Here is a 72,089-nt window from a genome sequence, read left to right on the forward strand (position 1 = left end):
AAAGGGTTTGAAATGATTTGCACATATATAAAAATAACACTAATAAATAATATTGAAATAAACATTGTGAAAGAAAAGATTTGGAGCAAACAACATACAACAACATTTTTAAAACAAAATATATTTACTTAAAGGTGATAATATACATACAATAATAAAACCATGAAATCAATATATAATGAAGATATGATAAAATATAAAGGATAAACGATATACATGATGAATGACAAATCAATATATAATGAAACAATATACACATAAAAACATAAAATAAAATAATTTAATATTAATTTATATAATTTTAAAATAAGTAATATGCATGAAAATTTGAGATAATAAAATAGCTAAAATAAACAAAGTATACAAGTTAGTAATGCAAAATGGATTTTTAAAATAAATATCAAAAGAAGAAGATTAGAGTAAGCATATATGAAATACTATACATTAATTTAAATAAGTAATACACATAGATTAAAAAGAAAAGTAGAAAAATCATTACAAGAATAATTTCAAAACGAAATGAAATTATTAAAATAAAAGAATAATGGCAAAATGTTGAATATGTCTCAAAAAATGAACCATAAGATGAATAAATAAAAGGACTTAATTAAGAAAGAACTAAAATAAAAGGGACAAATTATAAAAGAAATGAACTATTAAAGTAAAAGGGATCTAATTAAAAATAATTAAAATGAATGGGCTAATTTATAAATAAAATAATCAAAATGAGGACTAAAATGTGAAGCGCACGAAGGCGTAGGAGCCCAAACTGGAAATAATCCAGCTCCCAAAACGCAGTGCTCAGGCATGGATCCATTTGCAAACGAGTGTAAATTATAGGGCCAAATTTAAAGAGTAAATAAAACAAATGGCGCGTGATTGAATGACCGCACAAAAGGGTAAAGACCCAATGCGCTATTAGCCCTTTTAAAACAAAGAGGCGCTGATCCGACCCATCCAATGGGTCAACACGCGGATCCCCCCAATTTTGGGACGACGTCGTTTCAAGTAAAGGTTTTAAAACCTTATTTCCTTCTTTTCAAATGCAGCCACCCTTTCAACCCTAATTTCAAACCTAAAATCAATTCGCTGAAACCCATTCCAGTGACTGCCGATCCACCATTTTATTTGGTGGCCGACAATGCTCGAGCAGCGACCCGATCCCACCGGCGAACGCGCCAAGCGAGGAAACCTGGTATGCCACTTTATTTTCCCTTTTAAAAAAAAACCTAGATCTAATGTTGTTTAATCAAGAAAGATGAAACTGAATATAAGAAGAACACTTAGTATCATCCGACCCTCGTCCCTATCTCAATATTTTTGAGATATTCGGGACTTCATTGGTATCGTCTCCAATATTTCTTTCTAAAATCGCAAGTAAATGAGAAGAAGAAGAAAAAATTAGACAGACTTGAAAATAACCCTTTCTGATTTGTGATTTCTTGTTTTTTTTTTTTTGTTATAGATGTGTGTTCATCCCCCAAATACAATCGATTTTCTTGGCTTTATAGTCGAAAAGAAAGAGGAAAACAAATCAAAATACAATATGTGATTTCTTTGTTTGTATTTGCTGCTGCGCTTGCCTGTTTCCTTTGCAGGTACGGGTGTGTTGGCATCGTACGGAGGCTGTGCTGGCGCTTGGCGTGAGGAGTACGGAGGCGTGCTGGCGCTTAGAAGGTTGCTGTTGCGGCGCAGGAGAAGGAAAGGAACCTTAGGGTTTCTAAAATTTCTGGGCCATTTGAGCTCGTTTCGGGTATTGGGTCAGTCATTGGGCCATGGGGTTTTAGTTATTGGGTCTAGGTTATGTAGTTGGGTTTGTAACTTGGGACTTGGACTTTATATTTGGTTTTATTTATTTGTTTTTTATTTTGATTTTTTGGTTGTTGGGCCCGGGCAGAATTTGGGCCTTACAGCTCCCCTCTTTGCTCATTGTCGTGTAACGAGAATGAAGCAAAGACTATAAAAAGGACCAAATTTGCCTGGTCTGGCTAAGTCTCAAAATCTTGATCCTCACCTTTCCCAAAGGTATTCTGATGTCTTCAGGAGTGTCAAATTGGCTATCTTCAACTTGCTTCTTGAAAACTCGGGAACACCAATCTGTTATCTTCGATCTGCTCCCTGCCAATACAGAGATGCCAAATCTGTCATCTTCGATCTGCTCTCTGTCAATACAGAGATGCCAAATTTGTCATCTTCGATCTGCTCTCCGCCAATACAGAGACGCCAAATCTGCTATCTTCGATCTGCTCTCCGCCAATACAGAAACGCCAAATCTGCTATCTTCGATCTGCTCTCCGCCAATACAGAGACGCCAAATCTGTCATCTTTGATCTGCTCTCTGTCAACACAGATACGCCAAATCTGTCATCTTCGATCTGCTCTCCGCTACTATAGAGATGCCAAATCTGTTATCTTCGATCTGCTCTCCGCCACTACAGAGATGCCAAATCTACTATCTTCGATCTGCTTTCCGCCAATACAGAGATGCCAAATCTGCTATCTTCGATCTGCTCTCCTCCAATACAGAGACGCCAAATTTGCTATCTTCGATCCGCTCTCCTCCAATACAGAGACGCCAAATCTGCTATCTTCGATCTGCTCTCCGTCAATACAGAGACACCAAATCTGCTATCTTCGATCTGCTCTCCGCCAATACAGAGACGCCAAATATGTTATCTTAGATCTGCTCTCCGCCAATACAGAGACGCCAAATCTGCTATCTTCGATCTGCTCTCCGCCAATACAGAGACGCCAAATCTGTCTGGTCTTGCAGGATCTTTACCCCTTTGGTGCTTATCTTCTTCAAGTGGCCCCATTGCATTTCTAAAGGTGTAAGAACTGTTGCTTTGATCTACTCCACTGCGGCTACTTGAGGCTTGTTGCTTTAATATATTCTTCTGTAATTAGCTTGATCTGTTCTATCGCGACTTCGAGAAGATAAGACCTACAATCTTCAGCCCACTTCACTACAACTTTAGGGAGTTAGGACTTGCTTAAATCTGCTTCGCTGCATCTTCAGGAAGCCAAGATTTATCGTCTTTGATTTGCCTCACTGCAACTTCAGGGAGACGAGATCTACAATCCTCAGCCTACTCCACTACAACTTTAGAGAGCTAGGACTTGCTTAAATCTGCTTTACTGCAACATCAGGAAGCCTAGATTCGCCGTCTTCGATCTGCCCCACTGCAATCTCAGAGAAACAAGATCTATAATCTTCAGCCTACTCCACTACAACCTTAGGGAGCTAGGATGGTGGCTTAAATCTGCTTCACTGCAACTTCGGGAAACTCAGATTCGCCATCTTCGATCTGTTTCACTACAACTTCAGGGAAACAAGATCTGAAATTTTAGCCTACTCCACTACAACTTTAGGGAGCTAGGTTGGTGGCTTAAATCTGCTTCACTGCAACTTCAGGAAGCTCAGATTCGCCGTCTTCAATCTGCTTCACTGTAACTTCAGGGAAATAAGATCTGAAATTTTAGCCTACTCCACTACAACTTTAGGGAGCTAGGTTGGTGGCTTAAATCTGCTTCACTGTAACTTCAGGAAGCTTCAGGAAGCTCAGATTCGCCGTCTTCGATCTGCTTCACTGCAACTTCAGGGAAATAAGATCTGAAATTTTAGCCTACTCCACTACAACTTTAGGGAGCTAGGTTGGTGGCTTAAATCTGCTTCACTGCAACTTCAAGAAGCTCAGATTCGCCGTCTTTGATCTGCTTCACTGAACTTCAGGGAAACAAGATCTGAAATTTTAGCCTACTCCACTACAACTTTAGGGAGCTAGGTTGGTGGCTTAAATCTGCTTCACTACAACTTCAGGAAGCTCAGATTTGCCGTCTTCGATCTGCTTCACTTTAATTTCAAGGAAACAAGATCTAAAATTTTAGCCTCATAGGCCCATACTTATGCCGAATAATTAGGATGCTATGATCAACATGAATCAATTGTTCCTAACTAGATGTGATGTTTGTGTCAAATAATTGGAATGCTATGATTGAAATGAATCGAATGCTTCTAACTAGATGTGTTATGAATGATATGGAAATGAAAAAGACCTAGGTATCATTGTTCGTTTGTCAGGACATTATCATCGACGACACGCGCCACCTTGTTCACCGGTATTCTTGATGAAAACCCAAAGAAACACTCTCAATCGCTTCTAAAGCTTGCCCTACTAAAATTTTATTGAGTTTTTGCTTATCCAACCCACTGCAACTCAGGGTATAGGATCAATTTGATCATCCTTCGAGTGTAATGACCCTGTGTGCATGTCTAATATTCATGTGAATGCGGAATATCATTTTTCTTTTCCTGATAACGATCCCCCTTTTACACTTGGGTTGACATTGCTCGTCATTTGTCAAGGTTGTATCACCGATGAAATATCTTTCCTCTTCATTCAATCGATACCTTTGATAGAAAATCCGAAGAGATAGCCATAATTTAGACTCCTCCATCTCAAACATTTCCATCCCTTAGGTTTGGTGGGTTCTTAACAACAGTCTTGTTTCAGGTTCTTGTACTATTTAGAAGCCTCTCGAGTAATATGCAAGACTTCTTTTATGAAAGTATTATTGGTCTATTAATCTTTATTTCAATACAACATGCTCGAAAAAAATCAAAACAATGGACAAGAAGGAAATTGGGTAAGAGCACAGCTCGAAGCAAATAAGTTAATCAAAGATTGCAAATGCAACAAGAAGGCAATTAACTCAACATGAATGGGTTAATCAAAGATAATGATGCAATAAGAAGGAAATTTATTGGGATGTATCTTGAAAAGAATAAGGCAATCAAAGATAACAAATTCAAAATGAGCAAAATAGAAACTAGGTGCCCCAGATATCGCAGCTTGAGCTTCTCTGTACTAACTTCTTGAGGACCTTTTTGATCTCAATATGTGTTTAGGGGATCCGCGGCACTTTGTTGATGCCCCAAGATGTAGCATACTTCTTTATTGTTAATTCAGATATAGCAAGACTACTGTATGCCTCACTTTGATCCAAATTTGAGCCGCCCTTTTGGGTTTTCAACTCAAATCCCCTTGGTCTCAAGGCGCCCTTTGCGGGTTTTCGCTTTGGCCTCTCCTTTTCTTTCTTTCTTTCTTTCTCTTTTTTTTTATTTATTTTATTTATTTTTTTATTTTTTTATTTTTCGAAGATCTCAGAGTATCATTTGAGGGTTTTCGCTTTGGCCTTTCACTTTCCTTAGAAGTCCTTTTCAATGCCAGGTCTTCCTCATGGAATCCTCTAGGAAGAACCTTTCCGATGTAAGCTGGCTTTCAATCTCCTTTCTTCAAATTCAACTGATCATATTGGGGTTAAATCTATTCTGCCTAATCCAACTTCAGTTAAGACTTGACCAAAAGAAATCTTTCTTTCAAAATCCATCGAACAATGTATTGTCCCGGCGAAGGTTCTGGCCGACGTTTGACAAATATAGAGGGTAAATGATAACTTCTTTATGCCAATATTTACAAGACTCGGTTATATGGCTTTTGTTCTATTCTTTGCTTTTCCCCTTTTTTTACTTTTTTTTTATATTTTTGAACTTTTTGTCTTTCTTTTTGGATGCCTTTACTGCACTGTAATATGGTTCCTGATCCTTGAACAAATTGCAAACTTTTGACATTGTGCAAATGTATTTGAAGATAATCCTTTTTGACATTACTTGTCAGCAACCGCTTCTCTTTTTTTTTTTTGAGTTTGAAATTTGACGACTATTAATCTTGTAATTATTGACACATGAAGTGACCCTCACCCCCTTCGTGACTGCTAAGATGAATTGATAAGAACGGCCTGATAAAATCCTTGCCTCGTATAAGGAAAATTTGTGAAGAAATGAATGTGGCTTCAACCAATGTAATCCTCTTCCATGGTGGATCAATAATATCTAAACCTCATGATTAGCGTAGCTACCATGAAACCTTTAACATGTGTCCTTCTGGCACTGTATAGACATTTTGTATCATCCACAGATCTTAATATCTCAAATATAACTCGACATGATCATGTGAAAACATCTTTGAATTTCTTTAAGTAACTCAAAGACAATTTATTTTGTCCCTGTGGTGACTTTGGTTTGAATCTTTGCCCTTTGTTCACAATGTCCATTGACCCTTTGTAAAGTATGATCAGGTTTTTCATCTTGTTCTACCGTCCTTAACAAATCAGGAAATAAGTCACAATCTCTGTCATATTCAAGGTCCTGAGATCCCTCTAGACACATATCTTGCTAAAAAAGACTCGGAATTAGTGACAGCGTCACTCACGTCATTGATATTTGGAGACCTGTTAGAGGTACGAAGACATATTTCAAAGAATAAATGATTCTATAAATGATTATTTATATGGTATGATCATGAATGAAAGAATCTAAGAATAGACATTTTATAGTATAAAATAGAAAGAATAAAAGAATATAAAGATTTTGGATATAAGCCTATTTCACAAAAGGATTCTTGTTGCTTCTAGGCTTAAAACAACAAGTGTGTTTTGAATATTACTCTAGATTAGCTCTAAAAAATAGAAAGATCCTTTTCACAGTCCTATTGTTCCAAAACACCCTAAGTACGTAAAGACAGAAGTTTGGAAAAGTCTACTCCTGGGTTCCCTCTTCTGATACATCGTTGATGGTTGGGTTCCCCAATACCAGGCATTGCATTAGAGTCCCGAGCTCGATGCACCCTTAAATCTCGTGCCCCAATCCAGCATGGAACTCATAACATTCGCCTCTTTAACAGAAAGGTTGGATAACTGATTTCCCGCTCCAGAGGGACCATCAAATTCCACAATACCCAATTTAATAAATCTTTCGATTAGCTTCTTAAAAGCGATACAGTTTTCGATAGAATGCCCCGTGATTCCCGCATGGTATTCACATCGGCTGCTTGCGTCATACCATTTAGGGTACGGAGGTTGTATTGGTTTTATGTAAAAAGGGGATACAACACGTGTGTCAAACAGAACGCGGTACAACTCTTCGTATGTGATTGGAATGGGCGTGTATTGGGGTTTTTCTGAGTTCGATTTTCGATTGGGTTCTTGCCTTGAAGAGGCCTGATGGCTGGTAGCTACTGACCTTGGCCGGCCTGCTATAATCGGCTCTGAACGACCCTTGTTATACCTACTTGTACTATTTGCCTTCTTTCTTTTCTTTTTCGGGGCCGTTAAATTCCGCTATCCCATTGCTTTTGTTTCTGCTAGAGCAACTGGCTTGGCTTGATCATCTTTCAGGTTAAAACCTGAACCCATCGAGAAACTCATCAATGTTGATGTATCCGTCTGATATTGGTGTCCGATAACAGCGGGTACCCCTTGCATGTCTAGTTGGGTCGGGATGCTTATTGGGATAAAGCCTGGGGAGTAAATGATCTCTTCAACGTCATCCCCACCATTGACCACTAGGCCACTCCTTTTTTTGAATTCTCTGGCCAGTAAATGGGTTACCTGGCCCATCATATTTCTTTGGAGTTCTAGCATTTCTCGCATATCTTGTTGAATTTCGATCAACTACTCTTGCATCTGTATTTGCCTTTGCTCCATTCTCTCCAACCTTTGGTCCATATCTTTTGTCGGTTCTAAAATAACTTTACCTAATTAGGGTCCTTTTGGGAAATTTAATGCAAATGATGCAATGCAATGTAAATGCATGGGATGAATGCAAAAGAAAGGAAGATGTTGATTTTGAATTCAATTCCCCTAGAATAACTTTTCTATAAAACAAATTCTTTTTCATAAAACAAATTACGTATACGGCCTTGCTTTCATATTCGAGGCGAAGGCAATGAACCCCTTTCTTCGTGAAAGTCAAATCTCGCTAGCTTCCAATGCATGCCTCTACTGGCTCATTTTGCTTGATCCAGGCCACGAATTACTATCCTCGCAATGTTAATTAGCTCCTTTAAGAAAGCCGGGATGCGACGGCTTTTGGATAATCTTTATCAACTTGAATCCTTAGGTAAAGTTTTGTTTTCCTCCACGAACTGTTAACCTTCTTCTGTCGTGTTCACTTGGACCAAATTTGGACAACCGTATTGTAATCCGCGTTACTAAAAAATTTATTTTCTTATGACAAATTGTTCTATTTAGCAATTGAATATGAATCAACACCTCCTTTCTATGATGATGTAATGCAATGCAATCATGAACAAACAAAACACGTTAGTACAAAAATAAACAACCAACAAAGTACCTAATCGGGTGATCACTAGGGGTTCGGAGTGGCTCTACCTAAGGTAAGCTCCTAGGTCTCTCTATATGTTGCTTGGTTCTAGAGTAAGGGTACCCGAACCAGCAGATTCCTCGATCCTTACCCATTATAGGCTCATATAGATCGAGTTCGGTTTGGGGGGATACATTTCCCTATGACCATGCGGAGATGAAAATCTCACGAAATCATAGGTACGGATGTACCCTGGAAGCAATCCACTAGCCCATGCGGAGGTGAAAACCTCACGAAAGCGTAGTTTCTTACTCCCACTTAGAAGGTGTGACCACAGTGGTCATGCAATGAAATGTAGTACTATTATACAAGACCCGCACCAAAACAATCATACAATCGAATGCAATCGAAAGATACATGATTTTTAAAATTCATTTTCGGGTTTTGACAAAATGATAGTAAATAATCGATTTTCATTACTCGACTCTCAAGTCCCCAGTGGAGTCGCCAAGCTGTCGAAACCATCCCTTTTTCGAATTTTACACTTTTAAATTTAATGAAAAATGGGGGAATCGACTTTTTGGAAAATGAAAATATGGAGTCGCCACCGATCCTTTTGTCTTGGTGCAATCGGATCACCTAAGAATTTGGTTATTTTAATAAAACATTTTTGGTTTACTAAAACAACGATTCTGGTCTATGAAAATATGAGAAAACGAGTTCGGGAGTCGGTTACGTATGAGGAAGGATTAGCACCCTCATTACGCTCAAAATTAGTACCAAATCGATTAAATATTATCCTTATGTCTAAAATTAAAAATGTTTTTGAAATGTGGTTCTTGTTAATAACGTTTGAATGACCCGAGTGGGTTACCAAAAATCTTTTTGTTTCGACGTCCGAAAGTCTATAATTTGAAATTAACAAAAAGATGTCCAACTATTTGGTCCAACGAAAAACCGAAACCCAGCACAGTAGGGCACAATTCTTCGAATTTCTGAACATCAAATATTGCCTCACCTTAGAAAATACGAGTGAAATTCCGAAGGGATCTTTGATTGTTTTGAGCAAATGAAAAAGCGCAACCCAACACGATAGGGCTTGATTCTCAAATCATCAAACATCACCTTCGTTTTGAAAGGTTTTTAATAAACATGAATGAAAACCTAAAGGAATATTCGATTGTTTTGAACAAACGAGAAATCACAACCTAGCACGATAGGGCATGATTCCCGAACTGTCAAACACCGAGTATTACCTTCGTTTGAAAGGATTTTTAGAAGACCTGCGTTAAAATATGGAGGGATATTTGATTATTTTAAACAAACGAGAAGTTGCAACCCAGCACGTTAGTGCACGATTCCGCGAATTGCCAAATATCGCACATCGCCTTCGTTTTAAAGAATTTTTTTTTAAAAGGCATGAGTGAAATTGTGAAGGGATATTTGATTATTTTGAGCAAACGCAAAATTGCAACCCAACACATTAGGGCACTATTCCGTGAATTGCAAAATATCGAATCTCGCCTTCGTTTTAAAGAATTTTTTTTAAAAGGCATGAGTGAAATTGTGAAAGGATATTTGATTATTTTGAGCAAACGCGAAATTGCAACCCAACACGTTAGGGCACTATTCTGTGAATTGCCAAATATCGAATCTCGCCTTCGTTTTAAAGAATTTTTTTTTTTATAGTTGTGAAACTATTTTAAAAATCATCAATTCGATTTGAAATAAGATTAAACTAATTATAAAATTTGGATTTTATAAAACTACATTTCAAAGATCAAGTGGAAAACGATGAATGGGGTAATATATGCGACACTTGGTAAATGAAGACAACGTAATCTTATTTAACCAATCAAGTGAAACAAACAACTAATTTAAAACAACAAAGTTTGCAAGCGTGGGTAAACGACGATTGATATACTAATACATAAAGAGGTGAATCAATGATGTGCAACCAATATACACGAAATAATATGAGACAATTTCCACATAATGTACCAAACAAAATAAAACCAATATGATACAAAACAATTAAAGCGGTGATGAATCGATGAACGAATACTACATGCTCGAATTTAAAATAATTTACATGGATAAAATACTATATAAATAATCATTAAAAATGATTTTGAAGTGAATAGCATGTAAAATAATACATATATTTTAAACCGACAATATACATACAAAAGGAAAGAAAACTTATATAATATACAAAACAATACGGAACAAATTGAAAACTATTTAATATGAAAATTGCAAATGAGCAACATATAAAAGGGTTTGAAATGATTTGCACATATATAAAAATAACACTAATAAATAATATTGAAATAAACATTGTGAAAGAAGAGATTTGGAGCAAACAACATACAACAACATTTTTAAAACAAAATATATTTACTTAAAGGTGATAATATACATACAATAATAAAAACCATGAAATCAATATATAATGAAGATATGATAAAATATAAAGGATAAACGATATACATGATGAATGACAAATCAATATATAATGAAACAATATACACATAAAAACATAAAATAAAATAATTTAATATTAATTTATATAATTTTAAAATAAGTAATATGCATGAAAATTTGAGATAATAAAATAGCTAAAATAAATAGTATACAAGTTAGTAATGCAAAATGGATTTTTAAAATAAATATCAAAAGAAGAAGATTAGAGTAAGCATATATGAAATACTATACATTAATTTAAATAAGTAATACACATAGATTAAAAAGAAAAGTAGAAAAATCATTACAAGAATAATTTCAAAACGAAATGAAATTATTAAAATAAAAGAATAATGGCAAAAATGTTGAATATGTCTAAAAAAATGAACCATAAGATGAATAAATAAAAAGGACTTAATTAAGAAAGAACTAAAATAAAAGGGACAAATTATAAAAGAAATGAACTATTAAAGTAAAAGGGATCTAATTAAAAATAATTAAAATGAATGGGCTAATTTATAAATAAAATAATCAAAATGAGGACTAAAATGTGAAGCGCACGAAGGCGTAGAAGCCCAAACTGGAAATAATCCAGCTCCCAAAACGCAATGCTCAGGCTTGGATCCATTTGCAAACGAGTGTAAATTATAGGGCCAAATTTAAAGAGTAAATAAAACAAATGGCGCGTGATTGAATGACCGCACAAAAGGGTAAGGACCCAACGCGCAATTAGCCCTTTTAAAACAAAGAGGCGCGGATTCGACCCATCCAATTGGTCAACACGCGGATCCCCCCCATTTTGGGACGATGTCGTTTCAAGTAAAGGTTTTAAAACATTATTTCCTTCTTTTCAAATGCAGCCACCCTTTCAACCCTAATTTCAAACCTAAAATCAATTTGTTGAAACCCATTCCAGTGACTGCCGATCCACCATTTTATTTGGTAGCCGACAATGCTCGAGCAGCGACATGATCCCACCGGCGAATGCGCCAAGCGAGGAAACCTGGTATGCCACTTTATTTTCCCTTTTAAAAAAAAACCTAGATCTAATGTTGTTTAATTAAGAAAGATGAAACCGAATATAAGAAGAACACTTAGTATCATCCGACCCTCGTCCCTATCTCAATATTTTTGAGATATTCGAGACTTCATTGGTATCGTCTCCAATATTTCTTTCTAAAATCGCAAGTAAATGAGAAGAAGAAAAAAAAAATTAGACAGACTTGAAAATAACCTTTTCTGATTTGTGATTTCTTGTTTTTTTCTTTTTTTGTTATAGATGTGTGTTCATCCCCCAAATACAATCGATTTTCTTGGCTTTATAGTCGAAAAGAAAGAGGAAAACAAATCAAAATACAATATGTGCTTTCTTTGTTTGTATTTGTCACGCTTTTTGCTGCTTCCTTTGCAGTGCACGGTGTGTTGGCATCGTCGGAGGTCAGGTCTTTGGCGCTTGGCGTGAGGAGTACGGAGGCGTGCTGGCGCTTGGGAGGTTGCTGTTGCGGCGCAGGAGAAGGAAAGGAACCCTAGGGTTTCTAAAATTTCTGGGCCATTTGGGCTCGTTTCGGGTATTGGGGGTTTTAGTTATTGGGTCTAGGTTATGTAGTTGGGTTTGTAACTTGGGACTTGGACTTTATATTTGGTTTTATTTATTTGTTTTTAATTTTGATTTTTTGGTTGTTGGGCCCGGGCAGAATTTAGGCCTTACAATATTTATTTACTCCATTAAGCAAACCGTCCACCATAATATAAATAAAGTCTAATTATCCTTTAAAGCTCTCCATTCAAGCTTTTATAACTATTTAGCACAAATAACCCACTAGCAATTAAATTTTTGTAGCTTTTATGATTTAGTCTTTTTTATTAAATTAACTATCTAAACATTAAAATTTGTGAACCAACTTTCAATATACCTATATAATCACTCCATAAATATTTAATAAAAATATTTACAGAGCGGTTTACAGAAATGAGATCATAATACCTCATTTTTCAAAACCCCTTGACTTTATAGACCAACCACTTGAACTTAACTATTCACCCAAATAACAAAATTGACAAATCAAAATTTAATATAATATTATATTATATCTGACTCACTAATCGAATTTTTGGTCTCGAAACCACTGTTTCTAACACCACTGAAAAATAAGTTGTTACAAACTTGAACTAAAGTATGATATCTTCAAGCTTTCAACCAATTGATCTTCTCCACTATTCTCAAATTCTTGGATGCTTAAGAGTGGACTCTACCTCAAAGAACTGCACACAAGACAAAAATCAAAAACTTTCAGAGGTGGAAGACAAAATCCATTATGTATCCCAAAATAATAATAATAAATTCAACTTTTAGATTTGAATTATAACAACTATATTATTGCAATTATAGTTACTCCAAATCTAGAATTCAAACTCAAGAAAATTCTAGATTTGAAATATAATAGCTAGATTATTGCAATTATAATTACTCTGAATCTAAAATTCAAACTCAAGAAAAATAGATCTTATTGAATATAAAAAAGTTACTCAAATAAAATTTTACTAAATTTCACAAAGTTTTCCTTAGTATATTGTTGTATATAATTTTCGACTACTATTGAGTATTTATATAGGGATATTTGCAAGAGTTTAATTCTCATTTGAAGAAAGGAAGAGTTCAATTCCAATTAGGACTTTCCATGCTACACGGTTGACAACTCTAATGAGGGGATATCCTTACATGTCGCGGTGAACATGCCCTAGTGGGCTAGTTAGGCTAGTTTAATTTTACGAGTCTACATCTCCTCATTTAAATCAAAGACCAAGTCTATATATTTAATTAACTCAATAATTAATTAAATTTTATCCAAAATTAATTAATAATTAAAATATTTATTTCTAATTAAATAATTTACACAACTCAAACTAATTCTATTAAAATCATGAAGATTTTATCATTTTAGAATTTATGTGCAAACTTATTTAATTATCCTAATAGAACTAAACTATGATGACTACATGATTTAAGTTTCACTTTGGACTCAATTATTTAATTTGTTCATCTAATTAAATAATAATCCAAAGAAATTAAATTATTCTTAAGTCATCTCTTACCTTCACAAGAAAACGCATGTATTGCGGATAGTTACTCATGCAATCTATTTCTTATCCATCACTTTTTTATTATGTGTTATAATAGAATCAATAATGGTAATAGAATGATCGAAAAAAAAAGAAAAATAAGAACACAGATTTTACGTGGAAACCCTTCTAGGAAAAAACCACAGGTAGAGAAGAAGAAAATCACTAATGTTCAAAAACAAATTATACAAGAGGAGTTTCGACTGCATCTATTTAAAGGTTGAAAAAACCCTATTCTAATCAATGTTAAATAGAAGAAGTGCAGTTTTATACGGATTTTACCTGTGTGGCATGGTTCGTACCTTGGAGGCCCCTACACCCCCAGTCGCAACCCCAGTCCAGTTTTATGCTTAATGGGCATAAGGTCGAAGCCCACCACAAATCTCCTTATTTTGCCACTATATTTATTTCTTTAACAAGTGACAGGATTCGGTCACCCAAACTCTAACATTATACAATCCAATTAGAGTTATATTGAGCTAGAGGAAGGATTAATTGGACATATATAATTAAAGGTTAAATAATTTGCACTTAAGTTTTGATTATTATCAATTAATTACAAAATTATTTAATCATGAAAATGGTTTAACAAATTGTGGGGATATCTGAAAACTATATTTCACCTTATTTAATCTCCCACTAGAAATATGGTAACTACCCAAGTTAATTTTTTTTCCTAATTCGATTATCCTTGTTATGAATATCTTATTAAATGGATGTCCATCATGATCAAGATAAAGTTTTAATGTACTTTAACTTGTAATAGTTATTAGAATTAGATACCTACTTCTTATGCCTATAAATAGAGACTCTGATGAAGCATTGTAATCACCCCTTTTGATCAATAAATTACATTCTCTATTGCTTTCATATTTTTTTTGTTCTTTATTCTCTCCATCTCTCTTTATTTTATAACATGTTATCAGCATGATCTTGCTCAAAGTGATAGTTCCTTTTATCAACGATCAAACTTATCCTTCATGATTTTCAATATCTTTGATAACAAGATGCAAAGTTTTTACAGGAAGTTTCTTTTATGTAATGTTTCATATCTGATTATTATTTTTCATTCTTCTTCCATTATACGTTATCATTGTTTTGATTAACTTATTTTACTTTTTTCTTCTTAAGGATGGTGAAAGATTTGATATCGTTATCTATATGAAATCGAGAAATAAGATTCAATCTCAAAATAGATTATGGTTTTTATTCCCGATCTTTGATTTACTGTACAAGCATGGGTAAAGTATAGATTTGGTAAGAAACTTTTATATTTTGACCATATTTTCTTTTTTAATTAAGGTATGACTACTATTAATTTTTATTTGACATAAATTTTACGTTCTGATGGTATTGAAATTTGGTACAATGCGTAAAAAATAATTTTCAAGTATCGTACACGAAAATTTTGATTATTTGTTAAATGATTTTTACTATTAGATTGTAAAAGTTATTGCAAAAACAAAGTTGTTTTACTACTTGTAATAGTGCTCGTGATAATAGTCAAGGTGATGATAATGATGTTAAAGATCTTCAGGTATATTTTACTATGTTTTATTTATTGTTTATTATAATTGGAGACTAATCATGACAACATGCATAGATAGATTTTGATTTGAAATCTTACGCATGTTTGCAATGGTGATTATGAAATAAAGAATCTATTGAGATGTTTATAAGTTCGTCCTGCTAAATTTGTTACATTCCGCAAAGTGAATGTAAACATAAAAAAAAATAAAAGATATACTCATGAACCACTAAAAGTGAGAACATAGTAATAAATAAGAGAACAATAAGAGTTCTCAAGATAACTCTTCAAAAGGTAAAGATAACTTATGTTATCAATGTGATATGAAATATTATTGACCACATATGATATTTTGTTTTGTTAATATTCTTTTGAGGAAGGATATGAGAATGTAGTAATAAATTCTATCATTATAGATAGAAAGTATTTATCTTATTTAGTACTAAAACAAACAAATATTATTTCAATATTTGATAGTACAAAATTAGTCGAAAGCTCTAGAAGAGCTAATATATTAATATCTTATGATGGTTAATCCATTGATTTTAAAAGATATTTATAATGGATCTTATATTGAGATTCGAATAAGGAAAATATTATATTTCATATGAATCACTATTGATATAAGTATCTATTTTGAAAGGATGAAAAAGGGAGGATTGAGTTGTTGATTACACTTGTTATTAAATTGAATTGATTGTGATTATTTTTGTAATCTTCTTTTGTCATCATCCCCATTAAGGGGTTGGAAGCAAAATATTTCAATGTGAAAGATCTATTTATGAGTAATAAAATATGATAATTTTATCTAAAGCTCGTTATGGTTGGATGAATCTGAAGTTGCAATTTTTTATTTTTTTTAGATATTTGAAGATTTTGGCATATTCCCTAAAGTGAATATTGCATATAATTGTTTGGAAATTATATTTTTTTTGTTGACTTAGTCACATTATAATATTCACATTGATTTAGACATTTCCAGTAGTAAATGTCACAATAGCACTTATATGTGGATACAAAGTAAAATGAATGGTAATAAAATTATCAATTTGTTACAATTTAGAACAACTGAAACACATGTTAAAGTAAACTAAAATTTACTAATACAAATGCGTTTACTACTTGGCATGACCAGTTAGACCATCCTGGATCATATACGATGCAAAAATTAATTGAGAATTTATATGGACATTCAATTAAAGAACCAAAAGATTCTTTAATTTAAAGAATTCTCGTTTGTTGTTTGTTCTCAATGAAAATTGACTATTAGAAACTTACTTGCTAAAGTTGAGATTTAATGTCATACATTTCTGAAATGAATATGGGCTCATTCATCCACCATGTGGACGATTTTGATATTATATGATTTTGGTAGATGCATCTACAAAATAATTACATATGTGTTATTAATTTGCAACATGTCGTTTGCAAGATTGTTTGTTTAAATAATTAATTTTAGATCATGCAATTAAAACAATTCATCTTGCTAATGTTGATGAGTTTACATCCCAAGTTTTCAATGATTATTGCATTCCAATTGGGATAAAAGTTAAACATCCTATAGCTCATGTTCACACACAAAATGATTTAGCTGAATTGTTTATCAAATGCCTCCAACTAATAGTTAAATCATTACTTATGAGAACTAAACTTTAATTCTATTTCAATATAAGATTATGTTGATTTATATGTTGTACGCATCAAGCCAATAAGTTATAAATACTCCCATTACATTTGATTTTTGGTCAAAAGCCAAACATTTCTCATCTTTGAATTTTTGTATGCGCGTATATGTTCCAATTGCTCCACCACAATGCACAAAGATAAGTGAATCCTCAAAGAAAGTGGGGAATATATATTAATGACAAGTTTCTTTGTATTATTAGATGTTTTGAATGCACTGGAGATTCAATTATGACATTATTTGTGATTACAATTTTGATTTAATAGTTTTTCTGACATTAGGGGAAGAGAAATAATAACTTGTAATGAGTTAGAGGGAGAGTAATTTGAACCAGAAGTTCAATAAAAGTAACTCATTACAAGTTAACTATTAGATGTATTTACAAACTTAATGAGAATAACCAAGTGTTATATAGATTGATCGGTTCAAAAAATGAAAAATTCTTCTAGATGGTCATATAGTGGAGGCAGGTGCTCCAAAAGAGACCCAAGACATAACTAATAAGTAAAACTCTAAAAGAGATTCAAGTACCTGAAACTGAATTTTAAAATAATGAAAATAAGATATCTCGATAAGTTATGTCAATTCGAGAAATTGTGGAACCGAATAATAAAAGTGGTCAACAATAATTTTGCATGCAATATTATTATTAAAATAATGAAATAAAAGAAGGATCTTGAATAAATCTATTGAGAAATATAGATATGGAATAAACTGATCAAAATAGAAAGACGCAATTCAAGTACAATTAAATTCGTGAAGTTTTTGGACCAATAATCCTAATATCTAAAGGTATAAAGCCAGTGAAAGTGCAATTGAAGTAATTTTGGAAAAGCGGAATAAAAATATGAAGTTTTTTGCTAAGTCCTGAGATTGATTATGAAAAGATATAATATTCTTTTGTGATGGATGTAATAACCTTTAGATATGTTATTAAATTGATAATTCATAAAATATTTAACTTGCGTCTAATGATTATTGTGACAACCTTTTATGAATCACTATATACTAAAGTTTATATTAAAATTCTTGAAGGATTAGGATGCTAGAAGCATATTGAAATTCTCGAGAAATTGTTCATTTATATGAATTGAAATAATTTGAATATATGTTGTAAATTGACTTAGTGAATAGTAGTTGAAGGAGGATTATAAAATGATCCAAAATATCTATTTGTGTTTTTATAAAAGAATCATAATTAAAGTTTGTTATGATTATTGTTGAATCTCCTGAAGAAATCAAAATATATTTTCCCAAATTTCCCTCACTCATGACTTTTAAAAGAATGGTAATATAAATGCTTATCAAATATATTTAAATTGTCATTTGAAAAACTAGTATTCAAGATTAAATACCTAGAATATGAGAAAATATGTGATGTTTTCATGAGGAGAAGTAAATAATCGTTGCATTCTTTTTCCCTTAATCGAGGTTTTGTCCCATTGGGTTTTCCTGATAATGTTTTTAATCAGGCAACATATTATGCGTATTATAGATTGTGTACTCTTTTTCCTTTATTAGGTTTTTATCCCACAGGGTTTTTTCTAATAAGGTTTTAACAAGGCATATTATCTACCAATGGACATCCAAGGGGGAGTGTTAGATGTCCATCATGATCAAGATAAAGTTTTAATGTACTTTAAATTCTAATAGTTATTAGAATTAGATCTCTACTTCTTTTATACTTCTTATGCCTATAAATAGAGATTTTGATGAAGCATTGTAATCACCCCTTTTGATCAATAAATTACATTCTCTATTTGTTCTTTGTTCATTATTTTCTTCATCTCTTTATTTTATAACAATACTAAATATAGAAAACTAAGGATGAAGTAAACAAAAATTCTAACAATGACTTGTAAATTTTTCTTGAATCCATAAATGAATGCATTGGAGAAAATTACTAGGGCATAAGTGTTATAAAACATTTATGGTACTTTTGATATAACAGATGAATGTTATGTTAAATACCACTTGAGTTTTAAAATAAAGAGGAAAGAGTGTTGAAAATTGTGATATTTTAAAATGTAAGTATTTTTTTATAAATATACAATATTATCCCCACCATAAATGATAGTCAGTACTTAGGTTCTTTTCTTCATTTACCAGAAAGAAAACATCTAATTTTTTTTTTTTTAAATTAATAACTATTCTCCAACTCACTCACCTCATACTTATATCAAACATCTACTTATTTGCAATTTACAATTTTTTAATATAATTGGGGTAATCAAAAGGATGGTGTTGCTATCCATTAAACTCAAAACTCTCACCTCATAATTTAAATATTTGCAAATTACTTAAATTGTATAACACATCACTGATATAACTCATTTTGAACGTTGAATGCAAATTAGTAGTAGCGAAGCTAGAAAATTTGGGGTGAAATTAAATTGTATATTTTACGGTAGTAAAAATATAGTTTCATCATTTTAATAGTCTATATCTTTATAATTTTAAAAGATTAAATTAAATTTATATCATTTTTAAGAAGGTTAAAGTATAATTTTATCATTATTAATTTAAAATTTTATAAATTATAAAGTGTCTAAATGAAAAATATTTCATTTTAAAGGAGTATGGTCCCTCTGCTACTGATAATTACAATGAGAATATATATATATATGTTCAAAACTTACAAACAACATTATTTGCAAGAACAACCAACAGTTACAAGTGTCAAACAATAACTACAAAATACCTATAACAACTGAATCAAGGACGAATAAATGACAAGGAAGGATCTTGACTTTCCTTCAAATGAAAAATTACTATTTAAACTCTCTATAAAATAATAAAATTACATTTTATTTTTAAAAATAAAAATATATATTTAATTCTTTTAAAATCCGCATTGAAAAAATGATTATTAGATGAAAAATTGGAGAGAGAATAAGATATAAATATGTTGGAATTTTATTGTTTTCTTTTTTTTGGTTTTGAGAGAGAGAGGTTACAACGACAACACAGGGCAGAGACATAATGTCTTTCTGAAGGTTTGATGGGACCCACCACATGACCAAAATTTTCAGAGAAATGAAAACGACATGTTTAGAGGCATAGGGTGAATGTCTCCATACCCCTCTTCTTACTAACTTTCATTTTTATACACTTTTTTTTTTTTTTTACCTAAACTTATTCATCTAATCCATTTATCTATAATCTTTTTCTACTAATAAAAGCCTTTTATTTTAGGAACTGAATCCCAAGTAATAGATTCGAAAATTAGTATTTCTTGTACTCAAATGAAGAAAAATAAATTGGAAATCATATCATTATATAAACATTTGTTTTTCTTAGCAATAGATTCCATTCAATGCGACATATCAACGTCACATGTGATGGGTCTGTTCTCAATAGCCAGCTCTCATATACAGCCAAGGAAATATGGGTTGGCGCACGTGCACCTTGTGGGGTCCACTCATCAAGCGGCTCACAAGTAGTTTGATCATCACAAAATAAAGTCAACTTGATCATCTCATTTCATTATTACAATATCATTCTCTTCATCAACTTCACTTGGGCCTTTTGCTTTCTATTTTCTTTTATTTTAATCCTTATCATCTTACTAATCTCAAAACTATTCTTTAGTGGTAAGAGTTTTGACTTTCAAAATTGGGTGTGATTATTGGTCTGATAAACTAATACTTCATTTACTTTTGAATCGAGAATCAAGTATCTGACAAATTCAAGTATTGATCAAATTCTCCAATATTAAATTTTTTAATATTTTTTCCATTATTTTTTAATTATTTAAGAATATGGATAAATTGACATAAAAGGTAGCTACCATTATATAATATTCCCAACTTTTGTCTCTCAAATCATAACTATGCTAAAAGGGGACCAAAATGGAGACCCTTTTAGCTTTACAAATAAGGGGGGGAAGGAACTATTTTTTTGTCTCTTTCTTTTTTATTTGGAAGCTTGTATTTAATTTGTATTTGAAGTGAACACCACAATTTTTGTGTATATATATATATGAGACATGTGCTTCTTGAAAAAGAGACGTGAAAATTACAATGTTAAAGTTAAATCCACAAATTTGATCAAATATTTTATAATTATTACATTAAAGAAATTGACATGAATTTTGTAATTAATAGTCCAAGCTTGAATTATGAAATGATTAGGATAAGTTAAACCAATTTGTACTCAGGTTGGAGTAATAAGAAATTCGATATATATATATATTTTTAAGTAAGATGTTAAATTTGAATTTTGTAAATGAAGAAAATAAGTTTGAAAGGTGTATTGCATATTGGGATTGGGCTACCACAAGCTGTAGGCCTTGGGGTAACCAAGAGAGAAGTGGATCTTTGGGCTGTGCCAACCTTGAAGGCCTAAGATTCATAACCCAAATTTAAGCTTTCCCATTTCAGTTTTCTTTTGCAATGAGGCCCAAATTTAAACAAGAAGTTGTGAAGCAAACATGAGTTAGGTTCTACTTTATACTCCTATATATGTAAGGCCTAAGCTGTCCGTTGTTGGTTTTTTTTTTTTTTTTACATGAGAATATAATCGGTAAATTTTAATTCCAATCCTCTAATTTTTTTAGATTATGAAAATGGTTAAATTTCAATTTGATCTCTATATTTCGCTCAATTTTGAGTTTTAGTCTATATACTTTAATTTTGACATAATTTGGCACCTCAACTTTTATAATCTCATTAGTTAATTTAAATGACTTATTCTAATTAAAATGGAAAATGTGAATTTTAAAAATTATTAACACTGTTAAAATTCTTTATTAAATTCAGGTATATTACAATATTATTTTTTATTATATGGATACTAAGTGAATTTTTTTAATTTCAAAATGCAACGCCAACAAATTTAACAATGTTAACAATTTGATCTAAATTTTAAATTCAAATAGTAGAAGGACTGAATTTCTAAAAATAAATGTATGAAGATTAAATTTCAAATATACGAAGAGTATAAGAATTTTGAACAAATTGTAACATTTAAATTTTTACTCTATAATTTAATATAAAAAATAGATAACCCAACACCAAACATGAAAGAAAAGTATATAACAAAATTGCACTAAATTTAAAGTTAGGAACATTTTTTTATCACAAATTTCATTGAAAATGGTTACATTAAATAAATCCCAGCATATAATCCATTGTTCATGTACGAAATGCGATCAAGTCATAAAAATTACTTATTAGTAATTTGATTTGTCTATCTAAAAAGTGGGTGGGTTTGGACAAAATATAAACTTGAGAAATAGGTTTAGACAAAAAAATAAAGCCCGCTTAGAAAACGGGTCAAGCCTCAAGTAAAGTTTTTTTTGTTCGGGCTTGGCCTAAATTTACAAAAAGAAAAAATTTACTGTTTTGTTGTTGTTTTCTCACTATTTTGTTATTTTTTCTCACTGTTTTATTGTCCTTGCTACTCTTTTTTTTTTGTTATTGTTTGAATATTGTATAACTCTTATTTTATTATGAATTTTGCTATTATTTTAGAGGCGTTTGCTTATTAAATTATATTTATCTTAGTGTTATTTAAGTATAAATACTTTTAAAATTTATTTTAAATTTATTGAGAAACATTTATTTTAATGTTTTTAGTATTTTTAATGTATTATATTTTTAATTTTTTTATATAAAAAATAAAATAATTTTTTAATACGGCCAGATCAAGTTTGGACAAAAATTTAGACTTATTTTTTGAGCCAGACCAAGCTTAGACCTATCAATCGAATCTAAAATTTTATTAGTCCCGACCATGAGCAATTCTATCTGTGATGTGTGTTTATGTAGAAATAAATTATATAAAAAATGAATGGATAAAGACATTGTAACCTTGTAAATAGAATTCTCCCCTCATATCAAAATCATAGCCCAACATGCCCACCACCTCTTACATGGACTGAAATCTCAATCTTTGTCAACTACAAGAAGTTGTGCCACTGCCTCCCAACACTTGACTTTTGTTTCCTTTCAACGAAGTGCTTAAACACTAAACACCGCCTAATTTGTTCATTAAAACATGTTCAAATAATTGTGTTAGACTTTTAACATGTTACATGACAAACAACACCAACCTTTTTATTTTTTATTTTTTATTATCAATACCTAAACAGTGCAACAATTTTCTTTTTGTTTCTTATTAGCCAACTACAACATTGGAACAAAAGCTTATTAAATAGTGCAAAGATGCCAAAGCTGACTTAATCTTTTAAACTTCGTTGGGTACCACTTTACTATTTGGGTGTTCCATAAATATATATAGTGATTAATACAAGGATAAGGGGAATGATGATTTAAAAACTAAAGGAGGAAATGATTATGCAATGATTAAGACCAGTCATGCCTTAATGGCAAACAATAGGGAACTACATCCAAGATTCAAGCCTAATGTTCTTTTTAAATTATGTAAAGACCCTTTTTCTCCTTGCACCTTTTTTATTTTGACTTCTTCCTTTCCTTTTCATTAGTGTCTAGTGGTCACCTCATCACAATAAAGATTAACATAATTCATTTCAAGTGTATATGTACCCAATTCCTTTTCCTTTTTTAAATTGTTTATGTTTTGATTTTGATTTTTAGGTTGGTGCTCAACGAATTTTTCAATCAATTTTTGTATTTAGGTTCCATTTGTTTTATTTAAAATGGCTTTCCAAAAAAAAAAAGATTTTTAGAAAATGACTTACTAAATATTTTCTAGTGTTTGGATGAATCCGTGTAAAATATTTTTTTGTTATTTGACAAATTCCTAAAAATATCTCATAAAAGTTGTTTTCAATTAAACAAACATATATTTGAGATTATGGTAAGTAGTGAATTGATTACAAAGTGATGTTAATGTGAAATTATAATAAATAGTGAATCTTCATGATGCTAAAGATTAAATTGTAAACTTTATGAAATTTATAATTGAAACAAGACAAGTGATATGCATAAAATTTTTTCATGTGAAGCAATATATTATAATGAATTATTTGATTGAAGTGCTTATATGTTGAAAAATAAATTACATGGCAATAGGGACTAAATTGAAAAATGTACAAAGGTTTAAGTGTGAAACAAGTTAATATGGGAATAAGAAAATTATGGTAAAAGTTTAATGAATGTGTTATGAGATGATGGAATATGTATAAAGTACTATAAAAGTGAAATTGTAGAAAATATGGAATTTTTATGATATCAAGGACTAAATTGTTAAACTTGAGAAAATTTGTGGACGAAATAATAGAAGTGAAGTACATAGAAATTTGATATGTGGAACAAGATATTGAGATAAATTATGTGATTAAAATCTAACAAGAAAGAAAATTAATTAATATGATTAATTAGTGAATATTGAATTTTTATGACAAAAAGGACTAAGTTGAATAGTTATGAAAGTTTATAAGAAAATATTTGATAAGTGAAGAATGTAGTAGAGAATGTAATATCCCAATGCTTTGACCCGATGTTTAGGTCGAGTATGGGGGTGTTACAGTGAATAGAGTCTTATCAGTTTGGAAGATGTCTTATGAAAAAAAATTTGATAAGACATTTTATGGAACTAAGGGGTAAATTTATGTTGGTCTGAAAATCTTTTATGTTTATCATTCTATTTTACATGAAACAAACATCGGAAAAGGCTAAAAATATTTTCCTCAAAAGTTTTTACGTTGAAACAAACGGAGTCTTAAACTTCAATGTTGTTTTGCATTACCCCCAATGTGCTTTTCATTAAAAAAGTTTATGTGGCCGGTTAAGTCTTAAATCGATTGGTATCGGCATTGTTGTCGGTGCAAGATGTCATTGATTCGAATGTGCTGAAGCACATTATCTTCCTATTTAAATGTTGGATAGAGATAATAAGTAATTCTAGATATTGTATAAAAAATAGATATAATAATAACTTATAACGAGATTAATGTTAAAAAAAGTTTTGTGGTAACAAATAGTAATGTCAAGTTAAAATAAAATATAAAAATTTCTTAAAAGTTCAGTTCTAGAAGTTTTTCTTATTGAAACATTGATGAAGCCAAAAAAGTTCTTTCTTTATTAAAGTAATAAAAATATTAAAATTTGAGAATTTTTTAGATTCATTATTTTGTATATTGAAAAATATAAAACAATAAGATTTTTTGAACTATAAAAATAGTTTATATAGATTCAAAAATAAAATTATTACACTGTAAAATTTATTATAAATTAAAAGATTTAAAATTATTTTATATATTTATATTTTTAAATTAAAATTTTAAAAATATTTTTAGGACAACATTGATTCAAACCTACATTATTCGAAAATGAAAAGTCGACCAGTTATATATATATATATATATATATATATATATTTTTTTTTTTTTTTTTTTCTTTTTAATTTTTAAAATACAATCATAAGGGTAGTCACGTATAGATACTCTTCACAATTATATTTAACCCTTTCTCTTTTCGTCACATCAATTTTTACAAACTTAAATAGTTATTATTCTATTCAATGATAATTGTCTGCTCTCTTTTGAATGGTATAGGAATTAAATTGTCCCACTTAATTTAAAAGATTTAATTATTTAGATATTTATCATTTTTTTCGATATCAATAATAAAAGATTAAATTACTTCATTTACAAACTTCATGTGTTGACCTAATAATCGTGTGTTCACCATCCCAAATGTTACTTGAATTTGAGTTGCATTAATCATATTGTTGTTAAGGCTTTGTTCTCTTTCTATAATTTATAAAAAAATTGTTCCATTTATTTCTTTGATTATTTTTTATTTATTATGGATAGCTTTTTAATTATAAGATACATCAGAATAAAATAAATGATATAATGAAAATATATGTATCAATTTAACCAAAATTCATTTTAGATAAATTTTTAGGCAATTTTACGTATGATTTTTCTTTCCCAAAATTCTAAAAATTCATATTACAAACTGCCCATCTCATTTACTTTATTTAGGTCACAGCTTTAAAAGATCCAAATGCATTATCATGACCAAAGTAGTTGAGACTTGCACCCTCATTGACTCTTATCACGTAAAAGTTAAGCTCTTTATCACACTTCACGGGCTTTACGTAACTCCATTAAACAAGTTGGTCGGCTCACCCATTTTCCTGCATTTCCCATTTAATTTGTACATAGGAACCTCACTTTTCATAGTATTTTTTTTACCATTTTAAATGTAACTTAAAAGTTTTTTTTTATTCGCTATTCTAGTTTATTTTAGTGTATTTTTCCAATTTGGCATGACGAGAGGTTGTTGTAGCTTGAGAATAAATTTTATGAAATTTTCTTATTTAATTTTATGTGTATATTATGTTGATGAAATAATAATTGAAATGACTAATTGCACAACATGAATAAACATGAAAACAATCATCTCGCGTCTCTTGCAATATTTATTGCTTTAATGGTGTCCTCATCTTCTACCTCGGAGAGCATAACAGACGATATATTTTGACAAAGAACAATAAGGTAAGGTTGTTTTAAGTCCCTCCAACTGCCGATACACATTACATAATGAGCCTAATCCAATTAACACTAAATCCATCAACCTTTAGAATTGCTTCAATGAATTTTCAACTAATCCTACCACAAGTTTTACTCATCAAGTTTCAAAACTTACAAGGATATCCTTATCTTTTTTTCTTTACCTTGATCGCATTGTGAAGCAGTTTGATGGGAGGATATTAGACTATCTAAAACTCTCTTCAATTTATTAATCAACTGACTTAAGCTACTTCATCAACAAGTGTCGAATTTTCAAAAAAGATATAAGTTATCTCGATTGTAAGGGATTCCAAAAAGTGCGATAAGAAAATAATTGAAGGTCGATCGTCTCTTTTAATAAAAGCCTTTAAAATTTGTCCACTAAATATTTGGTTGAATCCCAAAAATTAAAAAGATCAAATGACCTGAATGTCTCATCATTAATGGAATTTAAACCAAAATAATATCGTATTCTCTAACAATAATAATAAATTTTCCGTTAATCTAAAAAATTTTAAATGTACCATTTAATGACTACTTTTATCTCACTTTTTAAACGGACATAAAGAAAATCAATCTACTCGTGGGACAATATTGGAAGAGTAAGACGCAGAAGTTTATCCTTCATTTCACTTAATTTGGTAGTTTAGTATGCATATGTTGATAAGCAATGGAAGAAGAGAAAAAAGAAAGTTGAATGTTCTTAGAATATTGACCATTTATGGCAGCATACCGCTCAAGTTCTGGTCAAAATATGGCAGCATACCGCTTAAGTTCTGCTTTGCTTTTGCCGAGGCCGAGGCTGATGATAGGATAATTGGTTATGGCGAATCAGAATCTTGAAAGGAAACCTACCCTACCCCTAACCTATCCAAGCTTTGCTTTGGTTTTTAGGGATGCAGTTTCACCGTAAGAAATTGACCATTGACAATTCATCTTTTCATCAAGCATACACTTTCTTTAACTTCATGATTTTTATTTTTGGCATCCACTCCCACTTCAAGGACATCGAGATGGTTATAATAGAAATTGGATTATATTTTATTTTTTATTAAAAAATAATAAGTTAATTTTATATGATAAATTAAAGAGTAAATTAATTTTTATTAGTTTTTATATATGATATGTCATGTATACTTTATATTAATATACAAATATTAGTTTTAAATAATAGAAATAAATAAAATTTTTAACAAGAAGATTGTTTTATTTTTTTTTGTGTGAGAAATAAAGCATAAAAGATTAAATTACACTAATACAATCAAAAACACCATTAACTTTGTCATGTTCAAGAAACTCTAAAAGATCAATAGGGGCAATTGCCAAAATATAACTCCTTCCATATCCATAAATAATTTCTTGTTAATCCGATTAGTGATTAAATTAGCTTTCAGTGGAACATGTCTAATCTCTCAATGCTCGAAATTTCATAGCTTCTGTTGGACCCGCCTAACCAATGTTGAGATCGAAATAGTTGTAAAACTCCTTTACAAAGCATGAACTGTCTCAAAACTGTCAGTGTGAATTGATATACTGTTCAAATCTTAATCTTATAGCAGAATCAACCCATCAAAAATACCTTACAACTTAACTTCAAAAATCAAACACATCCCCAAAAAATAATTAAACTCAACATCCAATTCCCTTAATAATTCTGTACCACTCCCCTACAAACGCATATGCTCAAATTAATAACTCCATCAGTTTACATATAAATCCAATTAACTTATCTATCTTTTAGTAAATATTAGTTTATCTATTCCGGTGGAATCTTGGAAGAGCTATTCGATTTTCAAACTTACCATATTTTCAACATATTTTTAGTGGATAAAAAAAACAGATACAACATTAGTTAGTGCTGTTGGACTGTTGGGGCACTTGGGTTTTGGATTTTATTTACGAATCGAAAATTAATCTGAATTTATTAAATGGATTGATGTTAATTGAAATTTTAAATATAATTTTTTTATCATTTCATTTCATTTTTTCGTCTTTTAAGGTAAAAATTAAACCTATTTGATAGTTGAAGTAAAATTAAATTATAGACCATTATTCAAGGTGATATATATATATATATATATATATATTTAGACACCTCCTATTATTATTATTATAATTATTTTGTAAGTTTCCTCACTAAACTATCAAGACCCATTGTCGACATCAAGAAGTGGAATGTTAAGAAGTACAGTTTGTTGATGTAGTGTTTATCCAAAAGCCTAGGTAAAAATAAATGTATTGGTGGTGAATTTACATTGTAAAATAATTAAAAAGCAAATAGAATTCATTGAATTGGATGAATGAAATTGATGTTAGATGCAGACTTGAAATTGACAATTCAAGACTAAGTCTACAACTTTTCTGTTCTGTAATACCATAAATAGTCAAATAATGAATAAATTATTGATGGTAAAATTTTTAAATATACCAAAGAGAATTAAAGTTGGATATGAGCGGGGCAAAACTGACCCACTTGCCCAACTATCCACACCCGCTACGGCCCCACAATATATAAACCGACACGCCAAACCCACACTCCCAACACCACACTCCCTTTCGCTTTACTAATTTCACTAAACACTTGAGGCTTTTTTTTGTAATTTGGTGGAGGAAAAAAACGCACCGCTTCGTGATTGCAGATCAAGAGGAGGAGCTGTTGGGCCCCCGCGTTGTCGGTTTTCTTCCTTCAATCACTAAATAAATCAATGAATTTTAGTGAAAGTGAAAAGAAAAGGGGGAAATTATGAAAAAGCCCACAAAAGCTGACAAATTAACTGAGCAACCCCTTTTCTTTTCGGACTCTTCTTTCAGTTTATGCTTAGGTCTCTCCTTTTCACGACAGTCACAAAATAAAAGAAAGAAAATATCAAACAATTACTTTGAGTTAACATGATTCCTATTTTGACCCATATCTTTTTCTTCCTCTCAACAATATTCACTTTAATTTATGACTCTCCTCTCTCACAAATAAAAATAAAATAAAATAATTTACCTATTTTCTCAAATAAAAATAAAAAAAACTTGTTATTTTAAGGATTATAAATCAAATGCATCATACAAAATTTGGGTATCTAACCAAAACTATTTTGGGTTTGATGATTTTGAGAAAATGTATACAATTTTATTTACTCAATAAAATGTATATTATTTTGGGTTTGAATGAGTTTACTAGACCAATTAAATTCGAAATTAATTTGTGTATTAAACTGGACAAAATGTTGAATTAGTTTCTGAATAACCATTTAGAACGTGTAACAAGTCAAAATCAATATTTTATAATTTTATAATGTTTTTATTTTAAATATTTTATAATTTTTAATTAGTTAATTAATTAATTATAATTACACTGATTAACTTAAAACCAATAATCTATTTAATTTAATAGTTGATTTAAATTTTAAATAATTGTTGATTTAACTCTTAATATTAAACTCGAGTTAAAAAGTTTCTATCGTATTTATATAGGTCTATATTGAATTGGTGTTACTCATCAACTAGATCTTTATTTAATTAGGAAAATTACTTCAATGTCCCTTTAATATTAAAAGTAAATTATATTATTTATGGGTACTTTAATCTTTTATTTAAAAATTAATAAAATATGCATATAATGATATTTAAACCCATGCCAATCATGTTAGTAAAATTTTATTTTAATAATTTTATATATTTGGTGTGTGAGAGTCTTTAGTATTAATAATGTTATTGATTGAGATTATATCACAATTTAACTTAATAAAAATTGTATTCTTTAAGTAATCTTAATATAATGTATTCATATGTTTAAATTCCATTTTACTTACAATTTAATCTAAAAAATATTTTAATATCGTATATATTTCATATATTATTAATAATTAGTTTCAAATCATACATTTGTATATTATTTTTAAACATAAACATATAGTTTAAATATACGATTTTTACATGCATAATAAAATTAAAATTAATGATCAAAATAGGAAATGCTATTGAGCAAATAAAATAATTTATGATACTCAAATAAAGTGAACTTATAAATCTCTCATGTCTTCTTTCATAAAAGAACATCTCTAATGTCTAAATTGCTTAAATTATGCTGAGAAACAAAATCACAAATTATATTCACCAAAGCTATATTTTATTCTAATCTCATTCCAAAGCAGTCTTAATCATAAACTTTGTTCCTACTTTGTTTGTTTTCTCTAGCAAATTATGTCTAGTGTTTTTCAAAAGTTAAACAGAAACTATGAACTCCTCCACTCTTCATAATTCACAAAACAAATCCCTGTCTAACATTAACTAAATCTATATAAACTAATCTCAGTATCCAACACTGCTTTCTTTTTTTTCATTTCCTTAAAAGCTGTTCCAGTTTTTTTTTTTTATTTAATATATTACTCCATTATATTGTGGTCCAATCTACTCTTCCAGTCTCTCTCTTACCAAGTTTGTCATTTTCTTCATTGAAACTAAAAACAACCCAATGGAAAAACAGCTGCAACAGGCCGCAGCTTCCTTTGCTTCTTCTTCTTCTCCTCCTTCTTCTTGTTGTTGTTGTTATTCTTCTCCTCTTTCCTTGTATTGTAAGCAGTAGTATTTTTGTTTTTTTTTTTAGCTTTTGCTCAAATGTGTAAGTCCACATTCACCTTGTGATCTCTTTGGATCAACAACTTCCACACCCTTTATCACTACTACACTCAGGTACATTGAACAGTCTCTTTTTTTCCCTGAATCTGTAGATTTCCTTTTCTTCTTCTTTCTTTACTGTTCATTGGGTTTTTTCCCCCCTCATGCATAAAAGCTGCATTTTCCCTTTTCCAAGCTCTGTGCTTTCTTGATTTTTTTATCAAGAAAGTTGGCTTCTTGATGAGGGATTGCAATTGTTATTCTTTTATTTTATTTTTCCTGGGTGCTGTTAAGCTGGGAGGAAGATTACTTATAATGTGCATTATCTCTGACTTGGTTACTGATTTTTGGTTCTTTCTTAGGCTATTATTGCAGTTTTTATTTTTATTTTGTTTTGTTTTTTCTAAGTGAATAAAATCTTGATTTTAAGCTGATAACTTTGTGGTGCATAAATTATCACTTCTATACTTCCTTTCTTTCTTTTTTTTTTCCCACTGTTCTCTTCATCTTTTTTTTCCTGTTCAACTGCTTTTGATGTTTTCTTAGAAAGCTCACATCAGCCAATTAAGCTTAATGCAAATGAAAATGGCTTCTGTGCTGAGCTACCATTCAGGATTGGACTAAATAATTTAGCTTGATGGTGCCCAAAACAAGGCTTTTGTACAAGATGCTGACATGAAATTTATGTATTTTAAGCTTTTTTTAACGTTGTTGTCTTACAATTACTCCAACATATTTTAGATTAGCCCTCTTTCTTCCTGTATTCTTGTGCAAATGGCACTCCAACTTTTTCAGTGTTATAATATGTTCAACTTTGATTTACATTTTAATCATAAATTGTGGTATGGTGAAGTTTGGTTCTTTCAATGATGCTTTTGTCTTATAATTTTCAGAGATTCTTTGTTCATAATTTCAACATCTGGACAGATAGTACATCTTCCGTTTGTTTGACATTACTGTATATTCTTTTGCATCTCTACCTTTTGTGAATGATTTAATAATATTGATTGCCCTGACTTTATTGCTTGGTGAAAACCAGAAAAGGAAGTCAAATACATCTTTAACATGGAGCAGTATGAGGTATTAGAGCAAATAGGAAAGGGAGCTTTTGGTTCAGCTCTTCTAGTGAGGCATAAGCATGAAAAGAAGAAGTAAGATTGCTAGTATGGCACTTGGCCGTCCTTTAACTTTATTACATATGAAATATATGAGAAGAAGAAGAATTAGACATGGTTATTTGATTCACCTTTTGACAATGGACTTATCATCCCTCATTTCTAATTGTCAATAAGGTATGTGCTGAAAAAGATTCGTCTTGCCCGCCAGACTGATAGGTCTCGACGATCTGCACATCAAGAGGTTTGTAACTTTTTATATAGTATTCATAGGTCGTTTTTATTCCTTGTATGATTTTATATTTTACATTACTCTGTTCCACTGGAACTCTATCCGAACCCTTTTGTACTAACCGAGGACACAAGATTTTGTTATGTATTTAACTGGGGCAAACATTACAGCAAAAAAGAAAAAAGAAAAAGAAAAGTAAAAGTTGGCTTGGGGTTGCTTTATATATAATTAAAATGTTGAAGGACAAAGCTGTTGTCCAAGGTTGCTGCCCTACATCTTGTTTCATTGGTACAAACTTAGCATAAGTGGTTCCATAGTCTAACAATTCAATTTGTTCATGTAGATGGAGCTCATTTCTAAGATCCGAAATCCATTTATTGTGGAGTACAAAGACTCCTGGGTGGAAAAGGTATATGGATGAGCCTCTATTCTTGCCCTTTTTACACTATTCCCATATACTTCTCAGTTATATGTCATGACTGTCATGACCTTAATATCAGAGCCTTCCTGGTGATTCACGGCCTAACACGGGTTCACATATGTCTTTGTTTCAGGGTTGCTATGTATGCATTATTATAGGTTATTGTGAAGGTGGAGACATGTAAGTTCAATTTCTTGCTGATACTGAGATTATGAGATAGTAGTGCATTTATTTTTGTAACTTGAAGAACCTTGTGAGAACTTAGCAAATCATGATAAGATTTCTTGTATAAAACAGGGCTGAAGCCATAAAGAAAGCAAATGGCATGCTTTTCTCAGAAGAGGTTTTGTTTATTCCCATGCTTTTTACTTCAGTTCTTTTGTTACTCGATTCCAGATGCCTCATGTTGAACTTTATTGTTATTTTTCATCTCTTGGACAACTTTTATTCATTGAACAATCATAACTCTGAACGTTCATGTTCAGAAACTGTGCAAATGGCTTGTTCAGCTTCTGATGGCTCTTGACTATTTGCACTTGAATCACATTCTTCATCGTGATGTCAAGGTTAGTGACATACTGTTATGCTCTTGCTGATGGTGTTTTATATTTATTTATTGCTAAACCAAATTTATTAATAGAAATGAAACACCAGCTAACAATCACAGTTCACCAATGCTTATGATATTTCTAGACAAGGATTCCAAAAATATACAGATTTGATCATTGCATATGGTCTGTACAAATAGTGTGTATACTTGCTTTAGATGGTGAAGTAAGAGGTCCCGATAACATAATAATGGTCTCATGACGTATCAAAATGTTTACAGGGATGCCTTATTAGACAGCCTGTTTTGCAGGCAACCATATCATTTGCAATGATTTGAGCTGTTTCCCCAAGTCACTTCTATTTATATTTTCTTTTTCTTTATTTCAGTGTTCAAACATCTTTTTAACAAAAGATCAGGACATACGTCTTGGTGAGTGGTTTTATTGTTTTTTCACATAATTCCTTTGAAAGGGATTACAATTTCTCTTAACAAACATGTTACTACACCGGTGCAGGTGATTTTGGACTCGCCAAAATTTTGACTTCGGATGATCTTGCGTCCTCTGTAAGTAATATATGGATTAACTAACCTTCGAGAATTTAATGCATATCTTGATTAGGGAGTATACTTTCGTGTTTTTTTTCAGGTTGTTGGAACTCCAAGCTACATGTGTCCTGAGCTTCTGGCTGATATACCTTATGGTTCTAAGTCTGATATCTGGTCATTAGGTAAACACGCTTGCAGCAGACAATGCAATTGTGTTGTGTCGGTCAGTCTCAATAGGTCTTCAACAATTTTTATCTCTGTGCTTATATCACTTGAAAATATGTTTTCCAGGGTGCTGTATATATGAAATGACTTCTCTCAAGCCTGCATTTAAAGCATTTGTGAGTTCTTTTACCCTTTTTGTAACTATTTGCGGCTTGTTGCATATATGTCTTTTATGTTAGTCTGCTTAGGACTTTCTTAGACAAGGATTCTGAAAATATACGGATTTGACTTTTGCGCATAGTCTTTATGAAATATCATGTGTATACATGCTTCAGATGATGAAATAAGAGGGTTCCAATAGCATAAAAATGTTCTTGTATTGTATCAATTCCAAATGTTTACAGGGCCTCCTTATTAGCATAAAGTTTGTAATATTTCGAGTTGTTGTTTGTTTACATCTCTCGAGCATGCTTGTCACTGTTACAGTTGCAAGAGGAATTCTAGGCCAGCTAAGATAAACTGCATGTAGCATTTGTTGTATGTATTTCTTGTGGTATTTCGATGTAATTTTCGATTGCAACTCATTTCCGTTGGTGAATATGAAAATGCCACTGCATCCCTCTAATGAGTGTATTCTGTTAGGTAATAATTGATGCTCAGACGTTAGTAGGCACTTCTGCATTTCAGAATTCCGTTGTTTATCAATCATGTTCCTCTGTTTTATTTTCCTTTTCGAATAATCTTAAATCTCTCGAGCAGGATATGCAAGCTTTGATAAACAAGATCAATAAATCGATAGTTGCTCCGCTTCCAACAAAATATTCCGGTGCCTTGTAAGCCTCTTTTTTCCTTCTATGATAACTGGCTTTTGCCTTGTGAGTTTCACTTATAAGGTTGTTGATTTTCAAATGATGAATTATGTTGGTCTAATTATCACCTTGATTTTCTTTTCAGCCGTAGCCTTGTTAAAAGCATGCTGCGCAAGAATCCTGAACTTAGGCCAAGTGTATGTATAACTCTCCTCTATTCTATGCCTCCCAATATATGTATGAAAAGCATATTTAGGAATTTGACTGCAACTTGTTATATAATTGGTTCCAGGAATGTTTTTGGTTTTGACTATATTACCTCTCATCCGCGGTACATATTCAATTTTTACAGGCTGAAGAACTGCTTAGGCATCCACACCTTCAATCTTATGTTGTTAAAGTTCATCTTAAAATTAATAATCCTAGAAGGAATACTTTACCTGTGCTTTGGCCTGAAACAAATATAAAGAAAACTAGATTTTCGGATCCTGTAGATGCCCGCTTCTCTGTTTACAGGGAGAAGCGTCGATCCTTCAGTAATGATAGGACTTTGAATCCTAGCATATCTGGAGCTGAACAAGATTCTGTTTGCTCTACCAAAGGAATACATCAGGATACACCGGGTTTTTCAAATAGGAGGTCACAAAATTTTTCTATTGATAGCAGCGAAGAAGGAACTGTCATTTGCAAGCCAGTTACTTCGAAAGTTTCAAGTGCCAACAAAACTACAAGACGTTCTCTGACAAAAGCTTCGGCAACTCCCAAGAGAAAGACAGAGCCTTTGAAGAAACGGGACTCGGTAAATTTTATAAAGCTCCTCTCCTGTGCAACACATTCATAGAGACTGCTAGTTATAACAGTTTCTTGTTTCAAAATCCGGGGTTTTAATGTTCACTGCATTGTGTTTACAGTTTCATTTTTCACGCACACCTGTTAAAAAACCTCTCCCTGCAACTCGAAGAGCTTCTTTGCCGCTGCCAACAAGAAATACAGTTCGAGAATCTCCTTGTAGATCTAATGCTGGTATTCTTCACCTCATACAATCACCAGATGTTTCCGTCAATGCTCCTCGAATTGATAAGATAGCTGAATTCCCGTTAGCCTCATATGAAGATGCTTTCTTCCCCATAGAAAAGCCATCATCAAAATCTGCAAAGGGCTTCTCTGCTTTGCCACAATTTGTTGATCGATCAATCACAAAAGACAAATGTACGGTTCAAATATGTGATCAAACGTCTAGCAAGCTCAATTATGATGATGAATGGCAGGGAATTCAACGCAGCACGTTTCTGGTAGATGGAGATGCTCTAACTAACTCCTCTGATCAAAATGCAACTGCTGGGGCATCTAGCCGCACCTCATCAGATACACGAAGACGAAGGTTTGACCCCTCATCATTCCAGCAGCGTGCTGAGGCATTGGAAGGATTGCTTGAATTTAGTGCAAGATTGCTGCAGCAAGAGAGGTATGATGAGCTTGGTGTGCTACTCAAGCCATTTGGACCCGGAAAGGTGTCCCCTAGGGAAACTGCAATCTGGCTGACTAAGAGTTTTAAAGAGAATACTGCAAAGCAAGAGGATTAACGCTGATGAACCTTCACCGTTTGTATCATATCCATAGCTGTAATCTTTACCAATTTTTTAGAGTTCAGCTTATCCGATTTTAGGCAACGATTCCAGTCAATAGAACCTTAGTAGCAGGGCATTTTGTTTTCAAACAAATGCTAATTGTTAGTTCTAGGTTCTAGTCGTTCTTCCCCCTTGTGCATCAAGTTTCATAGTTTTCTCGGATATGGATAATGAGGTTCGAATAGGTTATGGACTTATTGTCTACCTATTGACTTTTTGTTTATTTTCCTCAATCCTGACTGATACATCATGTTCATTCAAAACTATTAATCAGGGGAATGAGATGCCTGAACTTTTCTTATGGAAGCTATAATCTTGTTTCAAAATATGACCAGGGATTTTAACCAATATGAGAACAATTCTTTTGTGGGACTAAGAACTCCGAGAGGCTAACCAACCAGTACATCCTCACTGTTCCTTACAATGTGTATAGGGATTATATATAATTTTTAAGGGATTATAATTTGATTTGTATTGGCTTTGAGATATTCATGCATGACTTTCTTTTTTGTCTCCAGTATTTTATGTTATGTTTTTTATATTTAATTTTCATGTTACATAATAGTATGATATTACCAAGTCTACTCGAACCACCTATTTGCATGCCTTTGAATGCTTGCCCACTGCTTTATATGATCTGAAAATAAGAACAAATCTTAAGCATCGAATAACTTCTTCAACCGGAAGGAAAGTTTCTGTTTTCCCTTTTCAGGTAAAGGTTTTGACGTCTTTAAGATAATCACGTAATAACAAAGCTTCCTGTTAGAAAGTATTTCACTCAAAGTAACAAATACATCACATGGAACCAGATCAGAGACTTCTCCCTGTTTGATGGTCGCTTATTACCAAAGACAAATATTTGGGACCACCTGAACATGAACCTTTATCACAAAACCTTCCAAGGCAGAAGCAAATGATTTAATCATCCTATAAAAATGAACCTCAAAGCTTAGTTCACTTGGCTTAAACAACCACCCCTAATAGATGGCATCTAAAAAATCTGGGTTTCGAAATTTTGAATCTTAGCAGCTGCTACCCTTTCTTTATCAAAGCTCATTTTAACAAGGTAAACAAGCTTAATTGAGCGAGTTCAAACAGTTCGATTTTTATCTCAAATTGAGCTTCAGCCAAGCTTCAAACCAAGCTTCAAACTTTGATTTCCAGCCAAGCCTGACTCAGCTCAAGTTCACCCCTACTCTAATCCAACAAGGTGTTTTAAACATATGACTAGGTATTGTGAAGTCAAAACAGTAAGCCTAGTGATGCAGATACATGTCCTTTCAACTATAAAATTATAAATACCAGTGCACAAAAGAATTGGCTAATTGGCAGATAGGGTAAAGTTTGTCACATGTACCTTACATGTACACACATACGAGGACCAGTGTATGGGAGTAAACCTTGTTTTCTTGTTCCTGATTCAAGATACATGGTGGGTTGATCCTAGTCTCATAAACTATACGAGTGGCAACATGTTTATTGGTTAAGTGTCTTGTGGAATGCAACCTGCAAATGCAACAAAGATTGAAGTAAGATATTTTGCATTGATGTATGCTTTGAGATAGTTCAGGAAATAAATTCTCAATCCTATGACTCAGAATTGACAAGCGAAAGAAACACTTAGGCAAAGTGCATACAGAAGTGGATGTCTTGAGAAGCTCTCGTATGGCCATTGTGGCATAACAAGAAGCAGGAAGTGTGAAGGCCAATTTGAGAGCTTTCTGAGGTTCCTGAGAATTCAAGTCAGGTGGAGAATGAACTTGTGGAGGCTCGGCTTCTCTAGAAACCTCCACCTCATTATCATCGGTTGAAAACTTTTTCTCATCCTCAAAGCTCTCTAATTGTTCCAGATGATTGGATGACTCTTCGCCTTCAGTTCCATTGGTTGGATTCTCTTCTTTGACTGGGTTCACAGGTTTAGTTTTGGCAATTTTGTCTATATCTGTCTCCGACAATGCTAAATTTCCATCTGTATACGAAAGCAAATCCCTGAAACAACATAGATGATGGTACTCAGTCTACAACGTTAGATGATGGTACTCAGTCTACAACGTTTTCTATTCGCCTAAAATAATAACAGTCCTAAGAAAATGATAGGAAAAGCAGACCATACCATTGAAAATCTATTGGCTTCTGAAAAACACGCCTGTAGCTTCCAGTCATGCTGGTTATTGAAAATTCCCTGTAAGGGGAAAAAAAACAATGAAGAGGGAGATGGCTATGGGAAGAAAATTCTTGGGAAAATATAGAGAATCAGAGATGGTTCCAATTATGAAGATGTACTTGATATTATGGACACTCTCTGTCAAGCTGATGCCATCCTGATGAATTAAACAAAAATGTTTAGAACCAAAAAAAGTCTGTATTTAATATATGTTAAGAAAGACAGCAAACCTTCTTTGCCATGTCATGATAAACTTCAGCAACCTCATTCATTGGATAAATTATTCTAGAGCTGTCACAGAAACATCACAACATTGTTAGGAAAGCAAAAATAACAGTTCATTATGAGTAAGATATGAGCAATGTAAAATCTGCTATGACTCGTTCAATATTCCCTTACCCTGGCATAGGAAGGACAACATCCTCAATAGTATAATTTCCAGTACTGATATCTGATGCAGTTATGACCTGAGAGAAAGCAGAAGCCATCTTAAATTCTTTGAATCTAGGGTAAAAAGATTGATGCTAAGTGAATATACAACTATATTGCTCCGACTCTTTGTTTTTCTTGAAGCTTTCATGTCCTACACACATGTCCAATGCATATCCAGATATGGGAATGACATATGATATATGACTCTCCAAAGACCCTCCAAATATATGAAAATTCTTCAAAACATTGAACATAACCACCATGTTCACATGCTCCTATCCAACAATCACATCCCAATTCATGTAACATAAATATACAGCAGATGATTAACTAATGGCACCAAAATCTAAACATCTTTCACACTTACTCTTGCCACAAAATAAAAATTAGGAAAGAGGTTATCATCTATGGTAATGAATTGAAGTCTTCTCAATCATTTCTCTAAGATTTCCCGCAAAACCCTGAGTTTACAATTCAAAAACTTTAAAATGCTTTAAATGAAAAAAATGACAACTGACCTTAACAAGATTATTTTTCTCTAGCGGAAGATCTTTTCCAGATATTTCATCTAATTGACCACAATCATAAGCATCTTCTAAGCTATTATCTTCATGTTCAGGCGGTAAAACTTCTGTTTTTTCCGCATCATCTCCTTTGCTATATACCAAGTCTCCCAACACAACTTCACGGCTTCCTGAATATGGTGGGATAACAGAACATTGTTATATCAGGTAACCTCAAAATTTCTAATATAGCTATGAAAAATAGTAAACCTAAGTGTGTACAAGGAAGCCCCCCACCCCTTAACTGACCAAAAAAAATTGCATACCATATTTTTTCACTCTCACACTTGCTGCATGGTTCCACAGATAGCTTTGGTAACTATGGACATACCTGATCAGTAAAACAGATATAATCTAAGATTCAATATCAGTCTTCTCTTGAATCCCTGTTGGGTCAATTAGTACTTTTGTGTGAGAGAAAGACAGAGAGAGGTTACTATGAGGAGGATCTCCCTCATACAACTCTTGAGAAATAGAAAATGATTCTAAATATCTCAACAACTATCTTAACATAATTTCCAAGTCCCAACATCAATCAATCAATTAGGATAAGGTATTCAACTCAACTAACTAACTCATGCATTGACATGAATGAAATGCAAGGGTAAGCAGCACTCTATAAGTAAAAAAATCAAGCTACTGAAGTAAACTAGACATTGGTGATTAAATAGCATGCACATATAAACAGTAAACTCCCATACTAAACATGCTTCCAAGAAAATAGCTATAGCTCTGCAGTTCAAGAATCCAAATTCAGTAACTGTTATAGAATTAAGAAAAATTATATTCCTGGCTAACACGTCAAGCACTTACATCATTCTCAACGTCCTAGGTATAGCTTTCAGGGCTTGCAAGTAATTCCCAGGACTTTTCTTCAAACATTGCAGCTGTATGAGAATGGAAAAAAGGGGCAAAATTCTTTTTAACTATGAAACATACACAAAAGAAAATCAATACAATAGATATCAAAGCCTTGGAGGAGTGACAGAACTGGGAGCTTACCATAGCCCTTTCTGCAACTAAATGGCGAGGTAATTGCTTGAGAGTACCATCTATGTCACCAGTTTGTTTATAATATTCCCTTGCCTTGCTTATGATATTTCTTTGTATTTAGAGATTCAAGTCAAGAAAACAAAAGATAATTATTTCTCCAAGCTGAATGCAGACCAGTCTAGCATCTAAAAAGTAACATTTTCCAGAAGGAACGAAACATAAAGTGCAAATAAAGGATATCCCCTTCTCTTGGATCAAGAATAGTGCTTGCAGCAGCTTTCCATTCGCCTCGCAGTAATGTGGCACCAATGTGGTGAGTTGGAACAGAACCACTTCCAAAACGCTGAAAAATTATGAAGGTTTCAAGAAGAATATAAAAGAAAGAAGAAAGCAGGAAAGGGGGGAAGAGAGGGTGGGAGAGGAGAGAGAATGATTAAGGAAGTACTTGTAAGCCAAAATAGTTGATGAAGCCATGCCTCCCCAAGGACTCTGCAGATGCTTGAATAGTATCTTCAGAATCTGCAACAACTCCTCTGAGGAGATAAATGAGTTCAATGAGTGATGGGATATTGGAAGAAGGAAGTAGCACTGATGGATGTTAAACAGAATTCGCATGTGGGAAACTCTCACCGCAATACGATGGTGAATCGGTTTCCTAAAAGCTGCCCAAGGAGGAGGTCATCCTTGACGTAGCTGGATGATAATCACACTATAAATAATGGTTCATAACACAATACCTTGAAGGGAATAGAATGTTATATCCATTAACCTTACCAGAAGTCTCCCACCTTAATACCAATCAACCTGTCATTAAGGGCAGCTAATCTACTTGCATACTGCTTGAAAACAGTTACCTGGAAACCCAAAAGACTGCACCACTTAAACATGATCCCTTTTGCAGAAGAAGAAAAAAACCAGATATACATAGAAGTGTTCATGATTAAGAAAATATAAAATAGCAACCAGACCATCCATTTTCCACGCACAATGAAAGTGCTGCGGCATTCAGATTGAAGACAGAGTGACAAGCCATTAATCAGGCAGCAGTGTTCCATTGCTTACAACTCTCTACACGTGAAATGGATAACTACTAAAAGAGTTTAGAGGTAGAACTGTAAGAACCATAATGAACAGAAGTGTCCCCTAAGGGCATCTTTGGCATATCCCAGTTCTTCTAGTAGCAATTTCATTTTTCTTAGTACCTCATAAAATTTCTGAAAGTGACATCCACCCATAGTTTCTTTAAGATGCTAAATACTAGCTTTTGCAAAAATTAGTTCAGAAAAGAATTAACACTACATCTACACAATGCAAGGTAGAGCAAGTAATCTCCCAAAGTTAACCAAAATACCAATTAATTTAGAATGAAAGCAGCAGAAAAAGGAGCAACTTACCCTTTGAGTGGAAACTGACCTCTTATCTTTTGTACCCGCAAAACCAAAAGACCTTGGCTGTCAAACAAAAGATTAATGACAAAGGTTCCCGTTGAATAGGTAACCACAGGATTTATATAAATCATTTATCATACCTGAATGCCAAGCATCTTTCCTATTAATCCTAAGGCTTCCTGTGTATCTTTATTCTCCTTGAAAAGATGGAACCTGAATATTAACATAAATGATAGCAGCTTCTAATGTAGTTCAAGTGCAATAGACACTTCATGGCATTGATAAGCAATTGAATAAGGAAAGGTGAAAGCTAGACATGGGTTTTTTCTCCTATTATTTTAAGAGGCATCAAATTATTGTAGGAGTGCAACATGCTACCTAAGAAAATTGCCAAGATGTGCTGGCCAGTGGCTTGAACCTCTACTATCATAGGGCCTATCACCTCTCTTCCTTTTATTCAAATTTCTTCCCTTGTTCTTATTCCCAGAATTTAACCTCACCCGGATGCATTTTGAGGAAGAATCAGGTCCATCAACAGTGTCGGTGACTAGAAATCTAAGATTTTCCTTAAAGAAATTATGCATTGCCTGAAAATGTCGAAAACAAAATGAAAAGGTTCTTATAGTTAGTTTGATTCCCTCTTCGTAATAGACTAACACCCTACACGCTAAAGGTACAAAATGATTAAGGATAAACAAATTGAAAAAGAACCTAAAGCTTACCGTTCGATGAGATTTATCAGAATCTGGAGACAGAACAATGGGAGAGATATCTTCTTCACTGCCTGAAGTAATTTGGTTAATGAAAGCTTCTAACCGATCGACATCAATTTCGCAGGCAAGTGATCTGAATTTTTCAATTTCAGATGCATAATTTTTGTTAAGTTGATCAGATATTTTTGTTTCAACTTCCTGAAAAGCCTGAGAACATGTTCGAAAAGAAAAAGATTAAAATATATTAAATGTACAAAAACATAATTATGATAAAAATGGTATGAGTTAGATTACCTCTGGAGGGGCATCTAAAGAGGTCAAATGAACAACATTTCCCTCAATGTCTACTTCATTCACAATGAAATCAGAATATCTACACAAAAAATTCAAAGCAATCAAATAACAAAATTTTCCATCGCCAATTGCAATTATAACCAATTCATAATAAAGAAAATCACTCTCAAAACTTCCAATTTTCCTCATTCCAAATTTTCTCCATTCCTTTTAAATACAAAGAATCTCATTATACGCACAAAGACACAACTGCCAAAACGCAGGCTTGAGTGAAGCTAAGACTAAACCTCTCATTCCACCATCTTAATCGAACAAACATATAGCCAAGCATGCATGTGGAAATAAACAAATTAAACATAAGGGTATTTGCAAAAAAAAAAAAGCACAAAACTTGGTCATAAAGGATAAGTTTAAAAGAAATGAAAACAAAAAAAAGGAGTGACCCTTCACCTTTGTTTGAGGATGCCACGAAAACCAGGAAGGTTTGAGATGAAACATAGGATTCCCACATCGGATTCGGTGATGGTCGTCATTGTTAAACTTGAATAATTTGAGTATTTCGTGATTGGGTGTTTTGTCAAGTTTGATTTTGAAAGTGACAAGTAGTTCCGTTTGCAGTGGAAGTAACAGTTGGGTTTTAGAATTGAGACACCACAACGCCACATTTTCTTCTGCTTTCCCAGGGTTTACTGGTAATGCTATCCTGTAATACGATGCGTTTTGTTGCTTTGATGGGGTTTTTCCTTCTGGCTTCATTTTGGGCCTTTTAAGGCCATTTGTATGGTTTGGGTATTACACCAAGAAATAGATTTGATGAAAATTGAAAAAAGAATAAAGGAAAAAAAGCAACAGTGATGAAGCCCATTGGCTTTCAACGATGGCAATGATGAGGGAGTTGGAAGTGTAACCAAAGACAACAAAAACAAAGTGCTCCAAAAAGCAAAAACGAGTTGACCCATTGTAGAGATCCAAAACAAAGGCCACAAGCCAGAGTAGAGAGAGAAACCAAAAACAGAGCAAAAGAAAAAGAAAAACGCCTGCATTGAGAGAGAGAGAGAGAGAGATGGTGAGTAAACCAGAGGAGACCCAATTGAACACGCTTGAAAACCAGGTAGACAATGGAGGAGGAGGTGCTTGGGAGTATCTTTGCCTTGTCAGGAAGCTCAAAGTTAGGCGTTCAGAGAAAGTCTTGAAGTATGGCTTATCGATCTTAAACGACCCCAAAAAACGATCTGCTCTTGGCCCTGAAGGTTATTTTTTTTTCTAGCTTTGATTGATTTCTGAAATTGGTTTTGCTTGAATTGGATGATTTCAAAGTGTTTGATTTGAATTTTGAGTTCTTTTATCGGTTTTGTTTGTAATTAGATTTGATTTGGTATTAGAGCTTTGTGTTCTTTGTTTATTTGCTAAAGAGTTTTGCTTGAATTTCACAAATTGAAGCTTTACTGATTGCTACCCTGTTATTCATTTACTTGAAATCGAAGTTTGAAGCTTTATGGTTTTGTACTTTTGTTTTAAAAAAATCGAAGATTTTATTTAAATTGGGTGTGATGAGAACTTTGAGGTGGTATTACTAGCTTTGTGTAGGTTTCAATGTGTCAAGCTTGATTTGAATTTGTATGTATTAGAATAAGAATTAGTTGGTTAGGAACGCAGGTTGAGTTTTCAATATTTTGATTTTTCAACTGAGATTTTGAGAAGTAATCAGAAAAAGTTAGGAGTGCCTGATGAAGCACAGTTTGTGGCACTTTATAGTTCTAGACATTTCATTTGCTATATATCCTAAGTTAGATATGAGACGTTATCTTAGTTTTATACATTTTCTCGTGTTCTATCACATCATTCGAGACTTATTTTGGTATTGGATTTCACTTTGTAGTCTAGAACAGTAGGCACTTGCGAACAGTTACCCTTTGATCTGTCAGAATGTGATTTTAATTGGTGTGTTTAGACCAAATTGTTGTCTGTTTAAGATTAGATGTCTGCTTATGACCAAATTGTTGCTTCTATTAATTTATCAGGCACGTTTGTGAACATTTATAATTACTAACAACTGCTTATTTTGATACAGAATGGACTCTATATGAGCAGGTAGCTATTGCTGCTATGGATTGCCAATGTCTCGATTTTGCAAAGGTACAATCCTTTTTCTTTTTTCTTTTTTTCCATTTTTGATTGATTTTAAGATTTTATTTTTTGTATGGAGATTTCCATTTATGTGAAAGAATATTCTATTTCTTTTACTTATTTAATTTGTATCAGTCCCACTGGGTTGACTACTCTCATTGTTCTTACAGTTTCTCTTTTGAGAATGCTAATAGTTCTTTAAGGTGGTACTTGTTGGAATTCCTTAGATTAAGCAGATTTTCTACCTTAGTTCTAGGAATTTCCTTGTACTATTAGCCATAATCAAATTACTAATTTTTAGGGATAGGCTAATTTCTAGAGATTATTTCCTTTTTATTTTTCCTGCTATTCTTTAAAAGGCTGTAGTCAGATTAGAAGAAATAAGAATAATTCTTCTTCCTAAATTTGTACATGGTATCAAGAGCATCAGGAATTCAGTAGACCCTGCTCTTTCTTCACTTTTCTTGTTCTGTTTTCTCTGTTAGAAACCCTACTCCCATGGGTGACACCGAAAATTCCTACGAGACTCTTCATAAACTTCGGCTAACCAAAACTCAACTTGAGGCTCTTCATAAACTACTCGGGACTCCTACAGCCAGTGGGTCACTAGCTATTCACGGTACTGCTTTAAATACTACACACGAACCTATCACAACTTCCTGGATACTAGACTCAGGTGCATCCGACCACATGACAGGTAATCTAAGTTTGTTTCACACCTATTTACCTTGTCATGATCACTCTCGGATTCGCATAGCTGATGGATCTTGCTGGTGGCTGGAATGGGGACAGTTAGACTTACTGAAAATTTTTCCCTTGATAAAGTTTTACATGTTCCAAATCTTTCCTATAATTTACTCTCAATTAGCAAGCTTACCAAGGATGAAAAAGTACTTGTTGAATTTTCGCTTTAGGTTGTGTGGTTCAGAACAAGAATCGGGAAGATGATTGGCACTGCTAAAGTTGATGATGGCTTATATGTTTGGAACAAAAACAGTTCACAAGAAGGGATGGCCTTATCTACATCAAAAGAAGATTCTATCATGCTATGGCACCGTAGACTAGGACACCCAAATTTCATGTACTTGAAGAAATTGTTTCCTCTACTATTTCTAAATAAGAAAATAAGTTCATTGAACTGTGAAGTTTGCCAACTGTCTAAACACACTCGTGTCCCTTATCCTTTGAAACCTTATGTTCAATCTCAACCTTTCTCTTTAATCCACAGTGATCTATGGGGAGCCAGTCGAGTAAAAAACATCACAGGGGCTAGGTGGTTCATAACTTTCATTGATGACCACACTAGAGTTTGTTGGATCTATCTCTTTAAAGAAAAATCCGAAGTCTCTAGAGTCTTCAAAAATTTTCATTCAGTGATTCGAACCCAGTTCAATTCAAATATTCACACCCTTAGAACTGATAATGGGAGAGAGTACTTTAATTCTATCCTAAGTCCTTATTTTTCTGAGCAAGGAATCATACATCAAAGTTCTTGTCCTGACACCCCTCAACAAAACGGGGTTTCCGAGAGGAAAAATAGACACCTTGTAGCCGTGGCTCGTGCTCTTATGTTTACTATGGGTGTACCAAAGTATTTATGGGGAGAAGCTGTCCTCACTGCTTGTTATCTTATAAACCGACTCCCATCTAAGGTATTAAACTTTCAAACACCTTTACATACTCTTCAAAAAATTTTTCCCTTGTTTCGTGTTCCTAATCTCCCAACCAAAACATTTGGCTGCAAAGCATTTGTCCACAACCATCAACCTAACCGATCTAAACTTGATCTTAGAGCCCACACTTGTGTCTTTATTGGTTACTCACCTACACAAAAAGGGTACAAGTGCTACTCTCCAACCTTACACTGGATGTTTGTGTCCCTTGATGTTACTTTCTTCGAAAATGAGCCATATTTTTCAGCCTCTCATCTTCAGGGGGAGATACTTAGTGAAGATGAGACCTTGAGCAATCTTCTCATTATACCTCAAGGCTGTATCAGCCCTACCACCACTACAAAACCTGCTGAAAATCCTACAGCCACTGTTATTCCTGTTTTGGAACCTGTTTTTCCTATCTCCACTGTTCAGCAACAAGAAACAAGGGTGATTAACCACTAATGAAGAAAAACAGCCTACTCATTCTGAAAAACAACAAGAAAAAACTCAGGGGCTTCGTGTATACTCTCGGAGACATCAGCTGCCTGAGACAGAAACAGCAGTGCCAATGCCATCTTTACCTGAGGACTGTCTTGAGGAAGAAGTTTCACCTCCTTCATCTTCCATCTATCTTCCAATTGCAGTAAGAAAGGGCACTAGGAGCTGCACTCAACATCCCATTTCTCGGTTTGTATCCTATGGAAACTTGTCTAAATCCTACAATGCCTTTGTTTCTAATGTTGACTCTATAGAAACTCCAAAAAACATAGAAGAGGCTCTTAAGTCAACCAAATGGAGGCAAGCTGTGTTGGAAGAAATAAAGGCTCTTGAAGACAATGGAACTTGGGAAATATCTAAACTACCTACTGGGAAGAAGACCGTGGGTTGTAAGTGGATTTTCACCACAAAATTTAAACCAGATGGGAGCATTGATCGATACAAGGCTAGACTTGTGGCCAGGGGTTTCACTCAAACATATGGGTTGGACTATGAGGAAACCTTTGCACCGGTGGCAAAATTGAATACTATTCGAGTGCTTCTCTCAATTGCTGTCAACTTAGAATGGCCTTTGATCCAATTGGATGTAAAGAACGCTTTTCTCAATGGAGAATTAAACGAAGAAGTCTACATGGATTTTCCGCCTGGATTCGAAGGAAGCAAGGGCCAAGTATGCAAGTTGAAGAAGTCCTTGTATGGACTAAAGCAATCCCCTCGGGCTTGGTTTAGTCGTTTTGCCAAAGCCATGACTAGTAGAAATTATACTCAAGGTCAAGCTGATCACACCTTATTCTACAAACACTCGGATAATGGGAAGTGCTGTATTCTCATTCTCTATACAGATGACATAATATTAACAGGGGATGATTCTATTGAAATTGAAAGACTAAAAGAGTTCTTAAGTCTTGAGTTTCAACTTAAAGACTTGGGAAATCTTCGATATTTTCTAGGAATGGAGATAGCAAGGTCAAAGGCAGGTATTTCAATCTCTCAAAGAAAGTATGTTCTTGATCTACTTTCTGAAGTTGGACTGTTGGGTTGCAAACCAGCCGAGACTCCTATGGAACCCAACCTTAAATTAGGAACTGATAAGGATGGAGAAGAGGTAGACAGGAGGAGATATCAACGGTTAGTGGGAAAACTTATCTATCTTTCTCACACTCGTCCGGACATAGCTTTTGGAGTAAGTGTTATAAGTCAATTTATGCATGCTCCTAGGGAGAAACATTTGGAAGCTGCCTACAGGATATTGAGATACTTTAAAGGGACTCCTGGTAAGGGGTTGCATTTCAAGAAAGATGTAAATCGAAGCATAGAAGTCTACACTGATGCAGACTGGGCAGGGGCAGTTAATGACAGGCGATCCACAAGCGGTTACTGCAGCTATGTTTGGGGCAATCTCGTGACATGGAGGAGTAAAAAGCAATCTGTTGTGGCACGCAGCAGTGCTGAATCTGAATATCGAGCTTTGTCCCACGGAATATGTGAAGGAATGTGGTTACAACGGCTAATGGGAGAACTAAAATTATCCTATACAAAACCTATAACATTATACTGTGACAACCAGGCAGCAGTTAGCATAGCTCATGACCCTGTACACCATGACCGTACCAAGCATGTGGAAATTGATCGCCACTTTATTACGGAGAAAATTAACAAAGGGGAAGTTTGTGTTTCATATCTACCTACAAGACAAGAAGTAGCAGACGTGTTAACCAAAAGCTTGAGCAGAAAAATGTTCGAAGAAATTATGGGCAAGCTGGGTTTGATTAACATCTACACTCCAGCTTGAGGGGGAGTGTTGGAATTCCTTAAATTAAGCAGATTTTCTACCTTAGTTCTAGGAATTTCCTTGTACTATTAGCCATAATCAAATTACTAATTTTTAGGGATAGGCTAATTTCTAGAGATTATTTCCTTTTTATTTGTCCTGCTATTCTTTAAAAGGCTGTAGTCAGATTAGAAGAAATAAGAATAATTCTTCTTCCTAAATTTGTACAGTACTTGTTACTTGGATATCTCTTTCTTTGTTGAGGCATTAGTTAGAAAGTTTTGGCTTTCCCTGTTGCATGTTCAATATGGTGCAACTCTTGTTTAATTAATGTTGATTTAGGGTTTGCTGACTTCAATTGTTATGCTTGTGTGTTAGTTTCTTGTACTGTTCTATAGACTGCAGTGTGGAGTAGCTTAGATACTCTAGGTACCAGTTGATAGTAGGCTTATAAAGTTGCCTGACCTAAACTCGTGCAATTTAAAACTGCAGGATTGCATAAAGGTTTTGCACAAGAAATTTCCGGAGAGCAAAAGGGTTGGTAAGCATATATGAAGATGAATAAGCATATATGAAGATGAAATATATGTTCTATGTTTCATGTTTGTGTGACTAAAAATGTGCAGGCGTGTGTGTATGTGTTATATATTGCCGTTAAGTCTTTTGTGAATCCTACATTCGTGGCCTACCCTTTGATAGTTGATGCTTCTTACATTAAGCTCCTTCTGAATATCTTGGCCAATGTTCTACCAATCGCATTATGGTGTAGATAAGGATGGAAAAATTTGTTCTTGAATCAGTTTCGATTCTTTTGGATCCAAAACGATGTGTTGCTGATGATTGTGTTCCTTTGTTCTATCATTTTATGAACTAGTGGTTTCATTTTGTTGTGGTCTACAGGCAGGCTGGATTGCATGTTGCTTGAAGCAAAGGGATCCTGGGCTGAGGCAGAAAAAGCTTACTCAAGCCTTTTAGAGGACAATCCACTTGATCAAGTAAATTCCGCAGCCATCCCCTCCCCCCCTTTCTCTCTCTCCTCTTGTCCCCCAAAACTGTGAATCTTAATGGTGTTCTTTTTTGTCAAGAAATATTCTGGACTGTTTCTTTTATAAAACAAAAAGAATCGACGATGACATATTCTATTCTCATGCAGGCAATACATAAGAGGAGAGTAGCCATGGCAAAAGCTCAAGGAAATATTTCAGTGGCTATTGAATGGCTTAATAAATATCTTGAGATGTGAGATATCTCAGAAAACATTCTCTTTACAGTCATAGATCTTTGTGTCTGTCCTTTTTGGGTTATGTTTAATTCGATATCTGCCAATTTCCCTTTTTCTTTGCTAGATTTATGGCTGATCATGATGCTTGGAGAGAACTTGCAGATATATATCTTTCCCTACAAATGTGAGTGCTAATTTATATAACTCAATATTATCTCCTTTTACTTCATCAATTCATAACGTATCAATAACTTAAACCTTTTTGCTTTTGTTTATAAATCAGGTACAAGCAAGCAGCATTCTGCTATGAGGAGCTTCTTTTGTCTCATCCTACAGTTCCATTATATCATTTGACCTATGCTGATGTAAGTGTATATTGAATCGAGGATGCAATTTCATCAGTGGTTTCTTGAATTCCAAGTTCTCTAGAGAAGAACATTCTACATCTTGTTGCAAATACTCTTCATTTGGTTTCTTCTCTTTCATAATTAATCGACCTAACCCAGGACTAGTTCCATAGTAATTAAGATAGTGCAAAAATTTAAAGACCGTTAAACAAAAAACCACTTCCATAGTCGTTGCCTATATGCAAGAATAATGTAAGGACCATGATTCACTATAGAACAACAATGGTTCCTGACTAACCAAGGAGGTAACTTCTTGATGGATGTAACTACATGTCAACCTTTGCAAAGATAATACTTTCCATCTTACATTGGTTTACATAAAGACTTCTAGCTGGAACTCTTTTAGCTCTCCTCGGAATTGTTTTTGATGATTATTCCTTTCACCAACAGGTACTTTACACACTCGGCGGACTAGAAAACCTTCAAACTGCCAAGAAATATTATGCATCCACTATAGATTTGACGAGGGGTAAGAACACCCGAGCACTTCTCGGAATTTGCTTGGTAAGCTCCTTCTCTCTCGCTTAAGAGTTAATCTGCATTACTATTTATATAGACATGCATTGGCTTTTATCCTTATAATAACCAAAATCTAATTTAAAAATGGTTTCGCACTCTCTCGTCTTATGTCAGATTTTATCTTTCTAATGTGAAACTTAATCATCTTGTTCAGTGCACCTCGGCCATAGCTCAGCTTTCAAAAGGAAGGAGCAAGGAAGACAAGGAGAGTCCAGAGCTCCAGTCTTTGGCAGCAAAAGTGTTGGAGAAAGAATACAAGCAAAGAGCCGCAGACAAGCTCGGTTTGGTGACTTCTGCTTTAAGAAGTTTGAAAATTTAGTCTTAACACTGATGACATTGATTTAACACTTGAATTATTGCCCCATACTCTAGAATAGAAAAAGTTGTTGAACTTGAAGATAATTTCCGGTTCTAAAGATTTCAAAATGTCTTAGTCTTCGATGAATTTAAGTTACAAGCTGGCATTCATGTGTGCTTTCCACTTCACTTTGCCATTCTTGTCATCTATTTTGAGAGGTCTTGATGTATTATTATTTAGTACACTGCTATCAAAACAAGACTAATTTATGATATAAAGTTCCACCCTCCTTGAGTTCTTGATGTATTATTCAGGATATTCCCATTAAAAAAAAAAACTAGAAAACTTATGAGATGATTCTTCTATCTTCCTCACAATTTCATTTTTGGTACATTTGCATTCTAGTACGAAATTTGTATAGGAAAGCTGCTTAGACACAATTATGTTCATTTATTGAAAAAATGGTTTTTCTGGAATGATTATATTCTTCCATTATTTTATTTTTGTCCGAATATGTGTCTTTTTAAGAAAAAAAACTAGAATAAAGGGTTTTACAGTGAAATTTGTTTAGTTAAAAATACTATTTCCAATGAATGCTTCACCACCTATAAACACAAATGAGAACCAAAGTTACATGATACTAATCCATTAGAAAGAGGCAGAAAAAAGGGTTTAATCATATCCCAAGCATTAGTTTTGTGATTCCATAAAAATATTATAAACAAATAGGTGCTTTAAGCCGTTCTTTTTTTCCCTACGAGGTCATTTGTTTTAGTATCATTATGGGCTAACTGGACTTGAATTTGTTTTTTAAGGTAATCTGTAGAAATAATCATTTATTTATGTTTTTGTTTTTGTTTTGTTAACTTAATTTTAAAAAATTTTAATATGAGTATTAACGTTTGAATTTTTTCCTATTTTGGTCACTTATGTTAAATTGATAACAGTTTAGTCCTCAATACTTACATATTTTATCAATTTGATCCTAATTCTAAATAGTTTAATAAATTTAACCCTTCACATTTACAAATTCTATTAATTTGATCCTCAATCTTCTTGACCAAAGTTTCAACTTTTAATACAAAGGCATTCCACATCTTTAAATTTGTCAACTCCCCCAAAAATAAAAATGAAAGAAAAAAAAGAAACTTCTCCAATAAAATTAGGTGTTCAAAAGTAATGCTATCCTCCAGCTTCACTAGATTAGATAGATCATGAACAACCAAGTTAAAACTAGGCAGAAACAAATTACTTATTAAAAACAAAATATTCTAGCATATGCAACAATCAAGTGAAATAGTAGTCACACTTTCCACTTTGCTTTCGATTTATGACATTAAGTGGCATGTGCACATTGTTATACTCAGCAACATGAACCTAACATAATAAACTACACTTTAAGACCTAAATTCTCATTCAACCTATTCGAGTAAAAAACCAACCTGCATTAAGGTGTATAGATTAGAAAATCCAACAAAGGAATTACTACCTTGAGATCATCCTCAATCTTTGTCACTTGAGTGTAATTGAAATGGATTATCAAAGAATACATTTGTTTTATTGCAGAATTTTTTTTTTTTGTGTGTGCGTGTTTTACAATTTATAGATGTGGAATGCCTTTATTTTAAAAGTTGAAAGCTTTGGTTAGAAAATTTGAGGATTAAATTAATATAATTTCTAAATATGAAGGTTAAATTTATTGAATTATTTAGAATTCGGATCAAATTGATAGAATATGTAAGTATTGAGGATTACATGTGCTATTATACCAATTAGACCATTATCAATTTAACTGCGGATGACTAAAATAGGAACAAAGTCAAACATTAATGCCTAAATTAAATTTTTTTTAAGTCGGGTGACCAAAACAGGAACACGAGCATAGTTGGGTGACCATTTGCCTTTGTTTTTAGTATTTTTCATCTCCATTTTATGGTTCATGTTCGGGGTTTGTGGTTGTCCCTCCTAATAATGTTATCTTCAAGGTTTGGATAAGCGATCTTTCGTTAAAGGTGTAATATATTTTATTATTACACCCAACACTTAAAAATAAATTTAAATTTAATATTTTATTTTAGATTAATATTTAAAGATTTTTTTTATAAACCCAAACTTTTATACCCTTACACATTTGACTCTCTATGTCATTATTTGTAACATCTTAATTTAAGTTTAGGTATTTTCTTTTGAATGAACTAATGAATTTCCTTAACCAAAAGAAAGCTTAGTGCTCAACCTTGTCCTATAGTTCTTTTAACCTTAATGCTTACTTTGATCGGATGTGAAGTCTAGGATGTTAAGGGATTAAGCACAACATCAAGATGAATGAGTCAATGTGACAAGATATCAACACAAGTGCACTACACATTCTAACCATTCCATTATACTCTAGTACTCACCGTTGATTTTGGTTCATTTCCTAGGGCGAGTTGAGAGATCTAGAGAAATTAAGGGTAATAATATCATAATTTTTAGCAACAAATTAAGGTGTTTAATCATCGACTTCTGCACTACACCTACCAATCACCAATGGTGGAGTGTAGTGGAGACCCAGGGGGCCATGACCACCTTAAACTAGTAATTTTTTAATTTTTATTTTTTTATAATTTATAAAATTTTAAATTAGTAATGAAAAATTATACTTTGCTCCTTTAAAATGATAAAAAATAATTTAATCCTTTAAAAATTATAAAGATATAAACTATTAAAATGATAAAATTCTATTTTTATTATCGTAAAAATATATAATTTAATTCCAAATAAAATAAAATAAAATTCTGGCTATGTGACTACCAATCACTATAGATACATTCCGTAAAAAGTCTTTCTTGAGATTGATGGTTTAGGGGTAAAAACCTTAGGTTTAACTCAATAGTTTCATTTATCGGTGTCCTTGACTTAGTAATTGTAGGTTAACCAACTGAAGTGTTTGTGCTTTGATAGAAAATTAGGTTTAAATTCTCCCTTAAGATTCTTGGAATATTTAATATGCCAGTATTTTATCATGTACTTTTTATTATTACAATGATTTTATTTGAACGAGATAAAATTTAAATTGTCTGATAGATTTCGAATCAATTCACTTTTATTATGATGATTTTATTTAAATGAGATGGCAAAATTTAAATCATCTGATAGATTTCGAATCAATTTTCTTCAAATGGAGTGGATTTTTTCTTTTGAAAAGTGCATATGGGGTGGGAGCGTGTCGATTTTTTTTTAAACAATGGGTATGAAGCAATTATAATAATTGACTAATTACTTACCTCACCCCGCCTTACTCTACTATATGAAATTATCATTTTATCTTTATATATAATTATTAAAATAATAAAATGTAATAATGTGTTATAGAAAAAATCATATATTTTATGTTTAAATTTTTTTATAAATTATATTTAAATATTTACTTGCATTTATAAATATTAAAAATATTAAAGACAAGTGATTAAAAAATAATTGAAGTGCAATGAGGTAAGGGAGGATAGATGCATCCAACGTCTACGGAGGTGGTAGTGCCGTAGTAGTTTTCAATATTATATATTCATAGTGAAACGGGACGAGTGGTAAAGTGAAGCGTGTCAACTATGAAGCGATGATGAATTTAGGAAAATTTATCCCCTCCCCCTCTCCATCAAAAATCACTAGATGTAAATGAAGATCTCTTTTATCCTTATGAAAATGACAAAGACTCCTTAGACATGAAGTACCATATCTTAGTTTCATATGGACATTAATGCATATTGTAAATAATATAAAACTTAATGTAATATTTGTTGTAAGCTTGTATTGTAAGCAAGATTTAGCTCCTTCTCTCACACAAACATTAGAATAGAATTAAATATATATTTATATATGTCTAAGGAACAATTTTTATAAATTATTTTATTCAAATGATTTAAAATTTAATTAGTTAGTTACTGAATCGTTAGATATTTATTAAAATCGCATAGAAATGAAAGTGAGATATTTACATATGAGGGTTTAAGGATATCATGAAATTTAACAAAACAAAATTAATCCAATAATGCATGAGGGTATAGTTTAAGTATCACTTGTGACAAAAAAATTAAGTACCGATATGAAAAACAGAGTATAGTTTAAATATCAATTTATAGATTAAACCAAAAATAATATAAGTATGATAAAATCTGCATAAATGAATTATTATCGTGTTAATAAAAAATTATATACATTTATAATATTTATAAAAAATACTAATACAAACCTAACACAAGAAACACATATCTTTTAGCCGTAACATGTTTTAAAAAAAATAAGTTTTAATCTTACTGCTAATGTGTCTCCAAAACAATGAGTTACATTCTTAAATTGAGCTATGGTATGTATTTGGGATAGCTTTTATAATGTGTGTATATATATATATATATTCTTCTGCTCCTTTAATCTAAGCATAATATCACATTTTCTGCAAAGAAGGATTGGTATTGGTATGATATCAAGGCAGTTTCAATGTTCAGTGATAGAAACGTTGGCAAAACAGCTGCTACAAAGAACTTTATGGCACAAAGGACTTGAGCATAGAGTGTTTGAGGTTCCTGTGACTGACCTTCAAAAGAATGAAGATTAAGCGATCATCAGAGTTTTTTTTCTCGGTAACATAAAGACAGGTTCCAAAGAACCGAACAATAAATTCCTGGCTTAATTTGATCCCTTGTTATCAATTTTTTTGGATGAAATTTCAACAACATCACATTGCAAGTATTATACACTCGGAACAATAAAATTCTTGAGATGGCTGTCAGCTACAAGCCTACAAGTTATGGAAAAGAGGTAAATACAGGGAATATTGCTTTATAAACAGAGTCGTAAGCAGCACTACTGATTATGGAACTACATTGCCATTGCTGGAGAACAAGAAGCACTTTGAAGAAAATGATAGCTTTTACAGGCGTTCTTCAGGAAAGTCACAGCTTTCATGGTGGACAGAATGATGGAAATGAAGGTATAGATTTCAGTATCAACTTCCTACTACGTTGTGCAGTGGATGAACTGCACTCGTGATGCGGTGGTGAAACTCTCTTAGAGTTGGGAGGGGAGTTTGTTTTCAGAATAAGTGGTAAGCATTTATGTTTCAGAACCTTAGGAGTTTCATCTTCTGGAATTGCCTGAAGATTTGAATTGAACTTGGACTGACACAAGGAAGATTCTGATGAGCCATGTTCTGGGGTGTTGCACAACTGAGAAGATGACCTGATAGAATGAGGAAAAGATCCAGTGAACTTCCCACTATAAGCTAACGGCAGCCTGCAAAATATAGACTTAACCACTTGAATGAGTCTTGGTTTAAGGCTAGCTCACGTTGCCTGATCGGTGCATGAAATCATATCCTCATATTCATATCCGGTATAACAAGTGTCAAACAAAGATCAAGAAAAATAAAAAGTCTGAAACAAGATAGCTTTAAGGCTAACCTAACCAATCTAAGAAAAGATGAAATAGTACCTGGAAATATTAGATGGTACTGGAAGATCTCGATGCTCCTCAGCATTTTTATGGGTTACAATGTCGTGGGAATTTTTATCTGATGCATTCTTTTCACAGGCCTCTAAGCCCTCCCCATCAGATCCAGATTCATCACATCCTAGAGAAAAGAAAAAGGAAGCATTAGGGAATACTAGAAAAATGGAAAGTGCTCGCCATGTTAGAGTCAGACATGCCAGAATTTGATAAGTCAAAAAAACTACAAGCGAGAGGGGGAGAAAAATAATTCTTGGTTCCAGTCACTATGTTGTACATTTGACCAAGAAAATACCAGAAAGACTCACCATCCTTCCGACCAAAACTATTTTTACAACCTTCACATCTACAACTGGGAGAGCATCCAACACCAGCCTGTATTAACAGAAGAAAACAACCATATCAGATTGGTGAAAAGAACATTTAACATACAATGTTTTGAACCGACAAACCTGAAAACATTCACAGTACTTCTTTAAGCAACTTGACTTTCTACAATTGCATCCTCTTTTATGCCTGGCAGAAGCTGGAGTTTTGTTATTTTCACCCTGAATGAGCAACACCATTTTTGTGTGATTAAAGTGGTATTGCCGAAAGAAGACACCCTTATTGAAATATGGAAAAATTGTCATCAAAGCCAAAACATCACAACATTATGAGCCATGTCAGATGAGTTCAAGCTAAGAACCGGCACAACCAATTGATTGTTAACCACCCTAAGGAGTATCAAATCAAGGTTCAATTCCCCTTCCTCATTTGGCCTTATTCAAATATACAAAGAAAAAGGCCAAATGACAAAATAAGTAATGAGCTTTGATGCTACTCTAGTTATCATGAAGCTTAATCATAAATATAGAATCTAACCCAGGTATCCAAAACACTGTCTGTGCTTCTAATCACTTTGGGAGCAAATGCTTGTGGATTGCGAGATTCAATCTGTTTACGAGTCTCTAAAACCATCTTTTCATGAATCGGTTTATTGAAGCAATCTAAGCATGAACAAGGCTCAATACAGTAGAGACCAGCAGCAAAGCAGTCGCAGTAACTGTATCATAAAATATAGTCAGTAGAACTAGGTAGACAATATTGAAAGCAGCTAAATCCCTAGTATGAGAAAAAGTGAAAAATCAATGACAGTGAATGCAATGAGTAGAAATAATAATTAGGCAGCGGAGAACCAAGACAAATCCAAAAATACATATCTAAACAAATAGATTAAAATAAGCTAAAATGATTATTAAATCACATTTCATTCTAACATGCTATTGGAAATTGATTCATTAAGCAATTGTAGAAATCAAACCAATGTGATGACTACAAAGTTAGGCCTGAATATCTTATATTTTTAGACGTAGGAAGTCAATTTACAACCTGTTGGTTCACCTGATTTTTTACTTTTAATTCAGAGTAATTAAAGGACCAATGGTCTTCAGTATCACAATAGAGGAATTAACCAAATATAGGTATAGACTCAGTGAGACACTTCAAGATTATGCACACTGACCCTAAATACAGATTTAAGACAGACTTACAGTTTCAAGCATTTTGATCTCTTACAGTTACAGCGCTTGCATGAGGCACTCTCCTCAACAAGTTCAAACTTTTGCCTGCATAGTATTAAACTGAAATCAGTTTGTATTATGGTGTTTGAATAGCAATTTAGAGCATATTAATCTAACATGCCTCTTCTTTTCAGGAGTATTGTGGTCAGCGTCAGTGCCACCAATAGATGCAGGAGCCTCACAAGAACTTTCTATAACTACAGTTCCATTGTCACTAGGAACCTCACCCATTTTCATAGAGCTTAAAATTGATTTATTAGGAGGATTCTGGCCTACAGTCAGAAAACTAGGAAATGTCAAGGACCAAGGTGCATATCAATTTGTTTTCAAAAGATAGAGCCGCTCACAAAAGAAATACCACCTTTCAAGATGTTTGGAAGAGAATTCAAGTGCAAACCGAAACCAGGTGACTTCTCAAACACCAAACAACGCCGTCTTATGCTACGCTGCATAGAGAAGAACATAAGAGTATGGTTATAAAAAAACAGCCAATCATTGAGCAGGAAAATAGTGTAAATTTTAAGAAACGACACATAAAAGGAAAATCATTGATAAATGTACAATATAAGGAACTTGTATTAGGTATGCATATCATAAAAATGGCTCAAAAATGCTATTATCTTTTCATTTTCTAGAAAGAATTAAATACTAATATGTAGCTTCGTGTCAATCTTATATCTCGAATTGCAGTCTGCCATAAAAATGTACTTGCACAGTTTTTTCACTTTACCTGACGACTCAACTGGCTGCATTTCTCCCCCTTATCATCCTTCTTCAAACTTGAATCAGTAACTACTGGTTTGTCCGGTAGACAAGTAGACAGGATGCAAGATGTCTGATCTGTTACTGAATCTCCCAATTCATTTTGTTTGCAAGAACCTTGATGATCACCAGATTCTGCATTTTCTAAATTATTTGCATTATCAAGCGAAAACTCTGGGATATTTGATATAAAAGAGGTTGTCCCAGAGTCTACCGTTCTCTGATCCTGTCCATCACTATTCTCGTGAATGATAGATGTATTCACTGTCAACATATCAGCAACATCAGAAACAACTGCCACCCAGCCACATCCTGCTGCTTCTTCGCTCGGCTTAATCCGACGTATTTTACGCAAATCTCTTTCATTTTCAAATGACCGTTGCCTCTCTTTCCATTCATCTCTACTGCGTTGGAAAGGAGATCTCTCTTGCTCCACCACTTCCAGACTTGTTTTTTTCAGTAATGCATCACAAGCCTCCAGGTTATCATCAGGACTCCTACAATCATATTTTGAGGTTCCTGGCAACTCAACCGCTAAATCTGATTGCTTGTCAAACAGATCACTGCTAATTCCTTTGGATGAACCGTCATTACTGAGACATCCTGGATGCTCATCGTACAAGCCAGATTGCCCAGCAGCTTTTGAAGCTTCCTGACTTGCATTAGATTCATTACTGCTCTGGAGGACCCTAGTGTTTAAATCTGCCGAGAAATGATGCCTGAAACCAATATCATTCAGGACACTTAAAATCATGAACTAAATACAGCAATAAGAAAATTTAGTTTTACCTTTTAACTGAAAACCTGGATTCCCTATGGCAATTGATTTGTGGGGAGGGAAACAAAGATGAAGGGGACAAAAAAGCTAATGAATTGAAAGCATTATCAGTCTGACTGGACTTGGCTTGCTCAATAGGAGAAAGGCTATCAATGTACTTAAAGACAGGTGAATCCTGCAAAGGAAGAAAGCAATGTTTAAACCATAGCATGTAAGTCTCAATAACCTGATCAGCAAATGCTCATGTACACAAGAAAACAAAGAACCAAGCTAAAGATAGAGCAATCTAAACCAAACTAGGGAAAAAAGTATCTCTTCTATATCATTGAAAGAAATACCAACATTCCCAACATTTTGAAAGTATTGCTGCTCACCTCTAGTTGTATAAATTACCAACATTTCCAATGTCAAATCTCAATGAGACAAATTATAAGCATGTCAAAACTTATATATAACCCCATGAGCATAATTATTATTGGGTAAAAATTTGTAAAAAATTTACATTACACTTGTAAACACAAACATGACACGGGAAACACACAAATTCACGCTGTAGTCTGAACACAAAACCCATCAACAATTCCGACAAAAACATACAAAAGTAATTCAAAGCGAAAAAAGCAGAACAAATTAAACTTGACAGGCAAAACCCAAATCAGCATCTAATTATTGAAAGCCGAAATGCCCAAAACCCAGAAATCCTAGGTGAGCAAACATAATTAACAAAAACCCAAATTCTTAAAACTTTTTTTTTTTTTAAATTGCAAGAGGAAAAAAGAATAATAACCTCAAATTTGGAAAGAGAAGAAGTAGGAGTCGGAGTGATCTGGGTTTTATGTGGTGTATCCATTTTCACCAAAGGCTCCACATCTTCATCTCTCTTTTGCTTTTTTTCAAGGATTAGAGCTCAAAGCCTACGGAGACAGTCAAAGGCTCCCTTGCCTCTTTCTTTGAATTTGGTCGAAAGTGAAACCCAAAAAACAAAAAATAATAATAATAATAAGACTTTTGATTAAGGAAGCGGGAAGGCGGGAAAACAAAATGGTAATTCTATTTTCCTATTCAATTTGGGATGCTGGGTCGGTCCATCTCCTATGTTAGGCCCGTAATCAAATGGACCTTTTCTGATTTGGGATGGAATTTTGATATATTGGATTTAGACAGTTGATCCGGCCCCATTCTAATGAAATCCCGTCCATTAAGTTTGGATTATCATTTAATTAATAAAGTCGTGTGTTTTGGAGTGATGATTTCAATAATATTTAAAGTAAGAAAACCCCCCAAAACTTTTCTTTTTTTCTTTCCTAGCCCTTGTTCTATCCCGTAACGGTGTTGGCTTCCGGATTAGTTATTGCCTATCTTTTCTTCCATCACACCAACTTTTTATTATTTATTTATTCAGTTGAAAAATGTTTATGCTTATCGTTGTAAAATCTTCACCAACTACTAACAATTTTTTTTGAAAAATGAGTTGGTAATAGATATTCAAATGGTGTCTCTTCGTTTACTTCTTAATATGTCTCTATTTTGAGGATATTTTAGAATAATAATTTATTCCACAAGTCGATTTGGACTATGATGTCTTAAGTTTTGTGCTTTTGTTGTTTCATGAGTCTTGCATTTTTTATGAAAATGGTAAAAGTCTTTGTCTTGTTGTGTACAAGTTTTAGCCTTGCTTTTTCAAGTGTTTTTAAAGATGAATTTATTGTCGTTCTCTCTAGTTAGATGAATATTCAATTATTTTAATGATAACATCCACTACTTTAAAATTTCTGAGACTGATTCTCCTATCGTGATAGGAGCTTGCAATCACTTATCATGTAAAACTCCTTACCCAACCTAATGACCAACACGGTTAAGAGATGCTACCACGACATATGCATAACACTTGTTGCTTATTTATAAGTTTAATATGACTTTCAACAATTAAATAAAATCCATAAATTGAGGTTAAAAGGAATGGAAAACTTTGGAACATTTTTAAAATCATTTTGGATGATTCCAAAGGTGTTTGGACAAGTTTAAAACATAAAATGGGGGTTCTAAAGGCTTAAAACTATTAGAACAATCAATTTAGAGAAACAATTATTTTAGGTATAGTAGAAACTTTTAAATTTTCTTAAACAGAATTCATTGTATTATTTATAACAATAAACTTAATCGAAATATACTTGTACTTTGTACAAAGTCGACTAAAATCGATCTTGGCTTTCTACCAAATGATCTTTTCCATTATTCTCAAATCATGAACTACCTCAACTGTGGGCTCAAAGTTTATCAAACAAATCACATGAAATAAAATTTTTTATTAACTTTTAGTAAGAAAGTTAATTTTCTCTATAACCAAAAACTATGCGTTCTTTTCCAGAAAATAGAATTTATTTTGTAAAATAAATTTTCAACATTTTGAATTGAATAACGACATATGATAAGTGTTGTAAATTGCTCAACACATAATTTCTATTTATAGAGAATCATACAAGAGTTATATTCAAATAAGACTTGATTAAATAATAATATTTAATAGAAAATACAACTTTTCCTCAATTATGAGTATAGAGACAACAGCATGCCTAGTAAATACTAAGTTTGTTGTCCTTACTCCAATTATGTGTTATATGAACTTTTATCCAAACATTTATAATTTATCCACATCAATATTTATTTTTTATTTACTAAAATATTATCTATTTAATCAATTAAATTAATTGATTGAATTAACTAAATTAATTTATTAATTAAATAAATTTTTAATCCAATTCTAATTTCGATAAAATTAATAACTTTATCGTATTCGAATCTATGAAAAATATATTTAATTTTTCTATTCAGCAATTCATAATAATTAATTAATTTAATTTCATCTTCCAACTTCAATGTTTAATTATTATTAATTAATAATAATTTACAAAAGCCACTTCATGTGATTAATTTTATGAGGTAATTCTTCTTCATTCTCTTGATCTCCACTTTTCTCCCCAGTGTCTCTTTCTTATCTTGTTGGTTGATCCTAAAATTTTGATTAATTATGAAAAAAACCTATTTCTCTAATTCTATACATAAATAACTTGAAATGAAGAGTAAAAATTGATGGAGCCAAAGAGAATGGCGCACCAACATACCATGTCAGCCATCAAAATAAAATATTCAATTTTTGGTGGTGCCAAGAAAAATGGCATCACTTGTATAAATATCAAGAAAATATTGTTATTTCTCAATAATTATAGGACTTTAAAAAATCCATTTTTTGGTGGAGCCGATTAAGTATGGCTCCACCACTTTTTTAATGTTTCAAGGGTATTCTTTTTTTGGGAGGTTTTTAGATTTTTTTAAAAATGTTATTTTGTCGGATGGCTCCAATTAGAATGACGCCACCACTTTATTTATGTTGTGTCAACATTTTTTTTAGTTTTATGATAGTTTTAATTTTTTAGTTTTTTAATTTTAAAAATATTATTTTATTGGGTGGAGCCATTTGAACCCGTCACCGCAACACAAGCAAGTTTCTCAATGCTATTAAATTGTTGCTCGGATGCTGCCAATATTGATGGTCTCATTTGTGCGGTTCGATTTGAGATTCCTTAAAACCTTTAAATATCCCGATGACTCAGGGAATCCCAAATAATCTACCCATTGGTTGTATAATCAATTTAAACTCGTTATCGTCCTACCACGACTAACTAAAACACTTACATAACCAATTTGAATTTGTTGCCGAATAAATAACTGGCATCCGAAAATAACTATTAAATTTACCAGTGTCAAAGCTCTACCAAATTATCGTTAAACAAAACATACCTTCAAATTAAAAAAATTACTAAATAAACAAAAACACAAATACATAGAAAAAGAAAAGGCTTATCATTTTTCTCCCGGTCATCCTCTAACAAAATAAAATTTTAAAAAAATTCTTTAACTTAAATTGATCTGTCATTGGGGTTATATATAACTATTTCATCACCCCAAAGGAAATGGCTCCACCAAATAAAATTTTATTTTTTATATTTAAATTAAAAAAAACACATTTTAAAAAACAGGTACAGTACACTGGTGGTATCATTCTTAATGACTCCACAAAATAAAATATATTTTTTTTATATTTAAATTAAAAAAATGCATTTAAAAAAAACAAGTACAATACACTGTTGGCGCCATTATTAATGACTCCATCAAATAAAATATAATTTTTAAAAATTTTAAATTTAAAAAACAAAAAAAAATAAAATCCCTGACAAGTGGTGACTCCATACTTAATGGCTCCACCAAAAATAGATTTTATTTAAATCCCCAAATTATTAAGAAATAGTTGTATGCCCCTAATATTTATACAAGTGACATCATTTTTCTTGGCGCCACCAAGAAATTGATATTTTTATTTTAGTAGTTGACGTGGCATGTTGGTGGCGTCATTCTCTTTAGTTTCTCCAACTTCTACTGTTTATTTCAAGTAATTTACGTATATAATAAAAAAATAAATTATTTTCATAATTAATTAAAATTTTAAGGTAATTTATATAAAAAAGCCTGCCTTGTTGGTTGGCGATACAAATGTGAGCTTTATCCATGGCTTACCAAAACACAAAGGCGTGAATGCAATTGTGAAGCAAGCGGCCAATTTCACCAATTCAGTTCCTCTTACTTTAAGGTTGGAGAGAAAGGTTTATTAAATTTTAGGTGAAAGACATTGGGCTAAGGGATAAATTGTTGTAACATTCACTCATGAATGCTTCAAGATGCAAAGCAACTAAGATAATCTAAGACAATTTTTGAGAAATTTGGATTCTGGGCAATTTTTGGGTAAATTAGGGTTCTTTGAAAATTAGGTTTTAATTCAAATAAAATATATTTTTATTTAAAAATAGTTTTATTTATCTTATATAAATTTCATATTGTAATTTTCCACTATTTATATTGGTTTTAGTTGGATTCATTTTGATTTACAATTTTGTTTGATGAGTAGGTAGTTCATGTGTATTTTGCCAAAGAATCTGAGTCCATCTTTATATATATTTTTTAAATAGATCCAAAGACTCATCGATTTTTAGAAATTTTCTCTTTAGAAAAAAGAGAGAAGATGAGATCATCTGGCGAGAGGAGAAGCAGAGAAAAATTTAAGCGAGTGGTGCTTGTTTGTCTCACTAAATACGGGACAAAGCTGGCACCTCAAAATTTTTTGAGGATAGAATTAAATTATATATTTTAATATATTTTAATAATTTATATTTTTTTAAGAAAATTTAAGCATAGTTTTATTATTATTAATTTAAAATTTTATAAATTATAAATAGATCTAAATAAAAAAAATTCTATTTTAGGGTTCTGATTGTGCATCTTTACCTCCTCAATTTCAGGTTAGGTTTTTTAATCTACATCTTTGCTTCAAATATGGTGGGTTTTTGTGTAGGTGATGCGGTTTGGATTTTAGGTTTGAATGGAAGGATGTTAGGTTTCAATTCAAGGGTGGTAATGGGTGCTTGGCGAAGTGTAGGTATTTGAAGGTTAGATGAAATAGGAGAGTGCTTAACCACAGTTCCTTCCCATCCAACTTTTTTCTAGGTTAAAGCTGCCCTCTTTTAATATTTAATATCTTTAACTTTATATTATTTTACAAATTTTAGATTTTTTATTATTTATTTTTTAATTTTAATTATTTATTTACTAACTGATAAAATAAAATAAATTATTTTATTCAAATGACCCAAAAATTAATTAATTATAAAAATAACCCAAATTTAAAAATAATCATTCAAATGACTTAAAATAAATAGTAAACTTGGGTTGAAGGACTTAAGTGGCAGGCACCACATAAAATTCTAACACAAATATTGTCTAATGATTGTGCCAGGGGTTAAAAAATATATTTCTTTAGGGTACTGGATACTAGATGGCCGACACCCACGTATTTTTTTTAAACCGTAGCATATTGTTATATATTTATACGAGTATTTAAAAAACATTGGGTTAGGGAAAGGAGATGGCCTGCACCACTCTTTCCCATAAAAAAATATTTTTTTGGTCTTAATACACTAATGGTTGACACTCACTTTAACAGATAAAAAAATATTTTTTTGGGGTTAAGGGAAGGAGATGGTCGGCACCCACTTTTTCGAGAACCCAAAAACTTTTTTTAAAGTGATGGGACACTGATGGTCGGCACCCTTGTACCTGATTAATTTTTTTTTGTAATGGGACATTGATGACTGGCACCCTTATACCAGATTTAAAAAAAAAAAATTGGGTGCTGGGATACTAATGGCAAGCACCCCAATACTAAATTAATAATAATAATAATTTTTTGGAGTGTTGGGGCATTGATGGCCAACACCCCCCTAAGTCTATATATATGGAAGCTTTTTAGGTTGTGGTATTGTAATTGGATGAGAAAAAATTGTTGAGATTACCATCAAATTAGAGTGTTTGGCTGTGTACCATCAAATAAGAATATTGTATTTGGGAGCATATACTGTCAAATAGGTGTAATGTAGTGGATTGCAGATGGGAGTCTGTGGGAGTGTACAACCGAATTTTGATGTTGAATTATATACTGTCACGTGAACCGTAAAGGTTATGTCATCAAAGGTAAGATGACTTCCTTCACCATAAATAACGAACTATTTAGGCCAGTTACAATTAAAGAATATGGCGGGCGAACATGGTTGAAATTACTAAATGCAACGTAGACCTGATTCAAGCAGAAGACGACTAATTGTGGAGAAACTACTATTTAAAATATTCGTATTATTTTTGTATCCGTAAATCAATTTTAGTCAGTATTATTTATTGGTCAAATTTTATATTTTCGCATATCAGTTTTGTAAAATGTTTGTATTATTTTTGGATCTGAAAAAATATTTTAGTTCATATTATTTGTCGGTCAAATTTTATATTTTGTATATCAAATTTCTAAAATGTTCGTATTATTTTTTATATGTAAATAAAATTTAGTCGGTATTATTTGTTGGTTGAATTATATAATTTCGTATATTAGTTTTGTAGTATGTTCGTATTTTCTTGTATATGTAAAAAAAAATTTGTTGTGTCTTATTATTTGTTCCAATTATTTTTTTTACTTAATATTTTGTGCTCATCTATGTCCACAAATAATTACGTTAAAAAATCAAATTTTTTCGTATTGGAAGAATAATTACAAAGTAAATATTTACAAAAAAATTCTAGATCCCGACAACGTCCCTGGTCCCAACATATAACGATTGGGCTGCCTTCGTTGGCGAGGGCGTGCACCTTGTTGAGGCGTTTGATAGTTGCTCGGGCTGGCCTCTGATGTCCTTTCCGATGTACTTAAGAAAGTTGTATAATCGTATACCCTATCATCGGGGGTGTTGGGGTATTGCGAGATTGGAGGTGCCGAGCCAAAAATATTCTCAATGTTAGGTGTAGGTGTTTGTCGATGGAGCTTCAGGTGGTATGAGGATAATCTAAAGTGTGCCAAATGTTGAGGTTCAGGGTCATCACCAAATATCTCCACGAACAAAGGAAGTTGTTGTTGGTGTTGGGATATGTGCTCATATTGTAGTAAACATGTAACTGTTTTCTATTTATTTGAATGATGAATAAATAAATAAAGTTAATTTCACATTTTATTATTATATCTTTTTTATTTTTCGTCTTTTATATTTTGCATGCATAACAAAATTGTGACAAGCAAATATTAGCTTACTGATTGTCTAAAATTCAAACTGAAGATAAGTGGCATTGTAAAGAACGTTTACACTACGAGAAATATAACTTACTTGAATAGATAATTTAAATGAGTCCATAATCCCGTAAAAGAATAAAAGTGAGCATTTGATTCAAATACTGAGAAGAGTTATTATGTCGTCCACAATTCCAATTGAGGAGATGACTAGTCTTGGCTATCGAAGCAGTTGACTCCACGAGTAGAGATATAGATGTATTCATTGATAGAATGATACATTGGACTGAACCAAAGATGAATTAATTCTTAATCCGTTTCTGAATTAATTTACTTGTGACGTTCATGGTGTGATTTACCTAAATTCTGAGTTAGTCACTGACCCATGCGTATGCAACTCATGTGCTTTGATATAAGTGGAGACTTATGCTCTAAAGATGATCGAGCCCATAGCTGGTATGTTGGGTACATGACTTGTGTATGGCATGGCTTTACTAGGAACAGTAGAATTCATAGCTCAATTAAAGAGTTAATGATATCCTCTCATTGGCATTGTGTGGATTGATAAATATGGGACATGGCTACGGGTTGCTAGTTCTCAAACGAGCAATTTATCACAGTTATTTGTTGGCAGTGATTATATTAATCATTAAGAAGACACAATGGTGACAATGAGATAAAATAGGATTGTATTGAGTGAACGAATTTAGCTCAAATGAATCAAGGATATCATATGAGGGTAACACACACATGACGAAGCCATTGGACAAAGCAGTTGGGTGAATTGCTTCCGTAAAGAGTATACAATAAGGAGTTTTCAATCATGGTACTTCTTTTGGACTGACTCCATGATTAAGTAATTTCAAATTATTGAAACGATTCTTCTGGACATAATTGCAATCACTGAAGTCTAATTGTATATGTGTGATTGATTCATTCGTTAGCTCAATAAAAGCTTGATCGGATTGCATTTGAATCAGAAGAAAATTCTACGACTTTGAGAATAATTTAATTGAGTTGATTTATTCGATGTGGAATTAAATTAGGCAGTCGTAAGAATTGTTCAACTAGAGAATTTGATTAAAGAATTTTCTTGAAAAATTAATTTGGAAAATCTAAGTGATTTTTGGAAAAATTAATTTTGATCAAGTAAAATTAAATGAATCAAATCAATTAAAATTAATATAATTTTTTTGGAAGTTAATTTTCAAGTCAAAATTTTCCCTAAATTTATTTTTCGTTGTATTTTCCAAACCCATTTTTCTAATAGTTGGGGATGAGGGTTATGCGATGACGATTCAGATGCTTCATATTGTGGCTCGGGACCAGGGTTTGAGACAGATTCTGTTTTCCCGAATGGTGGAACTTAGTTACAACACAGTCGTGTTCTGGTCCTATGCTATCGAGAAGATTCCAATTGCGTGTATTCTAAGACCACCATGTATCGACCCTAAAAAATGTAGGGCATCTTGTTTTCGGCATACCAAGTTGCTTACTCACGCGAAGGAAAGAACCCTGTCTCCGAGACAAATAAGAGGGATTGCCTTTCATGTCGGGCATTCTGTAGAATGATGTAAGGAGCATGTTAGTTCGCCCAATTGACGGTATCCCTACCTTTTTTGTCTATCTCGTTTATTTCTTTGAAGTTTTGTGGAGGGTCCAGGATTAGTTGCATGCAACTAAATTGTCTCAAGACCCGATCCGCTGTGTGTCACTCAACCATATGGAAATTAATAAATAGGACGTTTCTCACGAACATAGCTTGCTGCTCATGTACCCATGATGGTATAAAGGTCGCAAATTCCTCAACCGAATACAACATCCATAGAAGCTGCACAGTATAGAGCAGACGTTTTTAGTTAAGTTAATTTTTTTTTGTTTTGAAAATATTATATTTGGAAAAAAATTCAGAAGCGTATTTACCTTACCTTCAGAGTGAGTCTCTATCATGTGGCGGTATATGGCCACGGTGTATGATCGTCCAATTCCTGATACCATTACCCATCTGAAATACGCATTCATATTTTCAATTATTTATTACAGGAAATTAAAAAACAAAAGGTAGAGTCAAATCATAAATCGCCTATTTACGAGTGGCTAGAACAATGGTTGATAGGTTACTGATGCCCAAAATGACATCCGGTATAAGGCCCACGACTGTAATAGAAGGCAGTAATCACACATGGTCTTTGTGGATGGCTTTGTTGCTTGACAAAGCTCATGGTATAAGCACACTAGTACTGCAAAGCCCCAACTATAATTCCTAACTTGTGCCAGGTCTTCTAATAATGGGAGGTACATGATGTGGACTTTATGTTGATTTATGTCCAACATCAATACCCTACTTATGAGTTACAGCGTAGATAATGTCCATTTGCGTTAGACGGCTCAGTAGATGTTTGAAGTTATTTATTAAACATGTGAATTTCAACTCGGTTAATTTTCCTTCTTCACGATCGATAGACACTCTTCTTAGTAATCGTTGGCAAGTGCCCCATAAATCGAGCACTTTTCCCTACCCGACCACTACTTCTCTATTAATAGACAGTCCCAGCTGGACTGCTACATCATGCAGTGTTATTGTTGCTTCTTCACACGGGAGGTGGAACGTGTGTCTCCGGGCGCCATCTTTCAACTAGGGTTGATATTAAATCAGTCCGTAAGTTAGCAATATGAATATACGCGACTGTTCCAAACCCTGCAGCATTCAAATATTGGAGAACCCTCTGATCGGAAAAATATCCCAGATCATGGGGCTAAGGTCTCAGACCCGATACCGTTCTTATAGAAATAGTGAAAATATTATGTTTTATTTCTCGTTAAAAATAATTTTTTTTTGTAATTTTGTTTAAATCTCAATTGGTCAAAAAATTATCATATCATGAACAAACTTTGCAACATGGTTATCATAATTTAGAAGAGAACTATGATCCACTTTGATATCTGCGTAAAAGTAGAACAATTTATCACGAGCGAACTTGAAATTTAATTTTTTTTGAAAAACCTATCATTTTTAAAAAAAAAAAGGTTGTATAAACTTACATTTTTTAATACTGTATAAAAAATGTGGAAAAAAATTTAGTGGCTAGCTACGATCGACGGTGGTCGATGGTGGAACTTACGGTAGTGGAGCAGTTGACATTCTAATGAAGGATTTATAGTAGGGGACCTGTTAAGGATTAAGGAAAAGTAAAGGAACAAAAAAGGGGAAAAAATGGTACTTGAAGGCACCTCCAGGTCACATCGGACCCAGGCTGAAGCCAACCATCAATGTGCCAAGGCTTGGTACGGTCCGCATCTCAATGGCCAAGGCCTGAGCAGTCAGAAGCAGGCCATTAGAGAGCCAAAGCCTGGCACGATTCACTTCTCTAGGCTTGACCTCGGCCATTTGGTGGACGGGCCTACTTCTCTAGGCCTGCCAAGTTCCATCATCTTTTCCTTTTCTTTTTTTTTTAATTTAAATCCTATTCATATCCATTCTTTATTAACTTTAAATCCTTTTTTTTACTTTTAAATTTATTACTTTAATTTCATTTATCTTTTAATTAAAGAAGGATTTTGAAAAAAATTTATTCATTTAAATTAATTTCCTATAATTATTTAATTTTTAATTAAAATCATTTTAAAAAATATTTATCCTTAAAATTGATATTTTAAATTGATTTATCCTTAAAATTGATATTTTAATTTTATAATTTAATATTTGTACCACTAAATTGATATCTTAATTAAATTCCATTGTTTAAATTAAGAATCATGAAAAATAAATAATAAGAGTGTGGGTAAATAAAAATAAAAACCCTTTAATTACAAGTTTTTACAATGATCATGGAATAGTAAAAAATCACTCATCATCATCCAATCCGGCATTAGAGGAAGATTGATTGACAACATAAATACGGTGTGGGCAATTTGATCGGTTGTGGCCGGATGTTTGACACACCATACACTGTTTAGGTTCTCTTGTCTCCTTGACATCTATGTCATTTTGAATTCTCGTCGAATGTGGTCAACCTTTAGGATGTCTACGAAGATTGCGGTCCGACAGCATCTCGAAAGCAATCGACAAAACTTCTTAGTTCGAGATATCCGACATTATAGGAAATTCGTTTCCCTAGATACGTAATGTGTGTTGCAGCATGTAGACCTCATCTATGAATTGTTCGACATCTAGATATGCATGCGCACACGATATCGAAGAGTTTGGAACCTTTTGCATGCGCACATGAATATCAAAAAGTCTAGAACTTCTTGCACTTGCAACGCTTGTTTCGAAGATCAACAATGTACAACCTGGACGGAAGACTTGATTGACGACCTATGT

At 32.8% G+C, this 72,089-nt stretch overlaps 4 protein-coding genes across 6 annotated transcripts; 2 read left to right on the plus strand and 2 right to left on the minus strand.

Moving 5' to 3' along the window:
- The first annotated feature begins 30,544 nt into the window (after window positions 1-30,544).
- LOC108473477 (serine/threonine-protein kinase Nek2-like) lies at window positions 30,545-36,797 on the plus strand. 2 transcript variants are annotated; one of them, XM_017775052.2, is made up of 15 exons: window positions 30,545-31,093; window positions 32,058-32,169; window positions 32,311-32,377; window positions 32,709-32,774; window positions 32,920-32,966; window positions 33,084-33,129; window positions 33,272-33,352; window positions 33,723-33,765; window positions 33,851-33,900; window positions 33,983-34,064; window positions 34,174-34,223; window positions 34,807-34,880; window positions 35,002-35,053; window positions 35,209-35,655; window positions 35,768-36,797. In XM_017775052.2, exons 2-15 carry the CDS (start codon window positions 32,084-32,086, stop codon window positions 36,437-36,439), a joined length of 1,863 nt encoding a protein of 620 aa, XP_017630541.1. In that variant the 5' UTR covers window positions 30,545-31,093; window positions 32,058-32,083; the 3' UTR covers window positions 36,440-36,797. The 2 variants fall into 2 exon arrangements, with proteins under 2 accessions (XP_017630541.1, XP_052878127.1); XM_053022167.1 differs by lacking the exon at window positions 30,545-31,093 and adding an exon at window positions 31,111-31,335.
- Window positions 36,798-37,176: 379 nt separating this feature from the next.
- Window positions 37,177-43,809, minus strand: LOC108473476 (uncharacterized). The gene is made up of 20 exons (XM_053022166.1): window positions 43,482-43,809; window positions 43,032-43,110; window positions 42,747-42,944; window positions 42,403-42,611; window positions 42,165-42,237; window positions 42,031-42,087; window positions 41,411-41,490; window positions 41,267-41,329; window positions 41,082-41,169; window positions 40,876-40,979; window positions 40,646-40,748; window positions 40,457-40,530; window positions 39,910-39,974; window positions 39,599-39,774; window positions 39,048-39,115; window positions 38,879-38,939; window positions 38,768-38,805; window positions 38,598-38,666; window positions 38,122-38,473; window positions 37,177-37,990 (listed from the first exon to the last, which is right to left on the minus strand). Exons 1-20 carry the CDS (start codon window positions 43,694-43,696, stop codon window positions 37,961-37,963), a joined length of 2,202 nt encoding a protein of 733 aa, XP_052878126.1. The 5' UTR covers window positions 43,697-43,809; the 3' UTR covers window positions 37,177-37,960.
- Window positions 43,810-43,909: 100 nt separating this feature from the next.
- Window positions 43,910-51,806, plus strand: LOC108474152 (uncharacterized). Its single transcript, XM_017776073.2, has 9 exons — window positions 43,910-44,281; window positions 45,103-45,167; window positions 49,575-49,623; window positions 49,983-50,077; window positions 50,236-50,321; window positions 50,429-50,488; window positions 50,588-50,669; window positions 51,102-51,215; window positions 51,385-51,806. The coding sequence occupies exons 1-9, from the start codon at window positions 44,095-44,097 to the stop codon at window positions 51,547-51,549; spliced, it is 903 nt and encodes a 300-aa protein (XP_017631562.1). The 5' UTR covers window positions 43,910-44,094; the 3' UTR covers window positions 51,550-51,806.
- A 4,376-nt stretch (window positions 51,807-56,182) lies between these two features.
- LOC108470869 (protein tesmin/TSO1-like CXC 2) lies at window positions 56,183-61,119 on the minus strand. Of its 2 annotated transcripts, none has more exons than XM_017772369.2 (11): window positions 60,899-61,119; window positions 60,123-60,286; window positions 59,302-60,052; window positions 58,933-59,017; window positions 58,693-58,843; window positions 58,542-58,616; window positions 57,874-58,054; window positions 57,462-57,557; window positions 57,318-57,384; window positions 56,995-57,133; window positions 56,183-56,742 (listed from the first exon to the last, which is right to left on the minus strand). In XM_017772369.2, exons 1-11 carry the CDS (start codon window positions 60,959-60,961, stop codon window positions 56,466-56,468), a joined length of 2,049 nt encoding a protein of 682 aa, XP_017627858.1. In that variant the 5' UTR covers window positions 60,962-61,119; the 3' UTR covers window positions 56,183-56,465. The 2 variants fall into 2 exon arrangements, with proteins under 2 accessions (XP_017627858.1, XP_017627857.1); XM_017772368.2 differs by having other exon boundaries at window positions 56,183-56,796.
- Window positions 61,120-72,089: the final 10,970 nt, after the last annotated feature.

The sequence above is a fragment of the Gossypium arboreum genome, chromosome 11 (genome assembly GCF_025698485.1).
Source record: "Gossypium arboreum isolate Shixiya-1 chromosome 11, ASM2569848v2, whole genome shotgun sequence".
In the NCBI taxonomy this organism is placed as follows: Eukaryota; Viridiplantae; Streptophyta; class Magnoliopsida; order Malvales; family Malvaceae; genus Gossypium; species Gossypium arboreum.

Bases quoted from the DNA above. Each gene is read 5' to 3' on its own strand.
- LOC108473477 (XM_017775052.2), top strand. From the start codon at position 32,084: ATGGAGCAGTATGAGGTATTAGAGCAAATAGGAAAGGGAGCTTTTGGT. The intron at 32,967-33,083 runs GTAAGTTCAATT...TGTATAAAACAG, and splicing joins TATTGTGAAGGTGGAGACAT to GGCTGAAGCCATAAAGAAAG. The intron at 34,881-35,001 runs GTAAGCCTCTTT...TTTTCTTTTCAG, and splicing joins ACAAAATATTCCGGTGCCTT to CCGTAGCCTTGTTAAAAGCA.
- LOC108473476 (XM_053022166.1), bottom strand. From the start codon at position 43,696: ATGTGGCGTTGTGGTGTCTCAATTCTAAAACCCAACTGTTACTTCCAC. The intron at 42,945-43,031 runs GTAATCTAACTC...ACATGTTCTCAG, and splicing joins CTTTAGATGCCCCTCCAGAG to GCTTTTCAGGAAGTTGAAAC. The intron at 38,474-38,597 runs GTATGGTCTGCT...ATGTTGTTTCAG, and splicing joins AAGCCAATAGATTTTCAATG to GGATTTGCTTTCGTATACAG.
- LOC108474152 (XM_017776073.2), top strand. From the start codon at position 44,095: ATGGTGAGTAAACCAGAGGAGACCCAATTGAACACGCTTGAAAACCAG. The intron at 44,282-45,102 runs GTTATTTTTTTT...ATTTTGATACAG, and splicing joins ATCTGCTCTTGGCCCTGAAG to AATGGACTCTATATGAGCAG. The intron at 50,078-50,235 runs GTAAATTCCGCA...ATTCTCATGCAG, and splicing joins AGGACAATCCACTTGATCAA to GCAATACATAAGAGGAGAGT.
- LOC108470869 (XM_017772368.2), bottom strand. From the start codon at position 60,961: ATGGATACACCACATAAAACCCAGATCACTCCGACTCCTACTTCTTCT. The intron at 59,018-59,301 runs GTAAAGTGAAAA...TTCTCTATGCAG, and splicing joins GCAGCCAGTTGAGTCGTCAG to CGTAGCATAAGACGGCGTTG. The intron at 58,844-58,932 runs GTGGTATTTCTT...TTCTGACTGTAG, and splicing joins TCTTCCAAACATCTTGAAAG to GCCAGAATCCTCCTAATAAA.